Genomic DNA, 68,585 nt, shown 5'->3' on the forward strand with positions numbered 1-68,585 from the left:
TTAAAGGCGTGCGCCCAGCAATAGGTTTTTACATTATTATTTACTAGGACCTGCACTACAGCCCAGTGCCTCATCTGACCATGATGTCCCGTCAGTTCCAGCCTGAATGTGAGGCTCCTCCTTAACCTAGCTTAACCCCATTTTCAGACCTCTGTGCAGCAGGGTTTTTCCGTGCGCTGTTGTGGACAGGACACCCGTTAGTGTTCCGACCCGAACTAGACCTTCCAGGCAGGTAAAGTACTGATGGGTGAGTCCATCATTCCTCCTGCTCCTGAGTCCTCACTCTCAGAACAGACACAGAGCTTTGGACCAGGCCAGGAGGAGTCTTGAAGACTTTCACACTGAAAACAACTCGTGGCTGGGGTGAGCCTGCACCATCGCACCCCCCCCAACACACACACACACACACACACACACACACACACACACACGAAAGGAGTTTGGTGGCAACAGTGCAGAGGTGTCTGTCCCACCAGAGGATTCAGAGCAGGGACAGGAGCCAGGCTGAAAGCTATTGGAGGTAGATTATGGTTGCTAAATTCTTCTTTTAATAGCGGCCCGGGGCAGACTCCTTGGCAGGTTTGTCCAGTAGTCACCTCGCAGCCCCTCGCTGTTCTCTGCTACCAGAAAGCAGTGTCATCGCCCCTTTAAGAAGGGGTCTGGTGCCTCTTCTCCGGACAGCTTGAAGCCCCTAAGGGCTACAGTACTAGGAGTGTGTGAGTGAAGACTGACGCCGCGCAGCTGTTACCCAGAGCCTGGGGAGGGGGAGAGGGTGGGGTCTGAAGAGCAGGCGGGCAGGGGCGGGATCTAAGAGGAAGAGGGCAGACTGGGCTGGGGTCTGCTAGGCTTACCCGAGGCAAGCTGGGACGGAATCCCTAGGAGGCGGCGTCCTCCAGGCAAGGAGGGGCGGGGGCACCGTGGACCGAAGCTTTCGCACGCGGCGGGCTCCGGCCCACTCTAGCAGCAAAGGCGCCCGCGGGAGGCGTGAATACCATGGGCTCTTGCTCTGGCCGCTGCACGCTTCTTGCGCTCTGCGCTCTTCAGTTGGTGAGTCTTGGTGTTCTGCTTGGCTCTCCGGACCCGCACCAACCTCGGGAGGCTCCTGGGATAATCTTGGATCTGGCCGATATTCCCGGCTGACAGGCATGCTAGGGGAGCAGCCACCGTGCTGGACCTCGGCTGTGCCCTGCTATGTTTGCTCGGGAAGCGGTGTCCCGGTTGGTGGGACAGGTGCTGGGGAGCTTCTGGGGCCCTGGCTGCTAGGAACAAAAGCCGGGCTGTCCCCGGAGCTGCACTCAGGTCCGGAGTCTGTGGTCCGGGGAGCGTGGTCCGTAGTCCGTGGTCCCCTTGATGCCCACACGCTCCGAAGGCGCCTGTGGTCAAGAGTTTGCGTGTTACCGCAGTGGCACCAGTGGCGGAGCCCGCAGCAAAGTTCAGTCAGTGCCTGAGTGTGGTCATTAGAGTTGGGTGTGCAGGAGAATGTGATCGCCTGGCACTCCCAGCTTGTGCGTGGGCACTGTCTGTTTGGGGTCTCCCAATCTCCCTGACCTGTAGAGGGAAGAGGCTCTCAGGCCCGAGTGCCTAGGGTTGAGCCCACTGACTCCCTAGGTGAAGAGCCCGGCAGAGAACTTGGACGACAACAAGCAACTTTGCAGCTCTCGCTGAGCTTGGAGCTTGGGATGTGAGTTCTGGAGCTGCTGGAGGAAAGGTCTAAGACAAAGGTCGCTGGGGAAACTCCTTTGCGTAGATGCTAATTAGCCCTGGGTGTCTGGTCTTAAGAAGGAAACGCAGCTTTGTTGTCTCTGGGTTGGGTGTGGACCTGGACCCAGCTGGACTGGGTACCTCCTCCACTGGCTGAAGCTGGAGGTCCCTGAGGAAGAGGAGGGTTTTTTCAAAGGTGCTTTAAGGCTATTTGGTGTCTTGTTCTCCCAGCAGCACAGAGTTTTGTACTTCCAGGGGCCACCAGGCATAATGTGGGATTGCAGGGAAGTCCATGGTCCAGGTACTTACTGACCTGCAGGTTTCGACTGGGCAGGTCAAACTTGAGAGAACTGCTTCCAGCTTGGAGCAGTGTTGAGCCGCTGTCTTTCTGTGAGGTACTCCCTCGGGGGGCTCCTGGGAAGACAGAGTCCTTTACCTGGTCAGTCCTGCAGAATGACCAGCTAAAGGATAGGATGAGCTGGCTGACTCTGAAGTTTGGAGCCTGCCCGATATGGGAGTCAAGAAACACAGCAGCTTTGAGGGACAGGAGTGACTTTGGTTTCCCTGTTCTGGATCTGGCAGGATAGTGTTCTCTGACATATGGTGCGAGAAGCAGGTGTTCCTCCCACCTCCAGTTCAGGGATGTGGTCCTGTGATGCAAGGGGATATGGTCAGGGCCTGTTCCTGCTTGATAGACTTCTCCTTGACACAGGTGTAGGTCTAGGACGGACTTTGGGAATTTAGCTGCAAGTAAGCAGGGGTGGGGTGGGGGGGTCATTTTGGTGCTCGGGTTACAGGGTTACCCTGGGCAGGGCTTCTCCAAGACTCAGACTCAGCCAAGACAAGGCCCCAAGGATTTTGTGGTGCTGCACTGAGCCCTGTGTACCCTTGCTTTGTCCAGCAGGGCCACAGCTGAAATGCCCCCAGGGAGCTGTCAAGGGTCTTTTGTCCTGCTCTGGCTGGCAGTTGGGGGCGGGCTACCCTCCTGGGCCTCTGGGAGGAACAGGCCCAATGCCACCCACTGCTCTGGCCTCTGCATGGCAGCGTTGAGAGTAGAGGAAGCTGGGAGCAGCCAGGGGTCCTGAGGCTTGCCCTTTTTTGACAAGCGTGAGAGTTTTCTTGTTACCAAGCTACCGGACAAAGGACCTAAACAACTCTCCCTGAAGAACAGCAGGAACTCTGTCGGCTCTGAGCCAGCACTGTGCTGAGACTGTTCCCAGACCTCCTTGCAACGACAAGACAGGACTCAGCCCCACGAAGGGATCTGCAGCTAGATTCTTCAGGGCCACCGGCTCTAAATCACCAACCTCCATGCAATGGGAGACTCATCTGTAGCCACAGTGCTTCAGGGCATGTTAGCTCAGAAACAAGAGGAAGCAAAGTACTCCCACCTCTTACAAGGTTTCCATTCCCGAGACAACCAGGGGCTACTCTTCAGACTGAGGACCTCCAGACAAGTGCAGCTGATCCAGCCTCCCGCTGGGGCCTCACTGCACAGGGCCTTGGGTTTCTTAGTGGACCAAGGGGGCCATCTTCTCCTCCACTTTCTTTTTCTCACTGGGCAGGATGATAACTAGTCAGACCTAGTCATTCATTAAGAGGCTGACCTCTGTCCCCTGTTGCTGGGTATTTTTTTCTTTTTCCCCCCAGATTTGTAATTTTATGTTCAGGCTCTCCAGGAACTAGGGGCCTGCTGGGAAGGGGACATCTGGGCTCTGAGGTTTGAGATCCATTCTGGATCCTGCATTTTCATGTTGTATGTAGGAAGACTTTGGTTAGCACCTCTCACAGTTGATTGGAACACATACGCAAGTAGACCACCATGTGACTCCTTAGGACAAGTGCATTGTGGGGGAGGGGAAACGCTACCACTGCCTGCCTTGGCCCAGGGCAGGAGCTTCAGATGGCTTGTGCCATGCAGGTGTGGAGGCCTGCGTAAAGGAAGGGTATTCCTGCCCCAGAAGATGAGAGAATGCACCAGGGTCTGACCTGATGGATAGAGGAAGGCGGGGTGAAGGTGGATGGTTGTCTGAGTGAGAGGTTTGGTCTACAAGACTGGGTGCTGTTAGAGCCTCATCCTGAGGGTCAGGAGCAGTCTGTAGCTGGGGCTCCATCAACACTCTTCGTCTTGAACGTTCAGACAGGCCTCTGCTGTAATGTTTTATGGAGTCGGGATGGACAGCCATTTGGTGCCTCCTTCTGGGGGATTTTCCTTGTCAGCTGTTCTGTAGGAGCCTGACTCTTCTTGTAAAATGAGAGCAGTAGAGGAACTGCACAGCCAGGGCTTGTCACGGCAAATCTTTCGATGCTGAGAGCCCTAAGTGCCTTCCCAACAGTTTCACACTAGGAACTCAGCAGTGAGCTAGAGGTACAGATTAGCGGTTGAGTGCTTGCCTAGCATGCGTGAGGTCCTGAGTCTGCTTCCAAAGCTGGGAACACACACACACACACACACACACACACACACACACACACACCACACAGCTTGGAAGAGTTGGAAGCATGCCACGCCTTCTGTTTCCTGTCCCCACTGACGCTCAGAGACGTCACAGATGTGTGCTGCTTTCTGTGGCCTTCTAGGAAGCTGAAGGTAGAAAGGGATGCAAAGTGAGGAGCTGCAATCCCCAGGCCATTTCTTACCCATCTGGGTGCCCCAAGGTGGCCTCTGACACAACCTCGAACTGAAGTTTGGAATCTAGACATGTCCCTGGTCACAGATCCAGAGCCTAAACCGTTCCTGGGATCTCTGACAGGTGAAGTGGGGAGGGACAGGAATTTCCGTGGTGGCAGACAGACACCAGAGGTATCTTTTAGGGTTGCTGGAGCTGTCACTTTCCCGGGGTCACGGCAGCTCTGTAGATTCGTGGTGCAAGGTACTGGTTACGCGGTGGGGCAAAAATCATACAGGCGGGGTAGCATTGTGGCCCTCTTCAGAAGGTTGCAGTGGTGGGCATCAGTCATCCTGCACGTTTATTGAGGCCTCAGTGTGCTACGCTTGACTGCTGTGCTTGGCTTGTGCTCCGCTTCAGGAGCACAGAAGGGAGGGCCAGCAAGGGCGGGGCGTGCAACGGAAAGGAGTTGGCTGGGATCTAGATGGGCAGGGAGAGAGGAGGATAAGAATGAGTTCTCAGATCAGTGGGGGAAGAAGGGACCCTTCCTGACAGGCAAACTCTGGTTGGAAGACTTGGAGAAACAGACAGCTGTGGTCAGGGCCATGCTAGCACCCTGGGTGTGCTGAACCAGGACAGCTGTGACAGCTCGGACAGTAATTGCTCATTTTAGATAACAGAGGGAGAAGCTGATAAAGGGTTGACCATAGCTAAGACACCAGGTAAATAATACTGGGGATTCTGGGCATAAGGGTTGCAGCGGCTTGAGGTACAGGTATGCTCCCAACCGTGGAATCTGAGGTCTTATACTTAACCTGATCATTGAAACTCATCTTTCAGAGACTCTAGGTGAAGGCTAGGCAGGGCTGAGACTGTTTTGGAGATTTAACCACTCCTTGGGAAGGGCCTCCAGTGCCTGCTCTCCTCCTGTTTTCAAGAAAATGGCATGCTGGGTAACTCCCTTCTGGAATACCCTCCTCATTCCCTGCTCAGGGAAGAGGCTGTGGCTGACAGTCCCAATGCTGCTAAGCACCCCAACCCCTACCCTGTGACCCCACATTCCAGGCCCAGAGCCACCAGGGTGCGTCTGAGCTGGAGGAGGAGCAGGTTCTGAAGGAATTTGGCAGATTACAGAAAGAATCTCCCTCGAAAGAAAGTTATAAAATCACCCCCACAGGACAGCAAGTCTGGGAATAGCAGGGCAAGAAGACTTGTGGGCTTTCGGTGCTGACTGGATCTGGCTTTTGGCTTCTTCTTGCCTGAAGCTCTTCTCACTGGGTTTGAGTTACTGTCCTGTCCACTCTAGGTCTTAAGAACCTGGTCAGAACCAACCTGTAGCTGACTTTCCTATCTAAGGCTTCTGGGCTGTTGCTCCTCTGGTGGCTCTGGGGTGCACACTGGCTCCTGAGGCCCAAGGTATCTTGGGAAGGTACAAGTGTCCCAGGCAGTGTGACTTCCTCGGGTCTTTTCTTCCATTCACGTGGAATTAGTTTATGTTTGAAAGAGGGGTTTTAGGGTGGTGCTCATCCATTCTCTGGGGGGAACGAAGCCCCACTTGCTTCTTCTGCCTACGACTTCATTCCCTCTTATTAGTGAGGTTGTAAGGAAGGATCCAGATGGCTTGATTATGAGACCAGACCATGAGGATGCAGGCCAGGTGACTTACCTGAGGCATGAGTTGTTTCCTCATGGCTGTGACAGAATAGTTGACATGAACAACTTCAGGGAATAATGGTCTTATTTTGGTTCATGGCGTCAGAGTTCAGTTCATAGCTGGTAAGTTATGGTGCATTACCGGCTCCCTTTGGTGGCAAGAGAGTGTCACAATAGCTGTTTACATGTCTCTGGTCAGGAAACAAAACACCTGGGAACCAGGGCTGAGCAAAACCGTCAGAGTCCTGACCCTGGTGGCCCCCTTGTAACAGTTAGGTCTGACCCCATGAAGGTTCCACTGCCTCCTAAAACAGTGTTAACAGTTGGGTGATGGACATCCTGACAGGAGCCTGTGGGGGACTTTCAGGTTCATCCCTAACACCTTGTCCACTGGCTGTCTCTCCCTGTGCTGTTTTCCTGAATTGCTTGAAAGTCACACAGTCCTGTTTATTTCGCTCTTCGGTGTGCGTGTCTTGTATAGTCCCAGCACTGTCTCAACATTAAGACTGCCCAATGCTTACCACAGAGCTCTAATGAGAAGGTGGCCACTCCCAAGCAGTCCTTCTTGTTTTGGGCCTCTAAGACTGGCCGCAGTGTCTGCTGTGGACAGTGGGTAACCACAGCATCTGACATGCCTGTGTGGGAACAACATGTATGAGCTGCAGCTGTCCTTACTATGCAGACCAAGCAGGCTCTGGTACTGCTGCTTACATACGTGATCAGGGAAGGACTAGCCAGGGTGAGCAGTTCTCGAGGCTCAGGGAGACCCTGGGACTAGCCACATTTACATCACCCCAGTATCAGACCCCGCTTGTCTCCTGCAGGCAGAGTAGACTCCTAACCAACCCTGGAAGGATTCTTGGCATATTCTAATGAGAAGAGTATCCTGGTTGAAACACCAACTCCCAATTCCTTAGAGATGATGTAGTTCCAAGACAGACAAATGATTCCTTGTAAAAATAAGCAAAGCTCCTGCAGAGCTCTCCAGCGAGCCCGCCATGCATGTCTTCCATGTGAAAGGCATGTGAATGAAGGCAGGAGCCACCAGGTAGATCAACTGTGTCCGCTCATGGAGAGTTAGTGATGACCCATCCTCTTTCTCTACGTACACAGCCCGTCAGGCCTGACTAGGAGCCAAAAGTTTGGCCAAGCAGCTCTCTGTCTACACTGTGAAAAGCCAGAGGTAAGAGCTGATCTTTGAGAATTGACAGCCCGTAGGGAACTGCTCCAACCTCCATATGCATCATTAAGGGGTTTACTCCTATACGGGAGGCACCTTCTCCAGGAGGCTGGCATCATGGAGGAACTAGCATTAGGAAGGGTCTTTGGAGGTGGGAACCTGGCTAGCAGAGGCTTCCTCCACCTACAGTTGCAATCGTGAGACAGGCCAGCAGGTGTGAATGCTTTGTGACAGGAAGAGAAGAGGGTATGTGTGCTAACACTTTGACAGACGAGGGCCATGCATTGACTGTCAGTATTCTGTGACAGGGAGGGGCAACAGTGGATGAGTGACAGAAGTAGGGACCACTGGTGTGAGCACTCTGGTGAGATGGGGCAGAGGCTATGAACTCTCAGTACTTGGGGAGGGGATGGGTTTGGGAACTCTGTGAATGGGCAGGGGGCAGTGAGTGTGAGCAGCTTGTGGCTTTCTGCGGGGTCCTTACTAATGAATTCTGCTGGGCCGTTCTTGGTGTTTATACAAAGTCTGCCCTTACCTCTCCATTTAGTAGCCCAAGCCAGCCATCAGAACCCCCAGAGAACCCCAAACTTCTGCAGAGCATGCTTGCTAGCAATCCTCTTTTGAGACGTCTTTGCACATCACCACCGCTGCCAGGGTAATGCCAGAGCACGCCCAGTTGCAGGTGTTTCCTGGGTGTTACCAGAAGACTTTGGGGATCAGTCCCATCATACAGAGCTCCAAGTAGCAGGGAGGAACCTGAGTACTGACTTTCACTGAAGTCAGCGTCTATGGGCAAGCAACCTGGTGGCCAAACTACTCAACTCAAACTTGACACAATGGCAGGAGGTCTTGTGGGTTGGAAAACAGCGTGTGTTCCCAGTTATAGTCTCAACATTGACTTTTCTCTTGATCTCAGAGCATCCAGCCTTGGGAAGGGCCTTCATCATTGTATGCAGACCTGTCTTACGGTTTCTATCGCTGTGATGAAACACCGTGATCATAAAAAACCCAGGGAGAAACGTTTATCTCAGTTTACAGCTCTCAGGTCATACTCCAACACTGAGGGACATCAGAGCAATAACTCAAACAGGAATCTGGAGGCTGGAACAGAGGCAGAGGCCGTGAAGGATCGTGGCTTACTGACTTGCTCCCCATGGCTGTCACCCAGGACCACCAGCCCAGGGTGGCCACCTACAGTGAGCTAGTCCCTCCCACACCAAACATCAATTGAGAAGATGCACCATAGGCTTGCTCACAGGCTGGACTGGCGGGGATATTTTCTCACTTGAAGTTCCCTTTTCTCTATACACTCTGGCTTGTGTCTAGTCGGCAGAAAAATAGCCAGAACAAGACTGGTTTCTCTCTCTCACACCAGAAGCCACTATAGGTCAGAGACTGTTTCAGCATTTCCAGGGCTGACCCGATTACTGGTACACAGGAGCTCAGTGGTATCCTGTGAATGTCACGGGCTCCAATCCACTGCAATGTCCCTTTAACATGGATTCTCTTTCAGAATGCAGTCATCCTAAACACAGAGGCTCCAGAGAAAGTGCTGGAACCTGGTGGATTTAGCCATACTTTCTCTTCCTTCACCTACACCTGACATGGGATGGAGTCCATTAGAGGATGGATTAGACAGAGAAAGGGATGGAAGTGGGAAGGAATGTGTAGGTAGATGAAGGGATGGGCAGATGAATGGATGATGATGTGTGAATGGATTGATGATAAATGGTGGGTGGACAGACGAGCAGGTGGGTGGATTCTTTAGAGTCTTGATTCTCCTTGGCATAAGTCTGTTTCCCCAAGTATAAAACATGTTCACTATATACCTTTCCCATTAATCTCCCATGCATTCTTTCCCATCAGTCTCCCTGTCTTCTTGCATGGAGGGTAGTGTCTTCAGAGCTACCGCCTCTCACTAGAGTCCTTAGACTAGAAGTGTGACCAGTCTATCAGGATAAGAGCTCTCTTATCCACAACAGTCCCGGACAACCATAGAAAAACCACTTTACCGGGAGACAGTGGATTCTCTGGGCTTCCGTGTCCAGCACCCTGTGCAGGCTTGGGTCTCATCTGCCACCAGAGCAGATGGACAGCATTTTAGGATCTGTGCTTCTTGTTTATGGCCCCTCCTAGCCTCTAGTTAGGACAGCCTTGGGTATGGGCCAGGCGTGATGGTGTGCGTCTTTAATCATGGCATTTGGGAACAGAGGCAAGTGGATCTCTGAGTGCAAGGCCGGTCTGGTCTGCATAATGAGTTCTGGATGGAAAAATAAATAAATAAATAAAGAGAAAATGATGTGACTGGTCCTAGGTGTTTTGGAGGAGAAGGTTTGTTGTAGATTAAAAGGGAAAGCAGAGACAGAAGCAGGGGCACCTGGGAGAGTCCAGAATGGACATAATTCTGAGCCGTGTGAGGAGATGGGAGGGGGAAGAAGGGACATCTAAACCAAGAGGCCGGGAGGGTAAAGGGTAGATGGAAGGGCCAGGTAACCAAATGACCGGATTATACAGGGAAGGGCAGCCTAGTCTCTAGACTGGAGAAGTTTAGGTGGGTGGGGATATGCCAACCAGGAAGGCTCTGTAATATGTTGGAACTGAGGGATGAAGGGAGAATCGGGTGTCCAGGTCTGTTTTGATATGTTAAATAGGTACCTTAGCTTTTTGTCCCTGGTTTGAAACCTAAAAAGTTCCAGGATAGCCAGGACTATAGAGAGAGACCCTGTCTCAAAGCAAAACAAATGAAAAAACACAAAACAAAACAAAACAAAATCTCATTTGTTTTGGTCTCTAGCTGAGGGACTGGAGACAAGGGGGCAGCCTGACCCAAGAGAGGAACCTCCAAAGGTGACAGTTGGGATTGTCAGACTTGATGAGTTTTGCTGTAAAGGCCACACCATAGCACACAAGACCTGCTCAGGATTATAGCCAAGGAGTCTGTGGCCCAGCTGGTACAGATATTAAAATAGGTGTGATGGGTGCTTAGGGGGGAAGCAGGACCTGGAGGTGACCTCTTAGGGTCCACTGCTCCTCATGGGCCACCTGTTCTTAGGTCACTGCTGTGGAACGGCAGGTGTTTGACTTCCTGGGCTACCAGTGGGCACCCATCCTGGCCAACTTCATCCACATCATCGTGGTCATCTTGGGGCTCTTCGGCACCCTCCAGTATCGGCCACGCTACATTGTGGTGGTGAGTCCACTGTGCTTGGCTGCCTCAATTCAAGGAGCAGGAGCCCTGCCATCCTTGGTGGCGGCTTGGGCAGAATGTCTTAGGTTGGTACCTATCCAGGGTGGGCTTAGGTAACCCTTTCCAAGCTCAGCGTTGGGAAGGTCAGACTCAGGGAGTCCTGGCTTTGCCATGTGTTCAAGGGCTTTCTTCCAAGGCATTGGAAAGAATCAGATCTCATCTCTGAAGCTGCTGGGTTCAACTTCTGCCCTATTCTTTCTGGCCTCCGTAGTATGCTGTGTGGGCAGCTGTCTGGGTTACCTGGAATGTCTTCATTATCTGCTTCTACCTGGAAGTGGGGGGCCTCTCGAAGGTGAGTAAAGATGGGAAGGGGTTCATCCACTGGGTCTTGGCTGGATCACCATGTGACGCTTGATGCAGTTCATTGCATATTACCTAATGATGGGAGCTTGATGCATATGCTGACCCCAGCACCCGTATTATTTGGGCTGTTATCAGTGCCTCAGTAAAGTTCAACAAGACTGGTTTGTGGGTGGTGAGGGTTGTTGGTAAGGTACACCAGGGCCTCAGGCTGGGTAGCACAAAGGGTGGGTCTTCCGGAAGAGGTCCTTGGAACCAGGCAGTACCAGGGAGGAGTAAGACTAAGTAGACATCTGGCCAAGGTGTGCAGGTGTGTCCTCTTCAGGGATGGTGGGATGGAGGCACAGGAAGAGACATTCTTGTGGTCACATAGAGTCTTCTGCCCTGGCCACGTCATGTTTCCTGAGGAAGCTCTGGGTTGGTACAGCTTTTTCTCCTAGCCTGGAGTGATATGTAGTGGTGTGGTGGACTGAGATAGCACTAACTGAGGCTATGCCAATCACTGACCTGAGACCCAAGGCCTACTGTGGCAGTTTGGCTTTGAGGAACCTAGATACCATAATAGTGCGTCCGAAGGTCTGCCCAAGGCAAGGGATGTTCCTGGAGGAAGGGGTATGAGGGCTGAGGGCCATGAAAATCAGGCTTTCCCATGGAGAAACAGATTGGGACACTTGTTCCTCTCCCACACAGCTGGAGCCTAAGAGGAATGGGTAGAGGGAGACTGGCCACCTTTATCCTTGCCTGCTCCAGGCTGTGGTTGAGAGAGGCTGGCTGCCTCCTGATTCTAACTTGTCCTGCTCCTTTGTTCCCAGGACAGTGAGCTCTTGACCTTCAATCTCTCCCGGCACCACTCCTGGTGGAAAGAGCATGGGCCAGGCTGTCTTCATGGAGAGGCAGCCACAGCTGGCCTGGGAGCAGTGCATGGCCAGTCCTTGGTGGTGGATGCTGGGTGTGCCACGATGTACAGCTATATGGAAGCCCTGCACAGTGGTCTGCAGATCCTGCTGGCGGTGAGTGTGGGGTCAGGCTTGTTCTACCTGGGGGCAGAGTCAGGGCCTCTCCTTTACACAAAGGTATCAGCCTCCACATCCTGCAAAAAGTAGAGGAGTCACAGGTGAGCTCTACCCTTGAGTCTGTCTTAGTCACCGTCCTATCGCTGTGAAGAGACACCGTGACCAAAGCCACTCTTAGGAAAGAAAGCATTTAATTGGGAATTTGCTTACAGTTTCGGAGGTTTCGTCCATTAATCATCATGGTGGGGAGCATGGCAGCAAGCAGGAAGGCATGGTGCTGGAGAAGTACCAGAGAGCTACATCCTGATCCATAGGCAAATAGAAAGAGACTGGGCTTGGCATAGGCTTTTGGAACCTCAAAGCCCACTCCCAATGGCACGCTTCCTCCAACAAGGTCACACATCCTAATTCTTACAATCCTTTCAAATATTGCCGCTCTCTAGTGACTAAGCATTGGTCCTGTGGAGCCATTCTTATTCAAACCACCATAGAGCCTCGCTGTTTTCCTTGTAAAACAGGCTCGGAGTCAGAATCAAGCTTCAGCCTTGACCAGGTGACTCTGCGGAGTACCAGGCAAACAGGAACAACAACAGCGCAGGTGCAGGTTGGAGTAACCAAGTTGGATGCTCCCATATCTGCCCAGCACAGGGATAGTGCAGCAAAGGAGGAATGTAAAGACCCCAAGGCTGACCTCAGAGAGACAATGAAAGGGAGACAGAAGCCCCAGACCAGCCAGTAAGGCTGCAACTGGGCCCCCTGGTGACTGTTTAATCTCAGCAGATCCAGTGCATCAAGGGAGCATTTCAGTGCTTCCCCCCCCCCCCCCCCGAGTCTCAGGGCCCTTGGAGATATTTCACAAGTTCTCACCTCCCAGGAGAGAAAGCAGGAGAAGGTGCATACTTCCTGGCACATGGTGGGCTGCCTGGGCTGGCGGTGAGCCCACAACCCTGAGAAGTCTGCCACAGAGCAGATCCTGTGAGACAGGGAACAGTCTCTGGAGTTCTGGCTAATTTCCTAGTGCTGTGAGATGACATTGCTCTCCAGGAGCCCTGCTCTGTGAGCGGCAGAACAGTTCTGTGCCCAGGCAGCTCCTGTGTTGGTCGTGGTCACCACCCTATCCGGTGGTACATCATCAGCAAGCGTCAGGTGCCGCCATCCTGTCAATGGTCATAGCCCCTTGGACTCAGGTTGTCCAGGGAGATCCTGAAGGAAATACAAGTCTCGTGAATTCAACGACACAGAGATTCCGTTATTTTCCATGTATTCCAGGAACTTGATCCAAGAGGAAATAGTAGAGAAGGCCTGATGGCACTCTACAGCTGATGAGGGAGGGTGGGAGGCAGGATTCAGGAGTGCAGAGCCATGGGGCACCAGGGAGTAGAAGTGGTGGGAACAGAAGGCACAGGTATGCAGGTCCAGTGTCATGGTCCCCAGGGATGACCTGAGGCAGACTAGATGCCAGATTGGACTGAGAATCAGTTGCCCAGGAGAACCAGTCCACGTTTCAGCACTGTGGCCAGCTCTCCATGGGGGCCAACCCTCCACCTCAGGGTGTCCCCTGAAATCACAAAAGGCTGCGTGAAAGACCTCTAAGACGCTCTTCATGGTGAGGAAAATGACTTTCAGGCTCAGTTCTAGATTCATTCATGGAATGATAGAGTCCCAGGGGGTCTGGGGCCTGCACCTGAGCTGGGTAGGGTCTCATGGGCTTTGAACTCATATATTCCCAACTGACTGTCTCCTTTGACGGGGGGGGGGGGGGGGGGGGGGGGGGTTGGTGGCTTCTTCGGAGGCTGCTGGGCCAGGTCAGTGTGGAACCATGGAAACCACCTCGAGGCAACAGAACAAAGGGTTGCCAGGTGGTGGTGTGTGGGGTGGGTATACACAATACAGGTGTTATGTTGGGGCCCACATGGGACAGAGATTCATGGCAACATCTTGGATCCCAAAATAATTGGTTTTCAGAGGGACCTGCTGCATATCAAGACAGCTTACACTCGCGACCACTGGATACCTTCCTGTTGTCTCCTCCAGTGTTCTCCCTGTTCGGGCCCCTCCTGGCTGTGGTGCCTCCTCTCTGGTTCTCTGAGACCCCACTATAGCTCCTGCTTAGCTGGTACCTTCTGAAATATTTGTGTGCCCCAAATCATTCAGGGTCCCAGGAAGGCAGAGCTGTTGCCAGGTGGAGGTGTCGGGGTGGGTATTCACAATACAGGTGTTATGTTGGGACCCACAGGGGACGATGCAAGCCCCTGAGATTCATGGCAGCATCTTGGGTCCTAAAATAATACACGAGGAGTGAGTTGTCAGCACCAGGGCAGGGAGGCAGTTTTGCTAGCTGTGGGACCTTATTTTCCTGCTCTCTGATCTGCTGGGTTCTCCACAAGCCAACCCAGTCAAACCCATCCTGTCCACATTGCCAGCCTTGCCAGGAACAGGCTATGGGGGGAAGGCCTGTACCCTGGGACTCGCAGCAGAAAGGACTCACAGGACACCGTATAGTGGCGTGAAGAAGACAGGCCTGACTCTCTGGGTTCGGAGGACACACAGGGCATGATCTTTTTTATTTAATTTTTATTGTTTTTATTGAGCTATATATTTTTTCTCTGCTCCCCTCCCTTCCTCACCCTTCCCCTTCTACACTCTCTCACGGTCCCTATGCTCCCAATTTACTCAGGAGATCTTGTCTTTTTCTACTCCCCATGTAGATTAGATCCATGTGTGTCTCTCTTAGGTTCTTCTTTGTTGTCTAGGTTCTCTGGGATTGTGAATTGTAGGCTGATTTTTCTCTGTTTTATGTCTAAAGGCCACTTATGAGCGAGTACATATGATATTTCTCCTCTTGAGTCTGAGTTACCTCACTCAGTATGATGTTTTCCATCCATTTGCAGGACATGACCTTGCCCCCTCCAAGCTACCTCTCAGGTTTCATGTTTTGTGCAATTCCTCACCCAGACGTTGCCCACTGGGTGTGTTAAGGAAGAACTGAGGATGTGGGAGTGTGGGAAGCCATGTAGATAGTATCCCAGGAGATGCAGGGCTTCCATCAGGTCCACATGGGGTTATCCACACCATCCCCAGGCTGCTGCTGCAGTGAGAGATGGCTTGGCATGTCTGGCCTCTTGGTGTCTTTCAGCTCCTGGGTTTCGTCTATGGCTGCTACGTGGTCAGCGTGCTCACAGAAGAAGAAGACAGCTGTAAGTGTGTAGTTAACATGAGTGGCAACTCTGAGTGCTGTGCTGTCTGGGGTAGAACCTGAAGGTGGCTCTCAGTTATGCCCCATGCCCTTCCTGCCACCGCCCAAAGATCTGAGAAGAGGGGGAGTCTATGAAGAGGGGCCCTTGGGCCCAAGGACACTTATCCTCGTGACCCCACAGTCACACAGTGGCCCCAGGAGGGTCTGAGTCCTCAATAGCATGGGCCACTCTGCCTGCCTGGTACACACGTTGGGTGACATTTAGTACTAGGCAGGACCCATTTGGGTGGATTATCCTTTTCTCTCTGCATGTAAACACCTTTCAACTTAACTTTGATTTGCAATGTGACACAGTAATGCTTCAAGCTATCCCTTTGGGGACTCCCAGTCCTGAAATAGTCTGATGGGGTGAACCTGCAGAGAAAGGATTGACAGGGTGGGTGGGCAGTCGGGGCTCCTGTGGATAGAAGCTTCTCCAGAGTCAGAATTAAAACCCAAAGCCAGCTGCCCCTGAGAGTCGGGCCGTGGAGTCAGCTGTCCCCATGTTCAAGAGACTTGGGCTTGATTCTGGAGGCTGGTGAGGGATGGTCCCTGAGCCTGGAATCAAGCCCCCCCCCCCCATCATTGAGCCCTCAGCTAGCTGCCAGGGATGAAGCAGGAGCTCCACCTGCTCTTTGAATTCAGAACTGCAGCCAGCCCTGAGCTTCAGAAATGTGTTCATTTTACCCAACAAGCCTAGCGACCACTAGTGTGGGGGTGGCTTCATGGGGCAGATGCTTGATGTTAATAAAGGCCACGAGGATGATTGGAGAGCCTAGCAAGGTGGGTGCAGCCCCATCCAGGCTTGAGGGCACTTGTTGGCCTCCTCACCTGATTCCTTCTGGGAAGGTTCATTCAGACCACAGAGCCTGGCAGGAAACTGTGCACAGTACCCCAAAGAGATCCCAGCAAGGTTTGCGATACAGCAGGGGACTGATTTGCAGATGTGCCTCTCCCCCTTCACAAGTCCTGGCAATGCCCCCTTTGCTGGAAATCTGCCACTGGGAATGTTTCCATTCTGCCATCTTTTTCCATCATTTGGGTTTTATTTTATTTGGGCTTGATTTCTTTCAGTTGATTTCATTGGTGGATTTGACCCATTCCCCCTGTACCATGTCAATGAAAAGCCGTCCAGCCTCTTGTCCAAGCAGGCATATTTGTAAGTATGGTCCACTCAGCCTGCATCAGGGTGCTCACAATTCAAGGCTGTTCTCTTTGGAGACTTTATCAGGCATCTGTATGTCAGTCCATTGCCCTAAGACCATGCTCTGGTTAGGTGTCAGGGTGCAGTGACTGTAGAACTCAGCCCACATGTCGAGCTCAAGGCTCAGCTGGGGTAGATTCTGTGTTAATCAGAACCCTAGTCAGCACTGAAGACTGGACTCTCAGGAATGGGAGGGATGCCAACAGGCCACTCCCCCAGGGGCATCAGTGCTTCAGTAAGTGTAGAGGGTGTCTGTTTCTTATATTTGGCAGATCACATTTCCTTCTCTAAAGCAGTACCACGGCCCTACAGATGCCATGGCCATGCCTGGGCTTCCTGGAAGTCTTGGAATTGAGGTCAGAAGGGACATTGAGGGGTTCTCTTGGTGAAACTGTCTTTGGTCCCAGAGATTCCTAGTGCCTGACCTCAGGGTGTCCTAGACTGTTGTGGATAATGGGTATCACAGGTAGCAGGACTTCAACTCCTAGGGTGAATGAAGGAGACACAGACCTAGGAAGGGGAGGAGCCTCTTCAGGCTGCCTGCTACAGCTCCTAAGACAAGCCTGGGCTCAATAGATCTCCATGAATAGGGCAGTGCGTGGGAGGTTTCTCTTCAGTGGAGAGTCTGAGTGGACGAAAGGACCAGGGTGAAATCCTCACTCCACTTCCAGTCCCATAGGAATGGGCCAGGGTCACCAGAGGATAAGATCAGTACCTGCCCTAAGAGTTGAGAAGCCTAGTCCTGGGCATATTTTTGCTAGAGCCTGAGCTACTGGTTTTGTGTGTTTTACATCTGAAGTCCCCAAGAGGAGGCACACTGTCCTCCTTCTCTCAGTCCCCTCTGACCTCTGCCTTCTCCGCAGGCCTGCATAAGTGAGAGAACAGCTGACCCTGCTCCCGCAACCCAGTTTCAGCCGCCAGAACAATGAGGAGACTCCAGGCCTGGAGTCACAGCCCTGCTTCCCTGCCTGCCTAGCATTCTTTCCAAATTCCCCTTGGATACCAGTGAGGGGCGGGGCACACTGCAGGCCAGGGTGGCTGCAACTGTGAGTTTGTAATTTCTCTTTCTTTCTCTCTTCCTTTCTTTTTTCTTTCTTTCTTCCTTTCTTTTTTTCTAAAAAATAAAATAGTGAGACAAGACATGAGAGAATACAAAAACAAACTGAACCCCTGGTCTTCTTGGGCAGCTGGCAGTGAACTTAGGCAGTTTTCCCAGGCATCCCCAGAGTGCTCTGACCTGAGGTTACAGGACTTGCAAACCACACACCACATAGGGAAAGGCTCATTAGAGGACAATGAGAGGTTCAGTCCCATCAGGAAGTCCCTATGAGCCACCAAGATCCAAGAATGACAAAGGCCTTGAATAAATACTGCAGTACCCTAGCTACAGGTCTTATTCACGCAAAGGCCCTTGCCCCACTGAGGCCAGTGCATTCCCTGGAGCTGGACCAGGAGCCCTGCCACTCCCAAGCTAGGAGAGAACTGTGGGTGAAACATGGAGCCTGGGAATGCCACATAGACTCTTCTTTCTAGAAAGTGGATGGCTCTGTTTAGAAAAAAGGACCTTGGGCAAGCATCTTGAGAACACCTGCCATTTTAGGAAATATACAAAGTTTGTGGGTAATTAGAAGTGGGGTCTCAAGAGACACCTGAAGCCGGTCTATTCTGAAAGGGTAGAATACAGTACTAGATCACTGAGATCAGAAAGAGTGTTTCTTCTTCCCCAAGCGGGGAAGTGTTTGTGAAGCGATTAGAGGTGTCTGGACACTGGACAGGCGCTGCTGTGCTGGCGAGAAGCAGCATAGACCGGCTCAGCATGGACTAGAAGATGAGGTGGGGGTATCTGGTATAGAGCCTAGCTGAGCACTGAAGTCAGACCTTCTACTTTATTATCTTCAAATAGGTTTCCAAAGCTACAACAGGAGCACTCCTCACACCAACCAGGAACTCTTCTTCCATGCTGTGCTATGTTTGTGGTCGATACCAAGTGTCCCCAGCAGACCCACTGTGTGGTCTGGGACAGGCTGGGGCAGGCAGGGTGCCCATCTTGTAGTATCTGGAGGGAGGAAAGGAGGTCCTTGGCTCCAGGGGCTTCCTTGGCCTACCACTTTACTCTACTAGAGAATTATCAGACACATCTTGGGGACACATTGACCTCTGAGAGCATAAGAAGGCCATGGCTCCCATCTCTCAGCAAGGACGGGGTGTGATACATTTATGTAACAATTGAGGTTCATGTGCCCCATCCTGGGCATGACCACCAAGCCCCAATCTAGCCCATGTACCTCTGAAGTCGGCCTCTCCAAGCCTAGTTGAGGCTCTTGATGACCAGCTAGACAAGGGGTGTCCCCCAGCCCTCTTTCCCTCTGACCCCACCTATGAAGGATTCCAAACAGTGGGACTGACTGGCGGAAGGAGTGAGAAGTGTGACCTGGCCATCTGTAGAATGCCACTGCCCGTCTTAGGAAGCAAGACGCTGAGGTTACACCCAGGCTGAGGAAGGATGCTGGGAAGACCCTGCACCTTACCTGGTTTAGGACAGGAAGGTGCGTACACAGCTGCAGATAGGCACTCTGCAGATCGGGCACACCTGCAGGTTGGGGGCACACTCAGGACAGACTAAGTGGCCACAGGGCACGAAGATTACAGAGACAGCTCGATCCAGGCACACCTTGCATGCTCTCTCCTCCTGCAGCTGTCGCAACTGTTCCTGCACAGACCCAGCTCCTGGGGACTCAAGAAGTCACCAGCACCCTCAGGGCCCAAGAGACGGACTCCTCAAGGGGAATGCACTTGTTACACAGACCCACCCTCTTATCCCCCGTGTTCCCCTTCAGTTCCTCCAAGAAAGAAGGTGACCCATCCACCTCAGGTGGATCCCTACTATACCTGGCTCACTGACATCTTCAGGCTGTGTCTCTCCTCTGGATGTGAACAATTCAGGGCCTCCATGGGCAGGAGCTGTACACAGTTAGTAGAATTGGGTTTAATCAAGGCCTAGCTTCTCTGGGGAAGGGAGACCTCACCCAAAGAGGGTCTAGCAGCCACTAAGTTCCAGTACTGTCCTAGAGAACAGAAAGGTTTTATGGCACTCCGCTGCCATTCATGAGCTTCCTGGAGGCCACCAAGGAGCCTGCCTTCCACCAGGGTACTCTGCCTGCCAAGCCCCTTAGACTAGGGAGTCATAGATTGCATGTATTTGGCACTTTGGAGGGGACAGGAAACAAAGAGTGATGGATTCCCAGAGGAGTAAGACAAGGAAAGGCAAGTAGTGCCTAGAAGAGGTGGCTCTACCTCTGGCCCTGGCCGACTGGCCCTCATCCACCTGGAGCAAGTTAGCCATCAGTTGTGAAGGGGCTGTGCTGGGCACAGCTGGGCTCTGGCTCCATTCCTGGATGCTCCTAGTATCTTTAAGGCAGAGAAAGAGACAGCAAGAGATCCCAAGATCTATGGGGTGCAGAGAAAGGCTGGTGGTCTGTGGCATGTTCTGTCTGTACACACATCTGCATATTCCCAGAAGGCATTGGGGAAGGTCTGTCTCTTACAAGGATACTGCATTTTCAGAGCCTCTCTCTAGAGGTGCTACCATCACTGGGGAGGACGGCAGACAAAGCCCCACCTAGCACCAGAGTGTCCCACAGACGCATGTGCTTCTGAAATGGGTTTGTGTTGCCATGTCATTCTCACAGAAGTGAGGGTGGAGAGCCACTTGCCTGTGTCCACAGAGGTAGCAAACACATCAGGTGCTCTCTGAAGTCAGAAGTCCCCTCGGGGGTCTCTGAATTACCTCAGACCCCTGTCCCATAGGGCCCAGGGAAGAGATTTGGAAAGCTGTGTCCTCCAGGGCTCTGCTCAACAGGCTTCTCCCTACAGTTCAGTTGGCTTTCAGAAGCTGTGCCCAGCAGAACCAGCCCAGCTACATCCTCAGGTTTGGCTGGTGCCTTTAGCAACCTACTCGGTGGGACCGAGGGAATGCAGTGACCTGACCTATGCCTTGGACACACAGCACGTGTGCACAGTCCCTTCCTGCTGACTGGCAGGTGGGTGCACTCAACAGTCTTACCCATGTACAGGCTGCAAATACCAATGAAACAGCAAGGGCTCTCTATCAGGGTATCTCACCTGAGGGGGTGGCAGAGACCGTATCTTCTGGCTCTTCCCATTGGTCCTGTGGGAAAGCCGTCAATGCCGTAAGTAAACAAAGCAAGGGACTGCCAACCCCCAGTCCTGAGGACAGATGGACTTACCCAGGAGCCAAGCAAGGGGGTGCAGGCCTGGATTCTTCCCACAAGGTGCCTTCCTTTTGACTGCAGCAGGAACCGACACCTGGGGAAGAGATCTCAGAAGGCAGGACTGGACTCCGAGAGCCCCACTGCCACACTCAAGCCCCATGAGCCATGCTTTCTGTTCCCATGGAACCCATTACGCCCTATGGCAGGCAGGCAGGCAGGGCTGTGTCTCTGGGGGCGGGGGACTTGCTGGGACTCAGGAGATGGACTCTGAGCACCTAGAAGAGGATAGCAGCAGTATAATGCCCACCATAGCGGCCCTTCCAGAGAGAGCTCCATGAAGAGCAGGGTTGTCTGCTACCCTGATATCCCAGGACTGTGGAAGATGGGAAGACTGGGCAGAGTTCTTTAGGACCCTTTCCATTAATCAGACCTGCATCAATCCCCTTGGCCTTTACCTGGGGAACCATCGGGCATGCTCTGTCCAGGGGTCATCTCCCTGCTCCCAGCTCTGCAGACCGCCATAGCAGAAGAAACATCTCACCTTGTCCTGCTGGCCTGGGTATGGCAGAGACACATGGTTGTAACCCCACCGAGCTGGCACCCCCAGGGTGTTCCTCCATGACCTTCAGAGCTCAGACAGTCAGGACTGGGGTCTGCCAGCAGGTTAACAAGAAGGGGGCAAGGTACCATGGGCATCTCTCTATCTCAAAGGCAAATAAAAGCAATGCCTGGGGTATGTGTCAGGGGGGCCCGAGAATATTCTGGAAAGGCTGAGCTAGCATTTATGTTGTTCTGAAAGCATGTGGGTAGGGTAAGGCCAAAGGCTTGGAGCTTCTGTAGCCTGGAGATTCAAGGCATCCAAGAAGGATTCCTGGAGACAGGATAAAGAGGTGACTCCTCCCATACCAGTCTATAGCCAGGCTTGGTTTGATGGCTCAGGCCTTCCTCATCTCTGCTCTCTGCCCTTCCCCCAACCATGGGAACAGGACTGCTTACAGGCATATCTCACAGCAGACAGCCACAGTCCACAAAATCCTCCTAACACCTGCCGGCCTCAGGGACACTTCTTTTCAAGGATGCTCTAGCTGTCCCAGCCATTAACTGTCATAACCAGTGTCCAGTCACCCTGTATCAATGTGGACTCTTGTTTGACCAGTGTAAGGAAAATTACTGATTCCTCCCCTGCTGGCCCTACTGGTGACAGTTTCTCTGGCTATGTTCATACTTACAAAGCCCCTCAGTGGGTCTCGCTGCCTCTTTTTCCTCAGCCAGGCAGAGAAGGAGCCAGAACCTGACCCCTACCTTGAGTGAGGAGCAGTCCAAGCTAAAGGAGTGGGCTGTTTGTAACTAGAACAGGTACTCAAAGGATTTGTCTGGAGTTGGTCCCTGTCTTAGCCTGGTACATGGCAAGCCTGGAGGATTACCTACAAGATGGGCACAAATCAGGATGCTTAAGCTATTCTGATTTTGTCTTATTGAGTCCTGGAATGAAAGGAACTAATCACCTCTGTAACCAAGTCTGCAAGGCTCCCACACGGCAGTGGGGATCCCTGAGTAGTGTGGGGCACCCACAGAACCATCGAATCCAGGTGAAACCCCCACCTGCTGAGGGGCCCTCAGGACAAGGCCAGCACAAGCCCAGGATCTCATAGTGACTTTAGCTGGGGTGGACCCCACGCTCTGGCCAAGCAGTGACGACAGGATTACCTTTCATTAGCTCCCTCCTCAGGGCAGGGATGGACAGAACTCTTCGACCTGGAAGAGTACTAAATAGCATCCAGACCACAGCAGAAAGACATCAAGACTTACCTGTGTGGAAGAAGCCAGCAGCAGCCAATGGCTCGGGCTGAATTCCAGCAGTGGATGGCCAGTTGTAGAAGGAAGCCAGCCGGAGATCCTCTGAATCCATCTCAGGGAAAGCAGGCTCCCCGAGGAAGGTAGCCCCAGAGGGTTCTTGCTCTTCTGACAGGGGGCGCAACTGGCCCAAGATCTGCCCATCTATGCAGTCCTGGCCCAGGGCATGGCTACCCGCACTGCAAGGTCTGCTCTGCTCCTGGGTGGAGCCATTGCTGACTTCCCTGTGACTCAGCTCTGGGCCACAGGACAAGTCCCTGGCCCTACCCTCAGTAGCTCGGAGCCAGTCTGCAGGAGAGAACATCACTGACCCCGGAGTGTGCCTGGTGACTTATCTCCAGCTCCTGACTCTAGCCCTTTCTAGAAGCTCTGGTGACTCCTGCTTCTAACTGGAGGCCGATGCCACTAGACGCTCAGATGCTGTAGTGTCCAGGGATGCGCCGCTCTCTGGAAGAGGCCAGAGTGGCAGCCACGTGCTCTCTGCAGCGAGAGTGTCACGGGGCCTCCTGGCAGGCGCATAACAAAGGCAGTACTCCACAGGACAGAAAGCTTCTCTAAATAGGGGGAGGGGCAGAGCTTGGGGACCTCTCCAACAATATCCCCCAAACCTCTGGAAACAAGTCCTAGACTTTGACAAAATCATAGAGGAGGGGGACTCCAGCCATTCAGAGTCCAGTTCTGGGTAGAGGTAGAGCCAGAGGATGGCTAGAAAGCTAGGTTGTCCAGGAGTGTATGCAGCCCCAACCACATTCTTCCATACCAAGCCTGTCCTGATGTTAGAGGATGACATCACCTGCTTATCCTGTTCCCGAGTACTTAGGAGGTCCCTGCTGGGCTCAGTCCACCTATCCTGTCTGGCCTCAGGTTGACCTCTTTCTGTCTGGACAGTCTAGAGTCAGATCATGGGTGGGGCGTGCCCTGGGAGGAGCTCGAGGTTTGGATTGTTTGCTCCAGGCCAGACATCTGCACCGGGACAGGGGTTACTGTCTCCCTAAATGAGCTCTGCCTCAGAACTGGTCCCAGGGACCTGGTCTCCTCTAAACTGCCCCAAGTGAGGGACTCCATTGCCACAGACCTAACAGAACAGAGAGGAGGGTCATGACTCTAGAGAGGCCATAGCTACAGGTTAGTAAAACGAAAGTCCTCAGGATTACTGGAAGGGGAGCGAAGAAGATCAAGAGGCCAGCTCTGCCCCAGCTGACACTGCATTCAGATAATTGCACAAACTCTTCACCTGCAAGTAGCTCTTCACTGCCGGTGAAGCTTCTAGCATGATGAACATTTATATTTATATCCCAGCATTCAGGAGCTGGAGGTATACAGAGCTCCAAGTTTGAAGCTAGCCTCATCTACAGAGTGAGTTCCAGGACAGCCAGGGATACACAGAGAAATCCTGTTGCTACACAGAGAAGCCGTGTTTTTAAAAAGGGGGGAAGGAGAAAAAGAAAGAGAGAGAGAGAAAGAGAGAGAAAGAAAAGAAGGAGAAGGAAGGGAGGGTGAGAGGGAAGGAAGGAGGGAGGAAGGAAGGAAGGGAAAGAGAGGAAGGAAAGAAGGAAGGAAGAATAACTTCAGTTTGAAGTCCATTTTGGTCATACTCACCCCTACTACTTTCCCCCATCTCCTCTCAGATCCATCTTCATCTCTCCACTCCCAACTTCAACTCCTCTTTTTATTTTTTTAAATGTCCATTGTGCTGTCCATATATCTGTGGGTGTGGCAACATCCACTGGAACATGGTCAACCTACCAGGGGTCACCTTAAAGAGAACTGTCTCCCCCTCTCCCAGCAGCTGTCAACTACCAATAGTCCCTCAATCAGGGGTAGATACTGAGAGAGGTGGTGAGGGGGTGAGGCTTGTGAGACACTGTGAGGTGGGTATGGTGGCTCATACATGCAGTCCTAGCACTCATGGGGCTAAGGCAGGAAGACTGTTGTGATTTAAGGCCAACCTGGACTACACAGCAAGTTCTATTTCAGCCTGAGCTAAAGCAAGACCCTGTTTCAAAATATATATAAAAATTACAATTATTGCAAGGAATAGAGAGAGCAGAACAGATTGGGCAGGAGGCCTGCCTTCTCAGGGGTAGGGGGACACCAGCCTGGATTCTGCTTCATAGGGCCTGGCCTGCCAGCAGGATCCCAAGGAGGCACCTGACTTAAAGATCTGGGTGCCAACCCTGTCTATGATCTCACCCTGCTCATTTGCTACAGCAGAGCTCCAGTGGCATGCAGAGCCCACAGGCAGCTTTTCCAATGTTACATGACTTTAGAATGCCCCGGGAAAAACAAGCTTCACAGAACCCCCATGGCCCTTTGAGAAAGAAACCGGGCTTTCATCGTTTCAGAGATGTGAATACTGAAGCAAGTTCCCTGGGAGGTGTGGGAGATCAGTCAAGGAAATGGTAGCCTAGCCTACTCCCTTCGATACCAGATCAAGATCTGCAGGGCTGGAGTCCCCGGGGAATCTGCCATCACCAGCTCAGCAGATGTACCCACATACAACACTGCAGGATTCAGGACCCTGTCTCATTCCCTGCTAGGCCCATGTACTGCCGATACTTCCATCTGTGGCCATAGAACCTTCTAGGGCACCCCCAGGCACTCACAGCCTCTGCCCTTCTCTCTACTTGCAAGCAAAAGGGCAGAATCACAGCTCTGGCATTTGAACCCGGAGCCCTGCCTTCCCAGGGCTTGCTGTACTGGGTTCCCAGGGATTGAGGTCAAAGGGGCTGATAAAGGAGAATGGACGGTGTCATCAAACTCTTTCTCTGTGCAGGTCCAGGCCTGGGTCCCTGGGGCTCTGATCGTTGGACTCTGAATCTGCTGGCTGGGCCTGGGGACCTGTGACAAAGGACAGTCTCTCCCAGTCAGGATCGCAAGCATGCAACTGAGCCAGCCCCTCTTTCCTGTTTGAGAGTCCTCCTGGCAGACAGGAACATCCTTTAGCTGGGACCACAGAATGGGGGTCTTGGCGCTCTCAGCAGCGCATGAGGCCCATGAAAGAGGCAAGCAGTAGCATGATGTGTGTGGAAGGAGCTGGAAACAAACCCCTGGGTGTCTGAGTCAGATGCATTCATGCTGGGAACTCATAAGAACAGCACTAGTCTCTACAAAAGCCTTACCTGGTGCCTAAGTCCCCACCATGAGCTCACACTGCAAGCTGAGTCCCTTGTCAATGCAGGCAGCACCTAGGTGATGACAGACTGTAGTTGGCAAGGCCCTGTAGCTCACGGCATAGCCATGATGTGTCTCTGGGTCAGCTAAGACCCAGTGTGAGAGTGTAGGGACAGTTGGTGCCATCCTCTGTGTGGTCGAAGCCTTAAAGGGAGGCCTGAGGGTTCCTGGATGTGATGGGGGAAGGGATGAGAGAAAGAGAAGGAAGACAGAGGAAGGCCAATGCACTAGCCCCCTCTGTAGACCAAGAGGATTCTTTCTGCATAGTTCTATAGATTCTCTGTCCTGCTTTGAGCTCTACAGAGTAGACTCCACACAGGCTGAAGCATGAATGCCAGTGTCGGGTATCCTGCTGTTGACATTGGACTTGCTTGTAAAGGCCACTCCTCTGGGCACTCTAAGTGTATTTTCCAGAGACCCTGAGGTGTCTGGCTAAAGGAGAACACGTAGGCATCATGGGCCAGCTGAGATGGCAGCATCTTCTGTTCCCAAAGTCCAGGGGATCCCAAATGTCCCACAGGTCAACCTTCCAGACTGTGTACGTCTGAGCCCAGCCTCCAGCCAAGGAGGAATCCAGGGTAAAGTTGGGTTTGACTTCAAGAAGGGCTAGCTCAGGGAGCTCCCAGGCCTCAGGAAGGGCTGCACGGAAGGAAGAGGGAACTGTAGCCTGTAAGGGACAAACAAGCTAGACATTACTTCCTCTAATTCATCTTTATCAGAGTTGCTGGAGGGGTTGTAGATAACCAGGCTCAATGGAACTGAGTGTCAGGCTCATCTGTGAGTCTGCTGCGCATACAGGTCTCCAACTTCTCCCAGGGACATGACCTGAACCCTAGTTAAGTGTGGCCATTTGAGTCTTCCTAAAACGAAATAAAATGGGAAAATACAGTCCTTAAATTCCAAGTACTCAGTCGCGGCACAAGTCAGTGGCTGTGCTGTGGGACAGAGCAGCCCAGAAAGTCACAGCATTCACCCACTGCCCACGGAATGAACGTCAATCTCCCGGATCTGGAAGATGGGGAAGCCTGAGGTCATCACGCCTGATTCAGAGCACACCCTACTGGACATGAAGGGAATGACAACACGGGTCCTAGAGAGTTGTGGAATTAGCCACCTACGTAGGTGGACCAAACTCTTCAGAAATGCTGTGAGATTCTAAGGTGACAACAAGAACAAGGGTCCAAATGCCTGGAAGATAGCTGAGGGACTCTGGAGCGGGGTGCGGGGGCTGTAGGGACAGGAGGCACCTGTAACCAGAATCTGGGAACTGTAAGAACATGAGGGAGTGTGGACATCAAGAGACCAGTTAATAGGTGCTGGAGGCTTCAGCAAAAGCCCAGGGCGGACGGCCTCGGGTTTAGCTTGATCCATATGCTCAGATAATGCCATCATTTGCAGGCCTCTCCCTCTCAGGGACGACAACAAGTCTCAGTAACGATGGCCTTGGACGAAGTGAGGGCAAGTGCACCTCGTTTCCCCAAAGGCACCAGCTTAGGGCTGAGGACTGAATTGATATCAACATGCAGTTACCAGACTGAAGGGTTGCTGGTCATCATGGGGAGCATGGAGGAGACATGAAGGAGAGTCTCCTACAGTCTTCCCACCCTCTGGCCAGGTCGCTCTTATTCCTTGGGGATGGGCGTTGGTTGCACGTTTGGCCAGGCCCTCACTCCAGGTTAATAGCTTCAGCAGTCTTCACAAGCTGAGCAAGCATCCTCATATACTCCTTGTCCCAGCTGGGCCCCAAGCCCCTCCTCCAGGGTGAGCCCTGCTCACTCTCTTCCTGCTGCTGCTGTTGATCCTCGCCAACCCCACTTGGCACAGCCATCACTTGACTCCTGTGATGCCAGCTCTGTGCATCTCCAGCAGGGCCTCGGGATCCTTGTGGTTCCCAGGCACCTTTTGTAACAGACGATTCTTACCTAGAATACTGCTGTGGCCACTTTCTGGACAGTCTTTGAAATTGTTTTATAAGTGCCACCTGCTGAGGTGATTAAGTCGGGGCAGGACTTGGAGACTCAGCTCAGCCCAGCCTCCATCTCCCCTAGAATCAGTTTTTAAGGCCACCCCTTGTCCCAGCAAGAGCCTGGATGTGGGCACAGTATATTAGAGGTCCTTGTATGGATGTTGCAGGGTGGGGTTTGGGTGACTGAAGGTCAGCACCATTCTACCTGAGGAAGCATGACATTAAATACCAAGTTGGTTGAAAAATAAGCAAACAAAAAATCAAATAAACAAACAGTTTATGGCAGGTCTAGAGGGAGCTGGTGAGGGTCAAGAGGAGAAAACCTTTCTCGCTATTTGAACCAGAGCTCCTGGTTTTCATGTTGCCTTGGATGAGAGCCAGACTTGATTGTCACATGAGTTGAATGAAGATGCCTCTCACAGGAGCCTGTGTTGTTTCATGACTTGAGGTCAAGACCTGAGGCTTACATGATCCTAGAGTATCACATACCCTGCTTGTTCTTCCTCAGCCTTGAAGCTGTTATCCTGGAGATGTCCGCATCCTAGGCCTGTCCTGGGAGACAGTACCTGCATCCTAGGTACTGTCCTGGGAGACAGACAAACACAACCATGGTAGCAGAAGCTAACTGCAATTCCTGGAAACACAGAGGCATGACATGTCAATAGGCCACGACACCCTAAGTGGATGCTAAGTTTCTGGTCCAAGTTAGTCTGCTGGTCCTTGGGTGCCATGTAGAGGGGGAAAAAGGGGGGGTTTGGGCAGGGGTTAAGGTTCATGAGTAAATTGAGGTTCGTGAGTAAGTTGAGGTTCAGGTTGGCTGGCTGTGCCCTGGCATTTATTCTGATTTCTTGGAGGTTTGCTTTCTGGTTCAAGACCACAAAGCTGCTTGGCTTTTGAGAGGTGGGTTGCGTGATGTATCTGCCATATGCTGGCCCAAGCACCTGCACTCAGTCATGGATGCAAGATTCTAGTTTTGTTTTGCTATTTTTTCTTTGTCCTGTCCTGGAACTCGCTCTGTCGACCAGGCTGGCTTCGAACTCACAGAGATCCCCCTGCCTCTGCCTCCCAAGTGCTGGAATTAAAGGGGTGGGCCCCCACTGCCCGGCTATCACCTGGATTCTCGTTAAGGGACATCCTAGAGCCCAATTCAGGGACATTCTTTCTTCTCATGCTTCCCTGTCCTGGCTGCCTGCCAAATCACAGGTCTGATTTGTGGTGACTTGGTTAAGCCATCCTTTTTGTGTCTGGTTGAAGCACCGGGCTCATTTTCTGATCCCACGCCTGTGAACTGGTGGTCAGTCAGTGTAGAGTGAGGCTGAGCTGGACTGTGAAAGCATCCCTTCACCGGGAGCTACAAGGGCAGGGACCACTGGTACTCCAGTACTCTGTATATCCCAGGCATAAAATAGGTGGTCAACGAGTACTTTTGGATAAGTGACTGATGGGCATTGAGAGTGAGGAGCTGTGATTCACAGGAGCCTCTCAAAGTTGCCGCTGAGGGGCGAGGACAGAAGGAGCCCCAAAATCACAAGCTGGTTTTCCTGGAAGACAAACTAGACACCCCGGAAAGTATGGAAGGACAGGGTGTTCAGAGGGAGGTCTGCTACGGGGGGTTGTTCATTCCCAAGAGGACATTCATAGAGAAGGGGTGGGGGGCTGCATCTACCTGGACAGGTGTCTTCACTGCTGGCCCAGCTAGAGCCAATTCTCGAGTGAGCTAAACCCAGCACACAACACAGACTTGTTCCAGCCAGGTGTCATTTGAATACAGGGCTTATACCCTCTGGGCCCCATCCTTCAGCTCTCCTAGCTGGAGACTCAACACATCCTCCCTGGGGGGCATCTAACATCTACAAAATGACTAACAGAAAAATGCCCTTCAATCCAATCATTTTTCCTCTTGTATCCTACCGATGACGTGTAACAGAAGCTACAACATTTACTACAGCAAAGCCAGGGACCAAACACTCCCTGGAAGGAATGGGGAGGTGCATCTGGGTGCTGGTGCCTAGCAATGTTCTTGCAGAGGACCAATGTTTGGTTCCCAAGACTCCCATGACGGCTCGCAAATGCCTGCTACTCTAGTTCCAGATAATCATACAGCTTTTCTGACCTGCACAGGCACACGCATGTTGTATGTATACATACATTCACGCACACAACTAATACATACATGCAAGCAAAACACTCTCATAAACATTGGTTAAGAGCATTGCTTGCTCTTCCAAAGGTCCTGAGTTCAATTCCCAGCAACCACACGGCAGCTCACAACCATCTGTGATGAGGTCTGGTGCCCTCTTCTCGCCTACAGCCAATATACACAGACAGAATATTGTATGCATAATAAATAAATAAATATTAAAAAATATTTTAAAAAATATTTTAAAGAGGCTAGAGAGATGGCTCAGGGCTTGAGCACTTGGTGCTCTTTCAGAGAATTCAACTCTCAGCACACATTTGGGGGTCAGAACCATCTGTAACTCCAGTTCCAGGGCATCTGGCACCCTCTTCTGGTACCTCCCTGAGCACAGATACACATGTGGTGCATTTACAAACAAGCAGCCAAACACGGAAAATAAAAGTTAATATGTCTTTTTAAAAATATATTTGAAAGATTTATTTTATATGTGTGTATGCCTGTCTGTTTGTGCACCGCGTGCACCATGGCACATCCGATGTCAGAAGAGAGTTTTGGAACCCCTGGGATTGGGGTTACAGGCAATTGTGAACCTCAGTGTGGCTGTTGGAAACCAATCCCGGGTCTTCTGTGAGAACAGCAAGTAGTCTTAACTACTGAGCCATTGCCTCAGTTCTCTCTCTCTCTCTCTCTCTCTCTCTCTCTCTCTCCCCCCCCCCCCCCCGTGTGTGTGTGTGTGTGTGTGGTAACAAGTTCACTGAGCAAGGAGCCTGTTTGAAAGTAAATGTCTGGTGGGGTGAGTGAGTTCTTTGTTGGAGACTCTTTGGTGTGTGAAAAATGAACGGAGCTTTCCCCACGAATTTGGAGCCGAAAGGAGGCTGTCTAGCCTTCCTCAAAGGCCTCTAGTCTTTTACTCCTGGGTGATGGAATCGGGTTTAGAATCTAAGGCGATTAAACTGGTCACACACTGGTACTCCCTTCTCAAGGCCAGACTGTCCCACGGCAGCCGAGGAGGCCTGCACAGCGCCGGCAAAATTCTTGCGCCAGTGGGACAGTAGTAGCTTTAGCCACAGACACCCACCTTCTCCTCCTCCTCCGACTCGCCCCGCGCCGCCCCGTCCGGCCCCGCCCCTCCAGCGCGAGACTGAGTCCCAAGCGCGAAATTCTGGGCGAGGAGAGACGACGCGCAGGCGCAATGGTGGCGACTCGACGGCGCTCCCGGCCTGCCCCGCGCGCTGACGTCGCGCAGCCTCGTCCCCGCCGCCGCGGCCGCCATTGGAGTTGGCTACCCCTCAGCCTGTCCGCTACCTCCCCGCTACCGCCCGCTGTTCCGGCCCGCGTGCCCACAGCTGCCGCCGCGTCCGGCTGCGCCCGCGGGATTGGCGGCGGGGCCCGGGGCCGCGCGCGGCGTGACAGGCCCGGCCTCGCGGGAGGCCCGAGCCGGCGGCGCCCCGGTCCCGCGCCGCGCTGTTCATGAAGCATGTCGGCCACCAGCGTGGACCCCCAGGTAGGGGCTCTCGGGACCACGGTCACGAGGCCGGGCCGTGGATCGAGGTTGCGGTCTGGGTCGCGCCGGGGAACTGGAGGCTGGGCTGGGGGTGCAGGGTCCGGGCCGGGAATCCTGGAGGCCGGGTCAGGGCTCGGGTCTCCGGGCCGAGGACCTGGATACCAGGCCGGGCCGGAGTTAGGGGTTCCGAAGGTGGGGTCCGCTGGGCCTGGCCGTGGTCAGAGTGTGAGAGATCCGGAGGCCGGGCCGGGGTTGTGTCGCTCTCCGCGGAGCATTCTCCGGATAGTAACTTTTGTGTTTCCTTTCCCGGGCTGGGTGGTGTCCACCCGCACATCCTGACCTGCGGCGACGCAGAGAACAAAAGGACAAGATAATAAAGGTGAGCAGAGTTCCGGGAAGTCGACTTTGGGGGAGGACGGGGCAGCGTCGGTCCCTGTGGACGAGAGAAAGTCTACCTTGCCTGGAATCCGAAAGTTAGTTTTCTCCGTCAGCTCGGAGGAGATGAAACTTTCCATTTCCGGGATATTTGACAGATTGGGGGGGGGGGTACTAGAAAATAAAGGCGTACCGGGAGTAGTTCGGCCCTTCCCTCTTCACTCTGCAAGAACAGTTACCTGGTGGGGAAGGAAATGGCGATTAGACCTCTTCGCAGAGTCCAGGGGAGCTGAATGATGGTCCTCTGTTGCTAGGTAGTGTGTGTTTCTTAGGGAGAGTCAGCTAGCCTGCGGGCCTCGGAGGCTCGGCCCTCCACCCTAAGTTACTGTTACTGCAAGTTTGTTGTCATCTGTGATGTCTAGACTGACCCCTAATAACCTGCCAAAACTCAGTCGTGGAAAGTGACCCTAGACGTTTACTTGGAAGACTCTTTAACCAGTGCATGTTGTTGTTACTTGGGTGTAACCAAATATGGTTCATCGTGTTTTAAGGTTGGAAAAGGCCCAGCACTCTATTTACCATTCCTTTCCTTTCCTTTCCTGGCTGTGCACTGTAACAGCAGAAAGTAAGTGGAGAATCAGATGGTAGTGATCTTGGGTTACGGCCCTTTCCAGCTGAGCATCCTGCCCTCTTCAGCTCTCCGTGCCCAACGGGGCTCTTAGAGCCTGGCAAAGATTTTCTGAGACCCTGTAGATTTCATCAGCAGGGGGTCAGTTCCCACCTCTGGGGTGGGGGCGGGGCATCACAAGACCCTCGAAAGTCTGGCTGTAAGTTTCTTGCCATTTATTTTACTTGCAAAAAAAAAAAAAAAAAAGACCTGACTAAATTATGATTATATCTTTATAAAAATGTAATTTGTAGAAAGCTGTACACGGCCAGTCTTACGAGGCATGTAAACATCAGCTCCAGAGTGTGCCCATTTTAACATAAGATGGTCTCTACTAAAATTTGATGAAAATGGACTTTGCTAAGGTTCCCATGCTTAAAAGTAATTCCCATGCTGAAGATAATATTTTGCTACTTCTTGTTGTAGTACAAAATGGTTCTTTGCATCAGAAGGATACAGTTCATGACAATGACTTTGAGCCCTACCTTTCTGGACAGTCCAATCCGGTGAGTTTATTTTATTAGTGAATTTTTTTTGTTTTTTAAAGTAATTTTGTTTGTAACACCTTGACTATCATATTTCTAATTTCTTATCCTAAGCAGGAAAGAGGCAGGCTAGGGAATAGTAAACGTGACCAGTCTTGAAGAGTTGATTTGAGCGGGTCTTCCCGCTAGGCCTGGGGCCTGAGTGATGCAGAGCAGCACCCACTGAGGATGGGGACAGACAGACTTCTAATTGACTTTTTTAGGGTGTAAAGGAGTGGTGGTTCCCTGAAGCTTTGTGCTGTATTCATTTTGTCTCTGGAGGGTTAGAGTTAGGATCTAGGAGAGCAGCTTAAGCCCTGGGCAGTGCAGCAGGCCCTTTCTGTGCATCAGGTGACTCACCTTCCCTGAACCTTAGTTCTTAGGACTGTTGGGAGGTTGGCACTAGAGAGCTCATATAAAGCACAGAGAGTGCCTCTGTGGTCTAGCAGGCTTCAGGGCCTGTGTTCCTAGGTGATTCAGTATTCTTACCTTTGGCACCTTTCCACCTTATTCAGTGCTGCAGGGTCTCTTAAACCCAGAACTTGCCAATGTGGCTGAGTCTCAGTTGCTTTGGGAATCTCCTGTCTTTACAAGTAAGCCCCCAACTCACTTGGCATTTACATGGGTTTAGGGGGGGGCTCAAACTCTAGTCCTAAAGCTTGGGTAGCAATCGTTTTAAACTGAGTCATCTCCCCTGCCACGACTTCTATATTTTAGGTGTGGATGTGGCTCAGGCAGTAGATGTGTGCCCGTGCACAGGTGACCTTGGAGTCTAGAGTAGTAGGTGCTGGTGGTTATGAACAGCCTACGTGGGTGCTGGCAGCTGAACTGTGGTCCTCTGTAAGAGCAGCAAGTCTCAACCTCCGAGCCATCTCTCTAGCCCCAGACAATTAAAAAACATTCTTTAAATTTATTCTTTGAAAATTTCATATGTGCATACAGTCTGTATGGATCATAACATCCTCACACTTCCCCAGCATGCCCCTCCCACCTTCATGTCCTCTCTTTCCCCTAATTTACTGGGCGTTTTGTGCCAAAGTATTGTTTTTACTCTTCCCTGCACAGTAGGGTCACTATTTACATACAGGCACCCCCACCACTAGATTTCCTGATTAGCTTCCTACAAAAATTGTCTGCAAGAAGTCTTCTGGCAACAGAATTGCTCTGGTTAAAAGCCATAGGCAAGCTGGGTATGGTGGTTCATACCACTAATTCCAGTACTCAAAGAAGAGGCAGTTGGATCTCTGTGAGTTCAAGGACAGACAGGACTATGTAGTGAGACCTGTCTCAAAACAAGCAAAAAACCATAGGCAATTTGAAATTTAGGTTTAACCGTAGTGACTGCTACTTTTAGATGCACGCTGCATTTCTAGAGTAAGTAGAGCAAGGTTTCACCTGGTCCTTGTATTGGAAGGAAAATGAATTACCTGACTGTTTTTGTTTTTGTGTTTTGTTTTTCTTTTTCACTTTTCTGCCCTTTCAAGATCATCTTAGAGCATTTTGCAACTTTTATCTATCTTCCTTCCCACCACATTTAGCATATCAGAAGCCTAAGAGTCTGAAGGAACCTTACCTGTAGGACTGCATGGTTGCCTCTGAATGTCTGGACAGTATGGAGTTGCAGAACTGACTTGGCTTTAGTCGTGGGCTGTTGGCCATGGCAAGGACAAGAAGTTAAACAAAGCTATTCTTTTGAATATTGTATTTCCCGGTTTCTTAGTGATGAGTAGTGGCATATACTAAATATTAACCAAAACAAGGAACTAGGGTTTCTTTACTACATCTGAAATGTGTTTTATAAAGTAGGGGCACATGGAACATTTGAGAGGATGTATTTAAAGTGGAGTCGGTCCCACCCACCCCTGTCCCGCTGTCAATTGCAGGCCACTGCAGTCTTCTTTTGTGGAAGCCATGGAAAGGAGAAACGTTCTTCAAGGTGACACTCCCTTTCGTGTCTGTGTGTTCAGATGTGCACTTTTAGCAAAGTACTTACAGCACATTTTACTTAAGAGTGCTCCTGGTGGCAGATTTTCTAGAAATGCCCAACTTTGTTAGGTAGAAAGTAGTAACACAGGAAGCTTTCAGGTGTTTTTAGAAGAAGCAGCTGAGTACCAGCGTGACAGCTGTTTACCTGTTTGGAGAATCTGGGGCCTTCATTCTTCAGGTGCTTTTGTCTTTGCTTTGCTTGTTTCTTCATATGGGGCCAAGTGACCATCTGCCTCCTCGCTCTTTCTATAGTACATCTCAGTGCCCAAAGATAGTTCAGAATGATTGATGGACACCGTCACTTGTGTTTCCTGGGGCCGGAGTGACATTTATACCTCTATACTCATTTGTGAGGAACTGCTGGCCTTGGGAGCTTTTCTTGGCTTATCTTGAAAATTGAGCCTACCTAGTCATCCAAAGTGCTTTTTGTTGTTGTTGTTGTTGTTGTTGGTTTTTTTGTTGTTGTTGTTTGTTTGTTTTAATCAGGCTTTGTGTGTTTTTTTTCACCTGCAGTCCAGAGTTAAGTTAAATAATGCTGTGCCTTGTTAGGGCGTATGTAGCCTCTGTTTGTGAAGATCTGGGAGAAACTTGATATTTGTGTTACTGCCACGTCTAGGCAGTTCTGGTAGGCTCAGGATTAGCGCATGTGTGCCTGGCTATCAAGCCTGAATTTGGCTTGGAGTCTTGTGGTTATGTGTACATAAAATTCCCAAAAGTTCCCGTGGCAGTACCAGGTGAGGAGGGATTTGCTCCCAGTACAGCGTCCCAGAGGGGCAGTGAAAGGATACCGCGGATCTTTACTTGCCCGTTAGTAAATTGTTTAAACAGATAAAGAAATTCCTTGTCAGAAATTCTTGTCTCTTTATATTGATCAGCCAGATAAGGGACTGGCATTACAGTCTCAGAAGGACCAGCCTTGAAGAAAGACCAAGAAGTGCTAGCTGAGCCAGTATGTAGTGTTCAGATTTTCCTCGAAATCTCCTGAAGTAAATGTGGCAGTGCTGATTGACAGAGCAGTTCCCAGGAGTCCTAGTCACTTGGTCACTTTTCAGCCTTGCCCTCAGTGCTTTCCTTTCACGTAGTTGATTTGATCCAGTGAAGTGCATGTGTCTCAGCATGCTCCAGAGATGACCTGTGGGGCTGGGAAATCTCCTTCTAGTGACACCCAGTCACCCCTTATTTTTCAAATGGTCTCAGAATTCTTTCCTTTGTGAAAAAAGGCTAGAGGAAGAGTTCTAATCATTCAGAATTGTCGGTGTGTGTGTGTGTCCATTCCTATCCCTGTCACTTAAGGTAACTCAACTTGGTTTGATTTTTTTTTTTTAAAGTTCTTAATTCTTGAACAGATTTGTGGCTTTATTATATTTAACTGTTTCCAAATAACCTAGAGATAACAGCCATGGTCATTTAAATCCTCTTTAATTCTTTGGAGGCTCTATTTTATTTATCTAATTTTCCAGTTATCAGGAGGAAGAGACCAAAGAGTTCCAAGTTGTATTTTCATCTGTCAGTGAGCTCTGGCATTGGGAGATGTGCGTGCTTCCCTTGTGTGGTCCTCTTGTACCCAGGCTTTGATTAGAAATTTTAGATATGGTACTACCCAGGAGTCTGGTAAGAACTGTGGGAACCAAAATGTTCTCACTCAGAGGTGTTCGTGTATGAAGAGTGCTTTTGAGTTTGCTGGTGTGATTTAAGTTTATTCAGCTGTGTCTTTGATAAACCACTTGTTACTGGTAGCTTAGACTACCCTGTGGAGCCACTAAGCCAGAAGACTGTCTTGCCTGGGGCATTTACAAGTGAATGTAAACCCGAGCCTGTGCCTGGTTACACAGAGGGAGATGGAGCTTTTCCAGCAGCCCGGTGTATTTCCAGGGTGTGTTTGAATTAAGTCGCTGTACATCTAGACCAGAGCATTTACTACAGACTAATAGGAACCACCTGCTTCCCAGGAAAGATGTATATCATAGACTGGGCTTCAGCCTGGCTCACAGGTTTCCTCTGCATGAAGCAACCTGGGTGAGATAGCTTCACCAAGTAGCCTGATGCTTCACTTTCAGAAAGGAAAGGAAATATGATGGGGGTAACGGAAACTGGACGGTCAGTAGGGTTGAGGTCAAGACTGGGATTGGGCTGATATACAATTTCACAGTGCCTGTGGCATCTCAGGGTGGAGAGAATTAGGAGAAGTGAGGCTGTTGGTTCAGAGGCAGAAGGAGAGTGTGGATAGGTGTTTGGGTAACCTGGATGCCTGTAGTACTTTTCAGGAGACCTTAGTACACAATGGCCTTTTTATCTGTGATTTTACCTTTCCCTTAGGGTTTAATTGTATCATTGCTTGTACTGTCTTCTCCATCTGAGAACTCAAGGAAGCAGTGAGGTCTCCCCAAGGCAATGCCTTTTAGGCTGCTGACTGCTTCTCTTCTCTGCTGCGTTGCTGCTTCTGTCCTACATGTGTGTTTCTACGTGTACATTTTTAGTTGAATCATCACACCCTTGTCGTGAGGTGTGATGATTTTTTTTCAAGAACGTTACCTAGGATCTTTGTATAAAAATCTGAAAGAAGCACAATTTTAGGATTTGTAGTGGGGTTTTAGGGAGGTGTTGTGCTTGAATCTACTGTATTCAGATAGCCTTTAGATACTACAGGCTAGAGAGTAGTGGGGACCACCTATTGGATGGTGTTGAGTGCATAGTAGGCTGTTTGTGTAGCTCTGTTTGTGACCTGTGTGCTGTGTCTGTTCTTGGCGTGGCAATACTTAAGGTGGACTTTGGGAGATTTGCTGAATGTGATGGATATAATCCTCAATTGTGTAAGTCAGAGTGACTTGAGCGCTTTTTTTCTGAATCTTTATTGCTGTTTTTCTGTTGGTTTGTGGCCCGGTGGGTTAGAATGATATACACCCATAATTCATGCATTAAGTGGTTGCTGAGGTGGGCCAGTCTTCCTGTGGAAGGATTATGCCCTCAGTTTTGTATCCATTAAGGAATCTATATGATTCCTTCACAGAAGAAGGTTTCTTCTACCCAGACCTCTCTGATTTCCTCCTGGCCTTGCTGCTCAGGCTCCTCTTAAGGATGCTGGGAGGAGGTTGCATTGGAGGAACCAGAATCATTGAAATCCTTTCAAGAGAAGATAAACTCAAGGTTTTTTATGTTTATAGAATATTTATGAGGACATGTTTGTAGATGCTAAGTTTTCATTAACAGAGAAACAATTACTTTATGTTAAATACTAGTTCTGAAATGTGTGGTGCTAAATGGCGCTTTCTTCACTAAACATATACGGCCTGAGCACAGACTGCCTTTCTAGGAAGGTCTCTTCATTTTCCTCACTGTTGCCTCACTCTCAGAGACAGTGGAGGTGACAGAAGCTGGTCTGTCGGTGGGGTTGAAATGAAAACCGAAACTGAGCTCAAAGCACCTCTGTTGCGATGCCTGTTGGTAGGGCCTGATTCTGACCAAACCTCAGCTGAAGTGTCTCCAAAGAAACATTACCCTAGCCTGCCCGCTCCCAAGTCTACACCTGCAGCCTAGCAACTCCTTAGAGGAATAGTAAGGCTACTAGGTCAAGATGGTGAAGCATTCCCTTCTCCCTCATACCATTCTGTCCTTTTTTTTTTTTAAAGAATTTTTTTTTTAATTTATTATGTGTACAGTATTCTCAGTATTCTGACTGCATGTATACCTGCAGGCCAGAAGAGAGCACCAGACCCCATTACAGATGGTTGTGAGCCACCATGTGGTTGCTGGGAATTGAACTCAGGACCTTTGGAAGAGCAGGCAGTGCTCTTAACTGCTGAGCCATCTCTCCAGCCCCATAGCAGTGTTCTTAAACTCCAGGAACTTGATATTGGCAAAAACATTGGAACCAGCCAAGGAGCCCGTGCTCCCCTCTGAGCACCTCTGAGTGTACCCAGGAACCCATGAAATGTGAAGGACAGAGCCTCAGAAAAAACCCAGCTGGGGTAGCTCTCAGGAGTGTGTTTAGAAGAGGGTTTTGAAGGGTGACATTGAACATGGCCCGATTGGCCCAGGTGTGCCAGTCGGCCAGCGAACTGGAGCCTACTGGTCCTAATTGACTATCAGAGCCACTTCGGGCATTGTTAAAGCTGTCCTGCTTTGTTCTGACCTGGGTTAGATTCCTCTAATGGTGAAGGCAAAAAGATGGTTTGACTGGATCATGTCACCTGAATTCAGGTCATTTTACCTGAGTTCAAATATAAAGGAGGTTTTGTAGTTTTTGGGTTTTGTTGTTGTTGTTTGTATTTTGTTCTTTTGAGACAGGGTATAGCCCTGTCTGTCCTAGAACTCACTCTCTAGGCCACTTTGGCCTCAAACTCAGAGATCCACCTGCCTCTGCTTCCCAAGTGCTGGGGTTAGAGGTGTGCGCTGCCACCACCCAGTGAGGTTTTGTATTTTGAGGCAATAGCTTGGGTTCTATTTGTTATGAATTTCTCTGGATCTTGACTTTAGTTTTGACATTGGTAACCATAGCTTTCATTTAGGAAAAAATAATTCTGTGCTATTTTAGGCTTGTTTCTGTTCTGCCTATGTATGAGGTGGTTGGCATAATGGGCCATATGATAGGACTCTAACTTATCACTTGTTTTGTTTTTACAGAGTAACAGTTACCCCTCGATGAGTGATCCTTACCTGCCCAGCTACTATCCACCGTCCATTGGATTTCCTTACTCCCTCAGTGAGGCACCATGGTCCACTGCAGGGGACCCTCCCATCCCATATCTTACTCCCTATGGACAACTTAGTAATGGAGACCATCACTTCATGCATGATGCTGTTTTTGGACAGCCTGGGGGTCTGGGGAACAATATTTACCAGCACAGGTTTAATTTTTTCCCTGAAAACCCTGCCTTCTCAGCCTGGGGGACAAGTGGCTCTCAGGGGCAGCAGACTCAGAGCTCAGCCTATGGGAGCAGTTACACTTATCCACCAAGCTCCCTTGGTGGCACAGTTGTTGATGGGCAGACAGGTTTTCACAGTGACACCCTCAACAAGGCCCCTGGGATGAACAGTCTGGAGCAGGGCATGGTTGGCCTGAAGATTGGGGATGTTACCACCTCTGCAGTTAAGACGGTGGGTTCAGTTGTCAACAGTGTGGCACTGACTGGTGTCCTTTCTGGCAATGGTGGTACAAATGTAACCATGCCAGTTTCAAAACCAACTTCATGGGCAGCCATTGCCAGCAAGCCTGCAAAGCCGCAGCCTAAGATGAAAACAAAGAGTGGGCCGATAGTGGGGGGTGCATTGCCTCCTCCACCTATAAAACATAACATGGACATTGGTACTTGGGATAACAAGGGCCCTGTTCCAAAGGCTTCAGCCCCCCAGCAGACACCATCCCCCCAGGCTGCCCCACAGTCCCAACAGGTAGCTCAGCCTCTCCCTGTTCAGCCCCCACCCTTGGTCCAGCCACAGTATCAGAGCCCTCAGCAGCCTCTTCAGCCCCGCTGGGTGGCTCCCCGAAACAGAAATGCAGCATTTGGGCAGAGTGGAGTGGCCAACAGTGACAGCAACTCTGTTGGAAATGCCCAGCCTGCTTCTGCCCCAAGTGTAGAATCCCACCCTGTCCTGGAGAAACTGAAAGCTGCCCACAGCTATAACCCTAAAGAGTTCGACTGGAATCTTAAGAGTGGGCGGGTGTTCATCATCAAGAGCTATTCTGAGGACGACATCCACCGCTCCATCAAGTACTCCATCTGGTGTAGTACTGAACATGGCAACAAGCGCCTGGACAGCGCCTTCCGCTCCATGAGCAGCAAGGGGCCCGTTTACCTGCTCTTCAGTGTCAATGGGAGTGGACATTTCTGTGGGGTAGCAGAGATGAAGTCCCCTGTGGACTATGGCACCAGTGCTGGGGTCTGGTCCCAGGACAAATGGAAGGGGAAGTTTGACGTGAAGTGGATTTTTGTCAAGGATGTGCCCAATAACCAACTGCGGCACATCAGACTTGAGAATAACGACAACAAACCTGTCACAAACTCCCGTGATACACAGGAGGTACCTTTAGAAAAAGCGAAACAAGTGCTGAAAATTATTGCTTCCTATAAGCACACAACCTCCATCTTTGATGACTTTTCTCACTATGAGAAGCGCCAAGAGGAAGAGGAGGTGGTGCGCAAGGTGAGTTGTCCATAGGCACCTGTTAAACAAATGTCTGTGTCTGCATGCCGGGTACCCTCACAGCAAGCTGGAGTATAACGGGCCAGTCACGTGTCCCAGCTAGCTGTCATCAGAGCAGTCTGAGAGGGTACGGGTGTCATCTCTTAGCTACACATCCCTGGGATGAGTGTTAGGAGACATGGTATTCTGGACCACTGTGTGCACACCTAAGAATGCAGGGAAGCTACTTTCTGAATCATGATCTTCGTTCTTTCTAGCTCCTGTCCAGTTAAGCACTCTTAGAAATTGGTGTTCATGTGGCACCAGAGAGGCCAAGGAGACTGCCCATGTTGTAGGGATTGGCTGTGCCTTAATGTCCTGCCTGCCCAAGCATTCTTGTGTGAACACTGCCACATAGGTCATTTTCTGTTTTCCTTGTAGGAACTCCAAAGACCTGCAGTTTGGAGAAACTTAAACTCACATCAATTAAGTACTAAGAAGAATTGGGGGGGGGGGGGATAGGGAGCAGGCTTGGGAGCCAGATGATTTTTTTTTTTTTTTTTTTTTTTTTTTGGATTTTTCGAGACAGGGTTTCTCCGTAGCTTTTGGTTCCTGTCCTGGAACTAGCTCTCGTAGACCAGGCTGGCCTTGAACTCACAGAGATCCGCCTGCCTCTGCCTCCCGAGTGCTGGGATTAAGAGCCAGATGATTTATAATTAATGGTTATGATTATATGACTAGGTCCATTGGGCTGAAGATGGTCCTAACTGATGTGAGACCATTTGCTCTTCAGAACAGAAATGTTTTTCAGAAATGAGAGAAACAGTCTCAAAGTGTTTTATGAAGCTTTTATTACCCAAGAGCATTAGTCCTAAGATTGTCCTTTCTTTCATGAAATACCAGTCAGTGTGGGCTGGGGATCATTGGATTGGCTTTTAGTCTTTATGTCTCTGCATTAGATGGCTTGCTGGTGTGAATAAATAAGCATTTGGAGCAAAGTGTGGAGAAGGCCGGGTAGTAATGCTGCTGATAGTACCATCAAGTTACTCTCATCTCAAGGCCAGGTAGTAGTGCTGCTGATAGTACCATCAAGTTAACTCTCGTCTCAAGTAGTGAGAAAGCATTAGGAAAGGGATGGCAGTATTATGTAGGTTGACCTTTTTATGTATAAAATAACAGGAATTCTTTAACAGTGACATAGGTTCTTAGAAATAGATTGTTAGTGACTTTGTCTTGCTAGCATCATCATATATATACCCGTACAAACCAAAGATGCCTAGACATCTATAGATCAGACCATCTGGGACTACTCCCTTAGCACAGTATTGTTAATATATCTGTCTGTATTAAAATAGCAATAGTAGATGAAACTTAGGTCCTCCTTCTATCTAGTAGCTAGCTATTTTGGTCCTTTTATCTGGTGGCTAGCTATTTGTGTGCACATGTGTTTATACTCAATTTTCCTTTAAGTGCTGAAACTTTATAGTTACATCAGAATGCACTGGGTAGGGCTGGAGAGATGGTTCAGCTATTAAGAATGTAGGCTGCTATTCCAGACCGCCTGGGCTCAGTTCCCAGCACCCATATGACAGCTAACAACCGTTAACTCCTGTCTCACGGATTGTGATGCCCTCTTCTGTCCTCCAAGGGCCCTGTACTCGTGTGGTCGATAGCCTGTACATTCAGACAAAATATTTACATGCATAAAAATAAGTAAAATCAGACTGGAGAGATGTCTCACCCATTAAGAGGACCTGGGTTCAATTCTTAACACCCACATGGCAGCTAACAACTGTAACTCCAGTTCCAGGGTACCTGATACTCATACAGACATACATGCAGGCAAAACAACATTAGTGCACATAAAAATAAAATCCAAAAGAAAGCATTCAGTTCTTTAAAAAAAAACAAAAAACTAGGTCTCAGATTGGTAATAGGCTTAGGGATAAAATTCTGCCCATTATCTGGTTGTGCCTTAAAAATTCTAATGTCTTTTTTTAACCGTATGCCTGAATTTTGTATCGTTAAGTTTTTATGTATATACACCTTCATGGGTTTACATGTGTCACGTGTATACAGATGCTTGCAGAAGTGAGGCAAGGGTGTCAGATCCCCTGGAACTGGAATTAGAGATGGTTGTGAACTTCCTGGGGTGGGTGCTGTAACTACAAAGCAGTGTTAGCCCCTAATTCTACCATCTGAAAACTTAAACTATGAACTTGGTTCATAGACAGTGGTGCCTATCGGATCTCTGGTTAACCCTCTGGTCTTGTAAACCTTTTGAGTGACCTGCAGGGGTTACAAGCTATAGGCATATGGTCAGGATCCCTGGTGGTCCTTGTACTGGAGGACATCATGAAGAGCATCCTTGGGAGGACTGGTGACAGCCCAGCCACAGAGCTTTCTGTCATGGAGTCGAATGTTAAGTTGTATTGAAGGAGACAATGAGCACTAGTGGAGCTTCAGGTTTCTCTACCCAGTTGTGGGGCAGTCCTTAGATGATGCATACCTTCACTGCGCCCTGTGCCTGCTGCCTGGCAGTACTCAATTTCCCCCTCCCAGGAAGCTAGGAGTTGGGATCCTGGTGTCTTGGAGTCTGGGCTGCTGCAGAATGCCATTTCATCTTTTTTTTTTTTTGGTTTTTCGAGACAGGGTTTCTCTGTGGCTTTGGAGCCTGTCTTGGAACTAGCTCTGTAGACCAGGCTGGTCTCGAACTCACAGAGATCCGCCTGCCTCTGCCTCCCGAGTGCTGGGATTAAAGGCGTGCGCCACCATCGCCTGGCTGCCATTTCATCTTAAGAGTGAAGTGGGACACCGGGCATGGTGACACACACCTGTAATCCCAGCACTCAGGAGGCAGAGGTAGATGGATCTCTGAATTCCCTGTCTCAAAAAAAGAATGAAGTAGTATAAAGAGTAAAGAGCTCCTTCCTCAGGGCTAAAATTTAGTGTCTACAAAATACTTGAGGCCCCTCCCCCCACCCCCCCCACCCCCCTACCCCCGCCAAGGTTCTCCTGACCTGAAGACAGACCTGTCTTATGTTCATTGTTAACAGTTAGACCTCACCACTTTAAAGTAGCATCTGGTGTGTTTAGAAAGCAAAACAATTTCACAGTTTCCCTTTCAGAGTTTTCCTGTCCAGCTATAAATGTGAAAATATGCTAATTTCTTTTTTATTTTTTTGAGACATGGTTTCTCTGTGTAGCCCTGGTATACTGGAACTCACTTTGTAGATCAGGCTGGCCTTGGTTGTAATAACTTGTTCTTTTTCTTCCCCGGAAAGGTTCTCACTATATAACTCTGGCTAGTCTTGAACTCCAGAGAGCTCTACCTGCCTCTGTCTTCTAAGCACTAGATGCTGGGCGTTTTGTTTTTGAGATAGGGTCTCAGATATCTTTTTTTTTTTTTATTTAAGTTTATTTTTACTTACTACATTTTACATATTTATTTGTGTGGCGGTATGTGTAAAAGAATAGGGGGGTCAGTTCACTCTTTGATCATATAGGTCTTAGGGCTCAAACCTATGTTGTCAGACTTAGCAGTATGTGTCCTAGCCTGCTGAGCCACTTTGCCATCCCTATACAGACTTGTTTTATTTTGTTTAATCTATAAACAGGCTTTTCTTGGGGTTTTTAGTTTTGGGTTTTTTGTTTATTTGTTTGTTTGTTTCAAGGTAGGGTTTCTCTGTAGCTTTGGTGCCTGTCCTGGAACTAGCTCTTGTAGACCAGGCTGGCCTCGAACTCAGAGATCCTCCTGACTCTGCCTCCCCAGTGCTAGGATTAAAGGCATGTGCTACCACTGCCTGGCCTCTTGGGGTGTTTAAAATAGTCACAATTGAGTGTTCTGCACAGTGCCTGCTGACTGGAGATACCTAAACTATTCTGACCCTAGTTTGACAGACTTCAGGGATGTGTCACATACAGTTAGCAGAGCAGCCTGGAGAACTTATGAGATCCATGCAGGCGTGTTTGCTGGGCCTCTAGGATGACCTGCCCTTCCTCTTTAAGCAGTGCTCTTCCCCCTCCTGCCCCCAAAAATGTTCTATGAGTAATGTTACTTCTGTAAAGAGCAGGTGGCAGATTTTGTAGCTATTGGGAAGGCTGAAGGAGCCAGACATGGTCTCCCTCCTCCGGATGCTTTACTAGTAGCCGTTGCACTCAGGGGAGGCAAACTTCTGCTTAAAGAGAATTGTCCTCTTTACACTTCAGGGTAGAGGCTTATGGATTCTTAGTAGTAATCCACCCACTCATTGGTCTAGGTGCTTCCTTGCCACTTTCTTGCGATTGGAGCCACACAAAGATGTGAGACCTCACTTAGGACTTTGCATGGTAGTCATCTCTGTGCCTGGCATATATTTAGTGCAGTGGTGCCCAGATACACTGAATGTAGTTAGAGTGACATTACTTATGATTTCAATGCTTAGGAGGTGTGGCTGGAGGATCAGGAGTAGCTCAGGGCCAACCTTAGATACTTGACCCCGTCTCAAACAAAATCCAAACTGAGCAAACTGTAGGTGCTTTGCTAGCAGTTTTTTCTTAGTTCACAGCTAGGATGACCCAACCTTTAACCTCCAGATGTAGCGTTTATGCTCTTTCTCCAGTATCTTGACAGTGACACATGAGAGAATGGGAATGGGGGGGTGGGCAGGAGGACAGGCAAGCAGACATGGGAGTGCTGTACAGAGGGTCTTACGGATTAGGATAGAACGTGGTGCTTGGTATGTGGGTGGTAGTGCATGCGCCACTATCTGTCATGGTCTGAATTTATTAGATGCTGCATTGTTAGAAAAGACAGATGGCCTTTTGACCCACTGATCAGAAACCAGGCAGGCAAACAGCAGGAAAGAGTTGGATATAAGTCTCAGATGGGTGTGTCATGCATACTGCGGATGAGGTGCTGTCTGTAGAAGTAGGGGTTAGCCCAGTTGAGGAATTCTATCCTGATTTGGTCAGTACTGCTGAAGGCCACAGAAAACTTGATCCTTTGGAAAGGGCTTTAACTAGATGGATCTAGCTTGTTTTCCTGTCCTTCTACTTAGCCCTAACTTGGAGCTTACTTTTTAGCCTATTGGATAGATTTTGGTGTTTTCTGAGTCATTGCTTTGTTAAAATGAATGAAAGTTGAGGAAAATTGTTCTTGTGTACCAGGCATGCTGGTGCTTTCATCGTTCTAGTGTGTTTCTTTTTTTTGGGGGGGATTTTCGAGACAGGGTTTCTCCGTAGCTTTTTGGTTCCTGTCCTGGAACTAGCTCTTGTAGACCAGGCTGGCCTCGAATTCACAGAGATCCACCTGCCTCTGCCTCCCGGTTGCTGGGATTAAAGGCGTGCGCCACCATCGCCCGGCTCTAGTGAGTTTCTTTATTAACGTGACTGACACATGAGGGAGAGCTGGCTAGGTTGGGGGAGGGGAAGCTTGCGTTTGATGGGTATGGGACACAGGATTGGATGCAACCTCATGCCCTCTGTGCAGAGGGCCTCTTGAGTAAGGTTAGGACAATGTGTGGTGCTTGACCGTAGATGGTGGCCCCTACTCTGGTCAGTGGGACTGGGCTCCTTGGTGTTGAGAACCAGGTCCTCAGGGATTCCCAGACAAGCACACATCCCCATCTTTGACTGCAGCCTATGACGTGGCCTCAGGTCTCACCTTTGTGTGCCTTCACCTGCAAATCATGAGCTAACCTCTTATCCTCTTCTTTTTACAGGAAAGGCAGAATCGAAACAAACAATAAGGACAAACCGTTTGTTTTTGGTTAATGGTTGACTTTGAAAACAGAGTTTTAAGCTGTATGCTTGGTGCTGTCTCCGAGTCAGCTCCAGTGTCGTCCTCGTGCGGGGTTGATTGTTGCATCTTTATCTTTGTAGTTCATTTTTGCCAGATGGATCTGCTTTCATTTGTATTTTTCTATGTATTATAATATTGTAGCACTCACTAATAAAGGAGTATTTTGTTTGTCAGCTTATCAGTCAGATTGACCTAATGCAAAATATAAATATTCTTCAAAACAAAACACCTAATACATCCCAAAGATACTTTTATTTTGGCAGAAATTATGTTCTTACTCTTATATCCCGCCATTTAATACCCTGTAGGACACTTCATGTTTCTTGCCCTCTACTGCTTTACAGTGAACCAAGAGCCCATTCAGCATGTGCTGTTGGCGTCTCCTCACAGTACTGAAGTGGCTTGCCATTTACTACCTGTGGTGTCCATCAGAATGCTAACCTGCCCTTCTGAGTTCCCTACTAGACAGATGACGTAGTTTCCAAGTGTGCCCGCAGCTGTCTGGAGAGGCTGTCCATAGTTCAGTGCCACCCAGAGCGGTGCTGCAGCTCTCATGAGGTTGGGGCTGTGTGGCCAGGAGCTGGGAGGTGTTTTAAGCCTGGTTCAGCATTGCGACATTCTAGTTGTTCGCGTATCATTTTTAGTCGTCCTCTTCACTTGAGAATCCTGATGCTGTCTTAAGTTTTATACCAGTAATGCTAAGCTTTAAATGTAGGATCTGATAGTACAGGCAGTGTGATGGATGCTGCTGCCAATTGTAAATTTCACTGTGTGTCTCTTTTTTTTTTTCCTGTTGAATGGGTGAAAAAAGCAAAAAACAAAAAATTCTTTAGAAAACAAATTTGCTATCATGTTTTGTGGAATGAGGAGCCGTGGAGGAGCTCACTGCCACCTGGAGTTGGAGTTAGCATGAAAGTGGTGCTCAATGCCCGATGCCCTCGCATACTGAATCTGCACGCGCCCAATGTAGAGGATCCTTACTGTCTTAGAGAGCAGATACCTTCTGAAACTATTTACTCCAAAAGACCCTCTCAGTTACCATTTAAGCTGTATTATTTAGACTTGTATTTAGAACGTGTCACTTCCTCGAGCTGTTACTGCCTGTACGGAGTCGTGGACAACATCGGATACCTGTCCTCTAGGAGAATACAAGCCTTAATAAACACCTGTTGAGCAAGTTTGTGTGTTCTTGTCTTCTCTGCTGCATGTGCTTGTTTCTGTTAGAGCTGCAGACCTATGGCATCTGCTCTGAGCACTACTAGAGGCTGCAGTCTTGCTCGCCCCTGGGAACTTTCATAGGTCCACCTATAGGACTTAGGATTCAGTCCCCCAACCTGAGAATTTGCAGATGCTAGCAAAAGTGAAGGAACTGTGTAGCGGCCATATTTGTAGCTTGCATAGCTGTCCCCAGGGTGATCAACACCCTGATCTCTGCTGTACCATCTTCATTCTTACACTTTTTTTTCTTTTTTGTTTTGTATTTCAAATCAGTTTTTCTGTGTAGTCCTGATTGTCCTGGAGCTCACTCTGTAGACCAGGCTGGCTTCAAACTCACAGAGATCTGCCTGCCTCTGCCTCCCCAATGCTGGGATTAACCACCACCTAGAACCTTTTTTTTTGGATTTTCGAGATAGCATTTCTTTGTAGCTTTGGACCTGTTGTGGAACTAGCTCTTGTAGACCAAGCTGGCCTCAAACTCACAGAGATTGCCTGCCTCTGCCTCCCGAGTGCTATGTTAGACAGCAAGCACCTTTACCTTCCGTGTTATCTTACTGGCCCCTTACTCTTTTAATGTTTGTTCACAGCATTTTCCTTGCAGAGGAAACTTCCAAATGAAGTCCACAAATCGAAGCTTTAGTATGGTTAACCCCCCTCCCCATTTTTTTGTTTTTGTTTTTTTTGGGGGAGGGGGATGGTCTTGTGTAACCCAGCTTGGTGTTGTGCTCCAATCTTGTGGTCTACGCCTCCCAGCTGCTGGGACTGTATGCTGTGCCTCCATACCAGTCTGTAGCTGCTCATTTTGACTGAGATTCAGATAGAGAACCTGGGTATGGCTTCATGCTTTTCCAAACACTAGCTGTCTCTATATGGAAGTTAAAGGTTGGTAAGGAGACAATCCGCACAGGAGTCTCTGGCTTTAACTTACCTGTATTCCAGCTCCAAAACACTCCCTGTATTTTAGGAAATATCTTTTGTTTTGTTTGGTTTTGGTTTTTTTTGAAACAGGGCACTTGCTCTGTAAACCTTGAACTTCACTTGCCTCTGCATCCTGAGTGCTGGGATTAAAGGTGTGCCACTCAGCAGGAAATAGATTGTAAAGTATGTGGGGTTTATAACCACAGTATGGGCTAAAACCAACATCCTTTGTGGGATGACTGAAGGGGCTTCCCATGGGTGAGATGAGCAGTATCCGTGGTCACTACTGAGTGGAGGTGGTGACAGGAACTAGCTGATGGTGGTTGGCTGAGTTTGTGTCACTTGCTCCTTTGTCCCCTTACCTTCTTGCCGTCTTGTCCCCTTGTGTGAAGTCAGAGGCTACTAGGGAAGGGAACCTGAAAGCCCAGGCTTGTGCTGTGAACTTCAGTCATTAACACCAGCCCTTTGTGAGAGACTGTTGGCATTACTGATGCCCTTACTGTTACATTCCCAGAAGTATTTAACCTCTGTCTCCAGTGCACACAAACCTTTGGCAAGGTGTGTTGGTTGAGGTCTGTCTCTAGACACCAGTGCTTAGAGGACCTATGGTACTGGCTATCGCGTCTGCTGCCCTTCACTGGGTACTAGAGGGCACATGATGGACATGCTTGACTTGAGCGCATTTTTGGACCCCAGACTCTTAGTTGTCCATCTCTTGTCCCCCTTGGGTTCTTGACATCCAGAATCGGTGAACTCTTCCTTTACTTAGAACAAAAATCTCTCTGGCCCAAAACACACAAGAAGGGAATTAGTTGTCACATTGCCGTGACTTCATAGGTCACTAGACCTTGCCTCGTGATATGAGAAATGAGTGTGAAAGATGCCCCCAGACTCTGCAGCAATATATGCAAATAAATAGTGGGGTTTTCTCTCTCACTGTGTGGTCCCATGACTGACAGTTTCTATAGCTTTTAGAAAAGGAATTTGAAAGTAAGTAATTACAGTCACACAGGTTAAATTTGTTTAAGCTAAATGAATACCCAATTCAAAATTTCTTCAAAGCCACTAGGCTTCCTTTCACTACGGGTCTTCCTGCAGCTAGTCATCCGCTGAAGAGTATTACCAAGAAGAACCAGGAGGGGGCATGGAAGAGGTGCTGTCCAGGCCTGCAGCTTTTCTCTCGGGGTGTAGCAATCTCAATTCTCTCCCTAGCGTGGGGCTAGGTGCCTGAGTTGGGAAACTGATAAGCTTATTTTCCATGTTGTATCGAGAGCCTGAAGGAGCAGGATTGCCAAATCACCTGTCTTCGCATTTTCACGGAAGAAGTATTGAATCCAGGCTTCCAGTGGCCATGCTAAAGAGCAGCTTGAAGTGAGCTCACTGGACCTGCTTGCTTCCTATGGTGTAACCTCAGTATTTTTATGGTTAGCATTCTCCCTTCCCAAGTGTCCAACCACCCTGATCAAAAAATGACCAACAACCACCAACACTGGAGTGGGCCTCTGATGCCAGGTGTGCTGTGGATGAGATATGTTTTGGTCACACCCCATCCTTTACAGCTCCAAGGCCTAGGGGAGGTTGAGCCTTGTGAACTCTGCTGTGTGGCAGGTGGTCTGGAGGACTTGAGGTGCAAAAGGCTGGGGACATAGTGCAAGGCTGGCCATTTGTGTCTATATTTAAGGAAGAGTAAGGGCATGAGATCTGGGTGGGACTCTACAGTCTGCAAGGAGCCTAGAACACAGTGGACCTTAAACATAGCCCTGAGGTGCATGAAGCCCCCATCCCTGCTTAGTGGGGACATCCTTGGGCTAGTTCCTCTGTTGGCCTCATCCCTATCCCAAACTGTGTCTCTTCCTCACTTCTCTGGGAGCCAGAGGTGGACAACCCAGCTGTCTGGGGGGAGTTCCTGACACTGCACAGACCCAAGAGAGTTGCCTACAAGACTAACCACCCCACCAGCCTTCCTGGATTAGTCTGTTGGGGGGAACTTGCTCCAGGGTATCATGGGGAACGGCCTTAGCTGCTGGCTACTCTGAGCTTCTCAGTTATCCAGAGCGGCAGTTTGCCCATGAATGGATGGGAGCGTTGGGTGAGTTGTGTGGAGCCAGCTTGCTTTGGTCTCTCTCCATGTTTCTCTGCCCCCCTAGCTAGGGATGGCAAGAAGAGACCCTAAGTACCCTGGAAGTGTAAAGTAGCTGGAGGGAGGTTAGATCACCAGAGCCTCTAGTAAGGATCCTAGAGAAGCTTCTTCCTCCTGGTCACCACTCTTTTTTTAAGAAATTTATTTCCTTATTATACATACAGTGTTCTGTCCCCATGTATGCCTGTCCACCAGAAGAGGGCCCCAGATCTCATTACAGATTGCGAGCCACCATGTGGGTGCTGGGAATTGAACTCAGGACCTCTAAATGAGCAGCTGTGCTCTTGACCACTGAGTCATCTCTCCAGCCCCCTGGTCACCACTCTTGATGGGCACGTTTGAGGAGTGGGAACTTGGGAGTGAAAAAGCTCAAAGGAGAACCTTTGGCTAGAATGTCAATTTGGAGCCCCGGGGTGGTGACATGTGCCTTTAATCCCAGCACTTGGGAAGCAGATGCACACAGATCTCTGTGAGTTCCAAGACAGCCAGGGGTACACAGCAAAACCCTGTTTCTAAAACCAAACCAAACAAACAAGAATGTCAATGTAGACAAAGGGGAATGTTGCCAAGTGTCCCAGTCCACTAGGCTAGGGGATGCAAGGTCTTAGCCTCCCTGTGCACCTCATACAGACACACAGCTGTCTAGGAGAATCCTGGAAGTGGGCCTTTCCATGGCTGTCAGTTCCTTGAGCTCCCATACTTAGGCAGGCGGGCCATGAGAGGCAGCACCACTGTCCATTCTCAGGAAGAAAACTGCCCCAGGTACTCTGTACTTCTCTGGGTGTGGAGTGTTGGGAAATGCCTTTGAAGGTCTCACCTGACCTTTTGAAAGATTGAAGGGAAGGATGTGGAAGGAAGGCAAAGGTTACCTGGGTACTGGCCCAGGGTCTCCTGGTGTGAAGAGATCTCTGCTGATGTGGGCTTAGGACCTGTACCATGAGCCCACCTCACTGCTCAATTCATGTCCTTAGCTGTACTGCCACCGTTCCTTTTCTCCTTGTTACCATCATCTAGGTTAATCAGCTTTCAGTTACCGTAACAAAACACCCGAGATAATTTCAAAGAACAAACGTTTATTTGGTGCACAGTTTGAGGGGTTGCAGTTCATGACTGGGTGGACTCCAGGCTTTTAGGGTTCTTATAGGGGTGTGAACAGCCATGGCAGACAGTACTTGGTGGAGCAAAATTACCCCCGTCATGACTTGGAAGCAAAAAGGAGAAGCAGGAATGGTCCAAGGTGCCACCACCCCCTTCATGATTACATCTCCAATGCCTGGGTCTACCTCCTAAAGTTTCCCCACCTCCCAGCAATACCACCCTGCGGACAAAGACTTCAGCTTCTGCCGGGCGGTGGTGGCGCACGCCTTTAATCCCAGCACTCGGGAGGCAGAGGCAGGCGGATCTCTGTGAGTTCGAGACCAGCCTGGTCTACAGAGCTAGTTCCAGGACAGGCTCCAAAACCACAGAGAAACCCTGTCTCGAAAAACCAAAAAAAAAAAAAAAAAGACTTTAGCTTCTATGAGATAGTTATCTGTAACATGGCACCTTTCTAAGAGGTTTACAGGCCTCTAGAGTAACCTTTGGTGGCCACGGTTCCAGTGCCACGTCTTTATTCTGCTGCTCTGAAGAACTGAAAACAGGACCAGACAGACGTATTAAAAGGCCTCAACCTAAAGTTTGGGATGATGATGGATGGGACTGATAAAGATGATGATGGTGATGATGATGGTGGTGGTGGTGATGATGATGATGATGATAGTGATGATGGTGATGATGATGATGGTGATAATGGTGATGGTGATGATGATGGTGATGATGATGGTGACGATGATGATGATGGAAATCATGGTGGTTGGGTAGCAGTGATAGTGATGATGACAGTGATGATAGTTGAGACTAATGACAATGGAGGATGGTAATGATGGTGTTGATTACAGTCATGATAAATTTACATGTTTGCTCACTGGAGTTGCCTGAACTTACCACCCAGCCACAGACAGGAAACTGAAGCACAGTGGGGTGAAGAAACTGGGAAAATCCTGGCTCCACAAGTCCTTGGGTTTTGTGGCCAAGTGGACCCCCTTCCTGCCTACTGTCACCCTGCTTTTCTTGTCTTGGATCGAACAGGTACCCGGTGGGAATATAGGCTGCTTGCTCATTAGGGTCCTGTCCCCTGCAGACTTGTCTAGACCTTAGTGGCACTTATGGCCTGGTCCCTAGAGGAGACTCGGGAATACTTCAACCAGTGGAAGGACAGTGAACAAGCAAAAGTGTAAGGACCTCATCCTATGGGCTCCTCCATGGTATGCTGAGGTAGGACCAGTCTCTGGATGAAGATGCCTCAGTCCCCACTGTCATTGTTCATGGTGATTGATTGTAACCTCTGCTGTCTGGACAATGTTCAAGGTCACTCTGGGTCTGGTTCTTCTGGTTCTCCATGATCTCATTCACCATCCCTGTCCAGGTACAGAATCCTGAAGCATCTCTGGGTTCCACCTGTGGTGAGCATAGGCACCTGCAGAGGAGCCTGCCACACACACACGTGGCCAGAGGTATGTGCTGGGGTATTCTGTGTGTGCCTCAAACAAGGCTTTGCACTGCCTCATTATACTTCAGCCTGCCTGAGCCGGTCTGTATGCTTTGTACAATGTCCCATTCTGTGCCAGCAGAGATGGTGCCCACCGGGGAGTATTGGCTCTCGGTGCCATGTGGACCAGGTACAGCCTGGGACTGAGAAGCTTCCCAAACCTGCTCTAATTGGCCATCCATCCATGTGGGCTCACACTGTGCTTGCAGAGCTGGCTGTATTGGGGGCAGTTCAAGGATTTGGGTTCTTCCTATCTGGAGTGGACATGCACTGAAAATTGTCCGTCCGGGTCTCTTACTGCATATCTGAAGCTCCTGGTATAAACTCATGGTAGCATGACCCAGGGAACAAGCAGGCTGGAATGCCCATTGCACCAGATTCTAGGATGCATCCAACCTCTGCCCATAAACAGTGGTAATCTGGGTGGCAAATCAGAGAAAGGAAGGACTACATAGTGCCCACAGACATCTCTGGGACAGCCTGACAAGACCCATGTAAAATGGCTTAGAACCAAAGATGGGTTCTCCCTGGCTCCTGGGAGAGCACTGTCCGCCAGAGCACAGTGTGCTCCTGTCCTGCTGTTTCTGTGCTGGAAGGCCTATCCCTTCTACCAGGGCCTCAGTGGAAAGGGTATGTATGTGTATGGAAGGGTCACATCTAAGCCATGTCTTACTCCTGTCTCCAGCACGGATGATAACTCTGATATCTCCCTGTTGAAGGCTTTCTGGGTGGTGGGGACTGACTTGAGATCATGCTGTGGCAGACATGTCGGGAGTGTAGAGCTTGGATGGGCAGGTGTGTTGCTATTATTATTATTAACCTCCATTACTATGACATTTTTGGCTGATGCTGTGTCCCTAAAAGGAGCTAGGGAGGTATGTGCCTAAGCTCTGAAGGAATGGGACCAGCTGTAAGGGGGGTAGGTGGCAGGAGAGGTGCCTGGATGTGCAAATGGGTCTTTCTCATCCTCCCTTTGAGACAGGTCCTGCCTGGGGCAGCAGTACCATGGCTCAGCTTCCCGGGAAGTCTGAGTCCACTCATTTGACCCACTAGGAAGATTCAGGTAGCCGTGGGGACCCTGGTTTATCCTTCTGGTGAAGCTGAGAACAGCTGTCAAGTGGTCTGATGCCAAGGAGGAGCCTAAGCCTCTGCTGGTGACAGGAATACAGCAACCTCTGTCAGGTGGAGACAGAATCCAGGTGAGGTTGAGGCGGTAGGAGTAGGCAAGCTTGGGCTGGGTAGAAGCTCCTGCATCCTGGGCTCCTGTGACTCTCTGATTGCACCCATGGGAGCTCCTGCAGATAAAGCTCCATTATGAAAAGTTGGCTTTGTGTGCCATGTGAACTGGGCATAGCCTGGGGCTGGGAAACATCCCGAGACTGGGAGGATACATGCGTGTGTGTGCACTTGAGAAGATCCTACCCCAGTCTTGCTTCCTCTTGGATGGGGTCACCATGCTAAATTAGACCCTCTTTCCTCCTTCCTGCCAAGTGAAGTTCTTACCATCTTTCATCTCCCTAACAAGCTGCAGCAATATGCTTTGCTATTTCAGTTTTCCTTCTGAGGCATCTCTGCCCGCCCTACACTCCACCCTCGTGCCCCGCACTGGGAGTGAAGGTTGAGATGCTGACGGACAGAGAGGCTGGAGCCTGGCTTTCACTCAGCATTGCAGACAGACAGGAAGAGACGTGTTGGGCTCCCGGAGACTGCTCCACGAGGTGCCGTGTCTAGGAGATTAGGAAGAGCCCAGAGGATGGACGTATGGAGAGAGGAAGCTGTATTCCGAAGCATCTCAAATCTCAATAGGCCAAAAAGTCTAGAAGTGGCATGGTGACCTCTGGGGAGAATTAGGGTTTTTCAAAGAAGCTATGGGGTGGCTGCCCTAGCACAGCAGCTCTGCTGGGGTCCCCTTGGAGTGGAGATGTGCTCACATTGGACGCTTCAGCCGTGTATCCCCTTTATCTAGTCCCTATACTGAAGAGGGCTGGGACTCATAAGGAATGATGGGGGAATGTTAGTCCAAGCTTGCCATTGGCCAGGTTGGCACCCAAGATATATGCTGAATCCTAGCTTCTGAGTGGACCAGGCAGTCTGTGTGTAGGGATAAGTGTGTTCTAGGATGAGCGGGGGCGGGGGTGGTGGTGGACATCCAAGCTTGGCCACAAAAGAAGGGGTGCAAAACAGTGGGAATAAGCTACTGGCCCTGTGAATCTCAGAGTGATGCTGGCATTCAGCCCCCATGGATAGATCCGATCTGGTTCCTAACTCACTTGTGTGGGGCCTGTCCACATCTCAGCAGACAGCACTACACGCTGCATCCTAGGCACAGTGAAGACTGAAAGATGACCTTCCTACTGAATGTCCTATATCTGCTCTCCAGGTCCAGAATTCTGAACTGGAACCCCTGGTCTTCACGGAATGCAAAGGAGGTGATACTCCTCAAGCTTCGGTCCGTGCCCAGAGCACCTTGCAGAGGGCTTTGCCATCCATTTGCTTTCCAGCCTTCCTCCCTCACCCTTCCCCACCCCGATCTCTGCTCACAGCCCAGAAGGTCACTGTGTTCAGGAGCCCAGTCTCCAGGAAGGGCAGTGAACAAGAATGAAGCTCCAGCTCAGGGGGGAGGCATGGGAAATCTTCCCTCTGAGAAAATAGCCAGATGTCAGAATTTAGATCAACAGCACTCAAACTGGACAAGGGACACGTGTGTGTGTGTGTGTGTGTGTGTGTGCGCTCGCGCGCGCCCACCAAGAACCCCTACACCAGGGGACTGCTTCTTCTACTGATTCTTTCAGTACTGCCTTGGGTTCATTCACCTTGGGGCCCTACTCCTCTGAAGCCATAGGTGACCAGTCTCCACCCACTTTTGAGGGAGGGAGGGAAAAGAGATACCAAGTCCAAGGTCAGTGCTGTGTCCACACCAAAGCTTGATGAAGCCTTTCCCCACCCTCCAAAGCTCAGAGGATCTGCGGAGACTCTGCTTTGGGGTGGGAGACTGTGTGGCGGTACGCATCTCTCCAGAGAGTATGGAGGCAGGTTCTCTGTGTTCTTTGTGTCTCCATGTGGGCTCTTTTGTCATGCTCTCCTGCCACTTATATAGGACTGGGGGCTAGGAGAATTTGGGGTGACCAATGCTGGCTCAGGGTCAGAGCCAGCAAAGGGGCTCATACTCACCCTGCGAAGATGAAAAGCAGGTCTGGAGATTGCCTGAGGGGATGTGGATGCAGAGGTTGTGACCTGAATATCACCCTAGGTCAGCCGTTCTCAACCTGAGCATTGCGACCCCTTCGGCAAACCTCTATCTCAAAAAGTATTTACAATTCATAACAGTAATAAAATTAAAGTTATGAAGTAGCAACAAAAATAATTTTGTGACTGGGGTATCCACAACATGAGGAACTGTATTAAAGGGTCACAGCATTAAGAAGGTTGAGAGCCACTGCCCTAGGTAATAGGGCCTGTAACCTTGGAAATGGGAACCGTGTTGGGAGACGTGCCGGAGCAGAGTCTCATACTCGGACGCCAGCAGGTGGCGCTGGCTTCCGATGACGGAAAAAAAAAAATGCCTGCAGCAGACCTGAGTGGGTGTCACTGCGGCTGCAGATGGTGGTGGGGGAGGGAGGAGGAGGATTTGTCATTTTCTCCCTAGGCTGCAGAGTCTCACGTGCCTCGCGTCCCGCATAGCTGGAGAGAGGTTTGGGGGCGGGCTGCAGTCCAGTGTATCCACCCAGATTTAGACCTTGGTGCAAATGCAGATCCCCCACTTCTACAGGGCGAACCTCAGCCCAAGGTGCAGAGGTGGCTTTAGAATCTCAGGGGGCATAGCCTCCACCCTGCGCCCCCCAACCGGAGTGGCTAAGGGACAGACTGCAGTGACCTCAGACCCTACCCCACTTTTCCCGGGTTACCGCGGCAACTGTCCAGGGCCCCCTGGGTGGGAACAGAGGATCTCAGGACATCCCTTCACCCCACGCGCTTCAGCGCACTACTTCTTTGGGTGGCTCCACCGCCAGCACCGCGGACAGCGCCCAGGACTGCCCGTGGGTAGCCCGGCGCGCCAACTCAACCCGAGAGACTGCACGCTTCCCTCCCGAGCCCCTTAGCCCGCCGCTCCCCCAGCCCCTCCCTTTGTCTCCTGGCCCTCGTCCCCCTCTTCGGGATCTCGAGCACTCAGAGCTGCGGACACACGTGGTCAGGGGCCGGGTGGCCACAGTCTCCCCCGCGGTCGCCCCCACCCTCCCCGTGACGTCCTAGGCATGCGGGCCCCTTTGTGTCCCGCGGCCAGATCCCCGGCCCGGCAGCTGGGCCGCCCTCTGGGCGGGCGCATTGTTCGCCGGATTTGTCCGCGGAGCGAGGGGCCGCCGGGGGCCGGGGCTCGCCTTTTTCCCGCGGGAGGGGCTCCGCGCCGGCCGGGCTCGCGGGCCATTTCCATGAGAAAGAAGCGGCGGAGGCGCCTCTCTTGGCATTCACCGCGTGCCTTAATTGTATAGACATTAAATCAAGGTCCGCTGTGAACACGCAGAGGGGCCCTCAGGGCTGCGGCGGGCGGCGAGCGGCTGGGCCGGGTCGGGGCCGGGGCTGCGGCTTGCGTGGGGTCCTAGCCTGAGGGGCGCGAACGCTCCAGCTTCTTCGCGGCGGGGCGGGCGGGGCGGGGCTCCGCGCTAAGCTGGCAATGCAGCCCTGGTCCGCCCCCAAACTCCGAGGAGCCCGCTCTCCTTCCCCTCCCCGAGGTAGAGAAGGGCCTAGGCAAATCCCTCGGGGCGTCCCTGCAGCAGGGACCCCTCGGAACCGTGGCGAGAGAGACGCAGGAGCCGGCCGGGGTGAGTGCGCGCGTGCTCCGGCGTGCCGCGGTCTTCTGAGGGGTGCAGAACCCGCTCCACCCCGGCGGCACAAGCCTCTCTGCAGTTGCCCTTCCCAGGCTCATCTTCCCGGCCCCACCAGGAGCGCGTGAATGCGGTGAAAATAAAGAACCTCGATGTTCGGAGATGAAAAGCAGTCTCTTTTTTACAACCCGCTGAGCTCTCTTCCCTTGCGCCTCAGGCCGGCGAGAAGCTGCTCGAGGAGAGAAAGACGGGGTGACCTGAGAGGCCGCTTGCCGGCTCGCTCGGGCCGGGGCCGCCAGTGCAGTTACCCGTCCGGGCGCGAGCCGCCGCCGCCTGCTGCTCCTCGGCTGCCGCCGCCTCCGCTCCGCAGCACCACCCGCGCTGTCTCCCGCTCCCGCCTCCGCCTCCTCCTTGGCGCCCGCAGGACCCGCACGCCACGGTCCCGGGTGGAGAAGAGCTCAGGGACATCGCCAAGGAAGCCAGGCAAATTCCCGAGGACCGGCAGAGAGACCAGCGTCCACGAGGTCGGCACTGCGGGAGTCCGACTCCCACTCTCCTGGCCCAACCCGAGTGCCACCGTCCCCGCGCTCGCCGCCGCCGCTGCCTCCGCTCGTATCCGCGCTCTGCTCCGGCACCGGGCGATTATCACTGGGGCGCGCGGTGACGTCACCCGGACACCGGCTCCGCCGCCTCCTCCCGGAGGTGTCCTTGAGAACTGAGGGGCACGCGCATCGCGTACACGCGCACTCACGCACCGCGCGACTGGTGCCTCCCGCGCACACGCTCAGCGTCCCGCTCCGCGCGCTCCTCGACTCACACGGACGCAGCCCTCGAACGCCTTCGATTGTGCCCGGCGCCCCGCGGTCACACGTATGCGGAGAAATCGCCTCTCTGATACTCTCGAACCGCTCGTTTTGTCCCGTGGCACCACCCACGCAAAAGCTTCTCCCGCAGCCCACCGCAGCTCCTCGACACCCACTAGCCACACCCCGCTGTGCAGCGAACACACTATGCCTGCCTCACACCAGCAGCGGGTCCTTCCAGAACAATCAACCACTCAACACAGTGGCTCCTGCGACCCTCTCTCCTGGGGGGAAAGAAAGGGGTCCCTGCCTTCTGCTGACCGGCCTTATATGGAGGAGAGAGTTAGATGTCTCCCCCAACCCCCACCAGAGACTGCTCCCCCTTTTCACTCTTTCCTAGATGGGTAGCTAGTCCTTGCCTACAGGGATGGGAACACAGTCCACACTTCACAGCTGACTGCAATCGGATCTACTCCTTGCAGCCTTCTGAAGGGTGGCTATCCTGATCAGGTCCTTTAGGGCTAGGAATCGGCGGCTTTCCCAAAATGCCACTCCAGGCCTCCCCAGCGGGCCTTTGTTCCTGGTGCAGACTGGAGGAACCGCACAGAAGCAGGCAGGCCTCTGGCCCCCTGTTTTTCCCTCCCTGGGCCAACCTGCCCTCTAACAGAAGCTAGGTGACCCAGGGTGTAGATTCTGCCTCCTTCCTTTCCAACCTTCTCCAGCCCTACGAGAGTCCTGAAGACACTCCGCTGGGAAGGAGGCCATCTCCAGAGATCTCATGCCACTCCTGGAAAATCCTCAGAGGGCCAGGACACCTCTCCTCTTCCTCTTCACAATCCTTCCCCTTCCAGGTGTCCGTCGCAACTGACGCTGGAGAATCCCCACTTACACAGCCTGCGTAAGCCCACCTTTGCTTATGACCAACCCCAAATCAAGGAAACTACCCACGACCTGCCAGCACAGACAGCCCCAGGGACACTGACTGGAGACTCGATAGTGAAGGATCTAGACTCCGAACAGAGGCTGCTTCTTTTCGTTAGCGCCAGCTTCTCTCTGCTTGGCCAGCTGTCTCTAACCCTATAGGATTGGGCAGGTCCCCAGGACGGTCCAAGACTCCACAATGCGGTCCAGGACTCCAAAGCTACAGGATCTGCTGTCCATGGTGTTGACGGCATAGCCTGCAGGAACCGCATCCCATCCGCGGAACCTCGGTCCTCTCCCACCCTGGCAGGCAATCCCAGGACAGCAGACCCTTTACCTTTCCTCGGCCCCACCCTGTTTTTTTTTTTCCATGGTCTAAGACATCTCTGCTTATAACCTGCTTGTTTCTATTTGGAGGGCGCGCGGGGAATGGAGGTGGCACTCCCCAAGAGCCTCAGGTTTAGGAGCGCGCTTGCTACCGGGCCGACTCCTCACCATGACTCCTAAAACACCAGTTCCCTTCCCAGGCCAAAGACCTCCCTTTGGCCTCCCCTTACTATTTGTGGGAGATATTTACACCAGACCAGAGCGTGGTGCTTGGAGAGTCTGGGGCTTCACCCCTTCCAGGGGTGTCAGATCAAGTTTATTTTTTCGCATCTCCACCGAATCAGGCCTGCGCCTTTGCTTGCACGCACGCGTTCAGTCCGGAGTACTGGTTAGGATCCCTGGTTCTCTTTTTCCAATTTCCTGCGTCCTGCCGCCTGGCCTGGTGGGCTGGGGGAAGGGCTGTCCTGGGCGTGGGGGTGGAGCTGTCTGTGCGCTGAGAGAAGGGAGCCCACCCCAAGCATTCCGCTGCCTGTTTTTTGAGTCCTCCCGGTAGGGACCTTTTTGGTGACCCTGGAACCTTCAGAGGTTCTGTAAGAATCAACTTACTGATGCTGGGCCTTGGCTCAGGTCTCTTCTCCCCTGGACTCCGTGTGGCCCAGCCTCACCTCTCCACGGTCCTTCTTTCCGGCGCAGCCGCCTCTCCCCAGCACACTGCGAATTTGTGTTTGTGGATTTATTTATTTGCTAGCTCCTGGGTACGTGGGGAAGAGGATAGGACACGAAGGTGGGGCGACATAGTCCAGTTGGCTCAGGCTCCAGGTTCCAGGCCGCAACTCCGCGCGCACAAAGGCCATGCGCACCGCAGCCCGGCAACTTTGAGACGGGTCAGGTGGCTAAGGCGGGGTGGGGGCGGTAGAAGGAAGGGAAGGATTCAGGCTAGACCCCCCCCCCTTTCCCTCTGCCCTCCATCTGCGAAAGCCTGCAATAGCGTGGGATTAAACAGATCAACAGAAACCCGGGGAGAGCCCCCTCCCTTTCCGCCCTTTCTTCTTCGTCACACCACCTCCCCCCTCCTCCGCAGAAGGCTTGCCATTCCTCCAGAAAGGGGAGGGGCCTTGATCCACATCTGGGAACAGCTGGCCCACAGTCTCTTGACCCTTGATCCCACCCTGGCTTCGAGGGGGAAGGAAAGTGGGGAAAGAAGGCCTTCAGGCTGCCACAGCACCCATAGCCCGCTTGGCAGGCATGGCCTGGGGAGGGAGTGGTAGGACAGATGTAGGGCCCTCAGTACAGATGTGGCCAGAAGAGGGAAGAAGGGATCAGCTTTCCAGGCCCTTTTGCAGTCTTTAAACTGTTCATAGCTTCTCACATCTAGCTGGATGGTCAAGGTAGCTAGAAAGCCTTCACCCAGGATTGTCACAGACCTCAGCCCCTTCATATCCAGTACAGGGGTCCTTAAATTTCTCTCTCTGAGGGTATCTGGTCTCCTGGTGCAGCTGGGGTTGAGACTGAAGCTCTCAAGGCAGGAAGTATACTTGGTGCCCAAGGGGAGAGGGCCTGAAGGCACCCCCTACCCCTAGGTGCATGCTTTATCCCATGGTGAGAGTATAAATGTGAGTGGTCCCCAGACAACACTCAGAGGTTCTGCTTACCAACTTGGAGATTCCTAACCCTGGCTGCCCCTAGGCTATGGACTGGGTGGGGTCAATGGGGGAAGGAAAGATCTTCTGGCCTTGCTTCTTCTGGCCCTTTGTAAAGGTGGGGGCGGGACCCCCACCCTGACTGAGTACTGAGGGCGGAGCCAGCCACCACAAAGACTTCAATTGTGAGTGAGGCCTGGTGCACAATGGGGCTGGGCCCTCCACATGGAAATGAGGCCAAAGCCCCTTTTTCTCCCTCCTCTGCCGGGCTTCCTCCTCCTCCTCCTTGGCCTTAGAGAGCACCGTGGACAGAGCTCAAAGAAAACCCCTGGAAGTGAACCTCAGCTTGGTCCAGGGTCCCTCAGAAACTCCACCAAGGCCTTCAATACTACTTAGACTTGGAAAAGACAGGTAACAGCAGGCTGGGATGGAGAGGGGGAGGAGGAGTACGAACACAGCTGACCAGGGCAGGACAAAGAATGAGGGATCCAGGCTGATCTGGCCTGTGGCGGTGGCGGGAACAGGCCTTTTGTTCCTCAGGGTCCAGTCTTTTGGTGTGGAATATCCTTGGCTACGCTCTGATGCTCCTGTGAATCCTGTTTCCAGGTGACTCCCTAGCCACCCATCAAGGCAGAGATGGCAAAATCTGCCCCCTTCAACTCTGTCCCTTTCTGGGTCTTGGCTCTTATGAAGAAATTTATTTTTATCTTTAGGGCAAGTCTGAGACCCCCCCCCCCCCAGGCAGAATGTTCTGTGAGGCTGGCTCTACTCTAGGGGTCTATTGATTGTTTAGTAAAAATTGCATTTATTTATTTATTATTTATTGTGTGCATGTATTGGGGGAGTAAGATCACAGTGGAACTTGTAGGAGTCCATTCTCTTCTATTATGTAGCATCAGACTCAGGCTTGGCAGCAAGTCCTTATCTAGCGAGCCATCTTCCTTCCACCTAGGAACCTTGATGTCCAGAAAACCACCTGGAAGCTAGGATCCAGCACTTCCCCATAGGAACCAGAAGAGTGGGCCAAGTATCAGAGCAGGAACTTGGGGAGGAAGCTTTCTGGTCTCCTCCAGGGTCTACAGAGTTCTCATAAGCTATGTGAGCTTCATAGGCCCACTTCAGGGCATGGAAAATTCCTGGCAGGGTTACACCATTAAAGACTCCTTCTTTTAGAACTTAGACCTCAGAACAGCCAGAACCGGTCACTGAAGAACAAAAGCAAGGATTCCTGGGGTCCAAGAAGTCTTCTCCAATGGGACGGACCCTACCCCCATCTGACTGCTCATTTTAAAGTCAGGCAGAGGAAAGATAGAATGAAGACATCCTAGGCCCAGGGTCCTATATCTCCTTCCCCCTTGCTGAATATGCACAAGGCAGCATGCTCCACGCTGTCCCTGCTGCCTGCACAGTTTATAGCCTGACCTGTGGATAGAGAGCAGGGAGTGTCTGACTTTCAGGTGCTCCCCCTGTGCAGCCTCCCCAGAAAAACACCCTCCCAGCGGTAGAGCTCCTGTTCTGTGCTGTGCTGGGCCCTTGGTTCTCCTCCCCTTCCCCTTAGGTTCTCTGAGGCCCCAGAGCCCAGAGCCCCACCAGAAGGCGTCCCATTACATGATACTTGCTATACTGATCTGGCTTGACCTGGAGTCTCAGATTGAGGTTTCTGAGCAGTGTCTGGCTCGGGGGTAGTGGGGAGACAGCAATAAGAAGCCCTTGCTTGGGATACAGGGCTGTCTTGTCAAGGTGTGCTTGAAAGGGCTTGCTCCTGCTCATGATTCTGTGACAATCCAGCCATGCTCTCCCTCCCAGACAGCCTGCTCCCCTCCCAAAAGAGGCCTGTCCCCATGGGTCACTATGTACCTGCACAGGCTCAGCTGGCTGAGCTGTGCTGTGCTGCTGTCCTCTCGGCAGAGGTCTCCGGGAAGGTCCAGGGATAGCTGTCTGCCAGGAGGGCAGTAGTCCTTCCGTCCCTCTCTTTGGGTATGACAACCCTGTGAATCACCTACCTCAGGCTGCCCATGCTGGATTGCCACAGCTCCCTGTGTTACTTTGGGCTAGGCCTTTGGAATGAGAGAGAAGGGAATGGAAAGGAGAACCCTGGGTAGCAGGATTGGCTGTGAAGAGAACTAATGCCTTGGCCCTGCTTACTCCAATTATGAGGAGAAGGTTCAAGGGCCCTGGTCGGTAGTACAGAGGTATGGGCGGCCTGTTATAATCCTTGACTGCAAGAAAGGTGGTGGAACCAGTCTGGGATCAGTCCTCTTATGGAGGGAGTCTGGAAAGGACAGTCTTGCTTAGTCTAGGCAGAGTTGCATAAAGACTACCCTGGGCAGGTGTGTGCAGAGAAAGGCTTTCATCATTCTGACACTCACGGACACACTTTGACATCCTATGATCAGGTTAGAATGTGGGTAGAGGTAAAACAAATTGGCCTTTTTGTTCATAATTGTGTTCATTTTAAGGTATTGTTCATTTAGGGCAAAGCGGTAGTGGTAGTTCACTAACCACAGAAATAAACTCTCTTTAAACACAGGTACTTAAATAAAAAGTGGGTGGAAGAGATGTGAGGTCAACAGAGCAGGAGGTGGGTGTCTATGGGTCAGGGACCCAGTGGTTTGGGAACAGCTTGCATCTGTGTCCCTGGAGGGTCTCTCCACCGCTACACAAAGGCTTCCATCAGCTGTAGTATCTCATATTCTGATTGGTAGCTTTTGAAAATCTACTGGGTTTTTTTTGTTTTGTTTTGTTTTGTTTCCTGGAAGGCTCTACTGGAGTTGACCTTGATTTTTCTGAAATAGGTATAGAGGAGTGGGGACTGAGCCTGGAGTTCCTCAGGGTGCTGGCCTTGTTATTGGAGGCTCCTCAGGCTGGACAGGGGAGGGCACACAGAGGATGCTGTTCCTGATGAGAGTCCTCTGGGAGGTGGAGGGATTGTCCCGAGAAGAATAGGTAGGTAGACGTTTGACAATTGTGCAGTCCCTCAATTCATAGGGTATACTGAAAGCAGACCCTGACTCTGGAGCTTTTGAAGGGATGGTTTGAGACAGCATTTCTCTGTGGCTTTGAATTCGGATGGTCCTGGAACTTGCTCTGTAGACCAGGCTGGCTTCAAACCCACAGAGATCCGCCTGCCTCTGCCTCCTGAGTGCTGGGATTAAACACATGCGTCACCATTGTCTGGCAACCCTGAAGCTTTATGGGACCCATTCTGATACAGGGGGTATGGTGAGTTGGACAGATCTTTATAGACTGAGAGATATAATTTAGTGCACCTTATAACACTTCGGAAGGGTAGGAGCGAGTTTACAGGGAATAGCCCAGAGAGGGGTGAGCTCTGCAGTCCCTGAGAGAGAGATACTGCAAGAGAGTGGATGAGGCCTGGCTGGGTCCTTGCCGGAAGCCCAGGGGTCCTTCTTCCCTTTGCTCTTTTTGAGTATCTGCTTAGGTCCTCTGAGGCCTAGAAAGGAGCCAATCCACCCATTCTTTCTGTGCTTGGAATCAGCTCTCTCTAACCACGGGAACATGATGTGACCCCACATAATGAGCAGGCCTATTTGCAAAAGGGTTTTGTGCTATTCAGCTTGGAATACGGGGACTCTTAGTCCCATCTCTGCCTTCAGGCCACTGCTCTCGAGTCCTGGAGACTCACCTTGTACCAGGGCAGCCTTAGTGCCGGACACTGCAGCCAGGGGAGTCTGGAGGCTCTGAAGGTAGAAACAGTAGGACTTTGCCTTTTGCAGGTGGCAGGCACTGGTCACCCTTCTCTAGGAGTGTGTGCCACTGACTCTGAAGAGGGAGTGTCGTGGTTACTGCAGGGTGCAGAACTTAGAGCATGGGAAGGAGGTGTCACATGCCATGAGTGTGCCAGACCTCTGCCACATGTTTGGTGCTCATTGTCCCTGAGTTCCCTGCTAGAGTCTGCTTGATCTACTTAGATCGATGGTGGGGAGGGCAGCAGCCTTCTGTTTTTCCTGATGGCTTCCTGATCTCCCTGTCAGACCCCAGCCCTCTCCATGGGCAAATGGCTATGGGCTCCAGACATTCACAGATGGGAGGCTCTCTCTGGGGACTGTGAGTCTCATGAGGCTGGAACAGGAAGTATTACCTTGGAGTCGATGTAACCCTCTCTGCCACTATGGGGTCTCACAGTATCTTGGGCTTCCCCTGGAAGTCTTGTCTTATAGAGGTCGGTTTTCTGCACACAGCTTATGAGTGAAAGGACATCTTCCTCCTTATTTCAGGAGACCCATGTAAACCTGGCCTGCAAGGACTCTTTCCAGACTCTTAAGCCTTCCTCTAGCCCCCTCTCTACCCCATATGTATTCCCTGACCCCCTTGTCTCCTCTGCTCCTCCCTGCCCCTTCTGTCCCTGGGACTCTATGTTTTTACTCTCCTCACTGCCCGTTACTACTCAAAGGTCCAAGCTACAGGAACTTGGTCTCCAGGATTCCCCTCAGCCTTTTGGAAGGATATACCTGTTCCCCAAGGTAGGTTAGCATCCTGTTGACTGTCCCCTGCCATGATGTCAGGCAGGCTGGGGATGTTTCCACCTTACCACCAGCTGTTCTGACCCACAGTGAAGACAGCGAAGCCTGCCTCCTGTGCTTTCTAGTGAATTTAGGAGGCACAAAGACAGAGCCTGCATAAGGGAGGATGAGGATGAGGAAAAGGAGATCTTATCAGGAGCACGTGCTTATGACAATGTAGTACCAAGGAGCTTGGCTTTCTGAGAAACCATCTCTCCCATATTGAGGGGCTAGGCCTCCCTGAGAACACTGGCTTCCACCAGACTTGGAAAAGGAGACTTTAAAGTGGGCTGGTGGCTGATCATTGAATATAAATGCCAGAGGCCCCACAGTTCCAGGAGAAGGGGCCAAGGCAGTAAAAGTTGAGGAAGGGGCAGCGTCTCAGCCACTCCTGAGGGTGCTGACTGACCCTGACTTCCGTCCTGGCTGGACTAGAGGCTTTGGCTGGATGGGTGCTGGCCAGGGCGCTGTCCAAGGTACTGACTAAGCTAGCGGATCCTGCACCTGTCTGGGGATGGTAGGAGTTCTCAGGCAAGGCAGATGATTTGAAAGCAGCAACACACTAAGAACCAGTCACAAAGCTTAGGGATAACATTTACAAGGTCTCCTGACCCAGCTCTGGACTCCTGAGAGGCACCTCCCTGCATTGTTCTTACACCAGCCCTATAGCCAGGGCCGATAAGGGACAGAAAGTGGCCTTGGTGTGGGACAGTGAAGTCCATCTTCAGTCCTTGCCTCAGCCATGGTGTTCTTATATTCCTTGTCTCTTCTCTGGGTGGCAGGGAAACTATAGGACAAGGGAAGAACAAGACCTCCAGGGCTATCCTCACTGGTGACAACCTCTCCACCCTAAGACCTGGTTGGGGCCCAGGCCTCCTCCTGGCCCATATTTATCAGTCTTGTAGTAATTCCCATTTCCCTTGGAGCTACCCTTGCCAGAGAGGGAAGGCAGGGCAGGGAGGCACAGAACAAATCTTTATCAAAGATCAGAGGTTACAGCAGGAATAGGAAAAGGAATCCTCCAAGGTTGGGACTCAAGTGGGTCTTCTGAGTCTCTGTGGGGTCTCTAGTATCTCAAGTTGGGCTTCTGGGTCTCAGGTGGGGCTTCTGAGGGTTTAGTAAAGACTCTAGAAAGTCAGGAGAAGCTCAGACATTTGTGACAACCATTCTCTGTCTTTCTCTCTCCTTCTCTCCCTCGCTCCCCGTTTTTCCCCCCAGTAATAGGAGTCGAATTCAAGCTCTTGAAAACATGAAGTGGCTGCTTTACCACTGTGGTCCATCTCCTGTCTTCTTTTTGCCTTTTATTCTGAGATAGAATCTCACTAATCTGCTCAGGCTGGTCTTGAACTTGCAGTCATCCCATCTCAAATTCTGAAGTCGTTGAGAGGAGAGGCCCGTGCTACTAAGCATGTTACATTTTCATACTTTTGTTGTTGTTTGCTGTGCAAGGCAGGATTCCTGCCTTACTGCACCACGAGGAAATCCTGACTGTAGGAACTGAGGCCCAGAGGCGGCAGTCAACTTCAAAGGCTGTGTCTGTCCGGGGTATCAGGACTGAGGCCGAGTGACCAGTCCTTGAGTGTTTCTTTTGCCCTTTGCTTTCCTTCACCACGTAGGTTATGCTCCTGCCTACATCCAGTGCACCCACCCCTAGTGTGGCTCACAGCAAGAGGCTGAGTTGGAAAAGATCAGGAGGAGCATGCTGGGAACCCATTCACCACCCTGCCAGGCTGTGGGTGGGACTTGGATGGCTGGTGAGAAGGGGCAGCTTGGGCAATGAGATATTGCTCTGGCATCTTCGGAATGACCATCGCCTCCTCTGGTTTCCATGGGGTTCCTGACCTCCTGTGCCTTGAGACTAGCCAGCTAACCCAATGCATCAGACATGACGACTGGATCCCTGGGTGCCTGTCTCAGCAGCAAGGCTATGACTGAATCAAAGACTGAGCTCTGGCTACAAGCCGGGTCCCATTGTCTCCATTTCACAGATGGGGAAACTGGTGTGGCAGGATCAGCCAATTGAATTCCAGCCTGCCTGGTGAGGAGTGCGGTTGAGGCCCTCTTGTGGCCTGTGCAGAGACTAGCTAGGCTTTGTCTGTTCAGAGATGCCACCAAGGGAGGCACCCCTTGGAGAAGATAAGACCTTTTCTTCCCTGTTCTGTTTGTTTGTGTGAGTCTCCCTGATGTGGGAGTGATTTCTTTCTGATCTGTTGCTTTTTTTG

General features: G+C 51.1%; 3 protein-coding genes across 7 annotated transcripts; 2 read left to right on the plus strand and 1 right to left on the minus strand.

The window, feature by feature from the left end:
* Window positions 1-817: 817 nt before the first annotated feature.
* On the plus strand, window positions 818-17,298 carry Nkain4 (sodium/potassium transporting ATPase interacting 4). 3 transcript variants are annotated; one of them, XR_005973390.1, is made up of 8 exons: window positions 818-1,047; window positions 10,196-10,333; window positions 10,602-10,682; window positions 11,503-11,700; window positions 14,840-14,900; window positions 16,013-16,097; window positions 16,415-16,498; window positions 17,006-17,298. XR_005973390.1 is itself a non-coding variant. In XM_041641805.1 (7 exons), the coding sequence occupies exons 1-7, from the start codon at window positions 994-996 to the stop codon at window positions 17,013-17,015; spliced, it is 627 nt and encodes a 208-aa protein (XP_041497739.1). In that variant the 5' UTR covers window positions 818-993; the 3' UTR covers window positions 17,016-17,298. The 3 variants fall into 3 exon arrangements, 2 of the variants coding, with proteins under 2 accessions (XP_041497739.1, XP_041497740.1); XM_041641805.1 differs by lacking the exon at window positions 16,415-16,498; XM_041641806.1 differs by lacking the exons at window positions 16,013-16,097; window positions 16,415-16,498.
* Window positions 17,299-18,063: 765 nt separating this feature from the next.
* Window positions 18,064-22,605, minus strand: Birc7 (baculoviral IAP repeat containing 7). 3 transcript variants are annotated; one of them, XR_005973392.1, is made up of 8 exons: window positions 22,184-22,605; window positions 20,830-20,929; window positions 20,390-20,468; window positions 20,265-20,310; window positions 19,437-19,550; window positions 19,032-19,103; window positions 18,671-18,852; window positions 18,064-18,198 (listed from the first exon to the last, which is right to left on the minus strand). XR_005973392.1 is itself a non-coding variant. In XM_041641910.1 (8 exons), the coding sequence occupies exons 1-7, from the start codon at window positions 22,530-22,532 to the stop codon at window positions 18,676-18,678; spliced, it is 954 nt and encodes a 317-aa protein (XP_041497844.1). In that variant the 5' UTR covers window positions 22,533-22,605; the 3' UTR covers window positions 18,064-18,198; window positions 18,671-18,675. The 3 variants fall into 3 exon arrangements, 2 of the variants coding, with proteins under 2 accessions (XP_041497844.1, XP_041497845.1); XM_041641910.1 differs by having other exon boundaries at window positions 18,671-18,869; XM_041641911.1 differs by lacking the exon at window positions 19,437-19,550 and having other exon boundaries at window positions 18,671-18,869.
* An 8,150-nt stretch (window positions 22,606-30,755) lies between these two features.
* On the plus strand, window positions 30,756-47,643 carry Ythdf1 (YTH N6-methyladenosine RNA binding protein 1). Its single transcript, XM_041641826.1, has 5 exons — window positions 30,756-31,012; window positions 31,367-31,391; window positions 32,481-32,560; window positions 39,185-40,705; window positions 46,387-47,643. Exons 1-5 carry the CDS (start codon window positions 30,986-30,988, stop codon window positions 46,411-46,413), a joined length of 1,680 nt encoding a protein of 559 aa, XP_041497760.1. The 5' UTR covers window positions 30,756-30,985; the 3' UTR covers window positions 46,414-47,643.
* The last annotated feature ends 20,942 nt before the right edge of the window (window positions 47,644-68,585 follow it).

The sequence above is a fragment of the Microtus oregoni genome, unplaced genomic scaffold (assembly GCF_018167655.1).
Source record: "Microtus oregoni isolate MIOR12 unplaced genomic scaffold, Mior012 000071F_ref0000514, whole genome shotgun sequence".
Classification (NCBI taxonomy): Eukaryota; Metazoa; Chordata; class Mammalia; order Rodentia; family Cricetidae; genus Microtus; species Microtus oregoni.

What these genes read in the sequence shown, in the direction of transcription:
- Nkain4 (XM_041641805.1), top strand. Translation starts at nt 994, where the DNA reads ATGGGCTCTTGCTCTGGCCGCTGCACGCTTCTTGCGCTCTGCGCTCTT. An exon ending in GGCCACGCTACATTGTGGTG is followed by an intron (nt 10,334 to 10,601) that starts GTGAGTCCACTG and finishes TGGCCTCCGTAG; the next exon opens with TATGCTGTGTGGGCAGCTGT. An exon ending in GTCTGCAGATCCTGCTGGCG is followed by an intron (nt 11,701 to 14,839) that starts GTGAGTGTGGGG and finishes GGTGTCTTTCAG; the next exon opens with CTCCTGGGTTTCGTCTATGG.
- Birc7 (XM_041641910.1), bottom strand. Translation starts at nt 22,532, where the DNA reads ATGTTCTCTCCTGCAGACTGGCTCCGAGCTACTGAGGGTAGGGCCAGG. An exon ending in CATGCCCGATGGTTCCCCAG is followed by an intron (nt 20,469 to 20,829) that starts GTAAAGGCCAAG and finishes TCTCTTCCCCAG; the next exon opens with GTGTCGGTTCCTGCTGCAGT. An exon ending in GGTCTCTGCCACCCCCTCAG is followed by an intron (nt 19,551 to 20,264) that starts GTGAGATACCCT and finishes TCTGCCTTAAAG; the next exon opens with ATACTAGGAGCATCCAGGAA.
- Ythdf1 (XM_041641826.1), top strand. Translation starts at nt 30,986, where the DNA reads ATGTCGGCCACCAGCGTGGACCCCCAG. An exon ending in CCACCAGCGTGGACCCCCAG is followed by an intron (nt 31,013 to 31,366) that starts GTAGGGGCTCTC and finishes GCGGCGACGCAG; the next exon opens with AGAACAAAAGGACAAGATAA. An exon ending in TTTCTGGACAGTCCAATCCG is followed by an intron (nt 32,561 to 39,184) that starts GTGAGTTTATTT and finishes TTGTTTTTACAG; the next exon opens with AGTAACAGTTACCCCTCGAT.